The sequence below is a fragment of the Ochlerotatus camptorhynchus genome, unplaced genomic scaffold (genome assembly GCF_037179485.1).
Source record: "Ochlerotatus camptorhynchus isolate MF236.1 unplaced genomic scaffold, CSIRO-AGI_Acam_v1.1 ptg000079l, whole genome shotgun sequence".
NCBI lineage: Eukaryota > Metazoa > Arthropoda > Insecta > Diptera > Culicidae > Ochlerotatus > Ochlerotatus camptorhynchus.
In genome coordinates this window covers 88,713-160,801 of record NW_027040569.1, presented here as the reverse complement: position 1 = coordinate 160,801, position 72,089 = coordinate 88,713, and the positions used below count along the sequence as shown (strand labels likewise).

General features: G+C 40.1%; 2 protein-coding genes and 1 long non-coding RNA gene across 5 annotated transcripts in view; 1 reads left to right on the top strand and 2 right to left on the bottom strand.

Moving 5' to 3' along the window:
* The window catches only part of LOC135697888 (uncharacterized), a 13,596-nt gene extending 7,979 nt beyond the window's left edge, over positions 1 to 5,617 (top strand). Inside the window, exon 2 of the long non-coding RNA XR_010517450.1 lies at positions 5,152 to 5,617. This is a non-coding gene — a long non-coding RNA (uncharacterized LOC135697888). The remainder of the gene's footprint in view (positions 1 to 5,151) is intronic.
* Positions 5,618 to 26,789: 21,172 nt separating this feature from the next.
* On the bottom strand, positions 26,790 to 62,141 carry LOC135697900 (uncharacterized). Of its 3 annotated transcripts, none has more exons than XM_065217754.1 (6): positions 61,017 to 62,141; positions 43,912 to 45,602; positions 43,639 to 43,847; positions 31,326 to 31,675; positions 31,104 to 31,267; positions 26,790 to 31,047 (listed from the first exon to the last, which is right to left on the bottom strand). In XM_065217754.1, exons 1-6 carry the CDS (start codon positions 61,613 to 61,615, stop codon positions 28,169 to 28,171), a joined length of 5,892 nt encoding a protein of 1,963 aa, XP_065073826.1. In that variant the 5' UTR covers positions 61,616 to 62,141; the 3' UTR covers positions 26,790 to 28,168. The 3 variants fall into 3 exon arrangements, with proteins under 3 accessions (XP_065073826.1, XP_065073827.1, XP_065073828.1); XM_065217755.1 differs by having other exon boundaries at positions 26,790 to 31,035; XM_065217756.1 differs by having other exon boundaries at positions 31,125 to 31,267.
* A 780-nt stretch (positions 62,142 to 62,921) lies between these two features.
* LOC135697909 (calcium uptake protein 3, mitochondrial-like) lies at positions 62,922 to 64,136 on the bottom strand. Its single transcript, XM_065217773.1, has one exon. The coding sequence runs from the start codon at positions 64,134 to 64,136 to the stop codon at positions 62,922 to 62,924; it is 1,215 nt and encodes a 404-aa protein (XP_065073845.1).
* Between the last annotated feature and the right edge of the window lie 7,953 nt (positions 64,137 to 72,089).

Sequence of the window (72,089 nt, the reverse complement as noted above, 5' to 3'; positions counted from 1 at the left end):
CCTTGGCCTTAACCCCGGCCATAAGATTCTGCACAACCTGTGAATCAACCGTTTTTTGCATGTAAACCCATACTTTCTTCAGTTCCTCGACTGTCTTCACTACCTTAGGTCGTTTAAGAAGGTGCTGCTTCATAATCGCCCAGTACTTCTCGATGGGGTGGAGCTCCGGAGTGTTGGGAGGGTTGACCATTTTCGGCACGAAATTGACCTTATTGTCCGCATACCACTTCAGCACGTCCTTGGAGTAGTGGCATGAGGCCAAATCCGGCCAGAAGATTGTTGGGACGTTGTGGGCCTTCAGGAGAGGAAGCAGCCGCTTCTGGAGGCACGCTTCCCGCACGTGCAGATGGCTTGCCAAACCAGGAATTTCTTCGCAAATTTGGACATCTTCTGAGTGCGGACATGCTCCGGAACGCTGAACTTATCCTTGGCCGTGAAAAACAGGTTGCCGGGGATCTGTTTGAAGTCGGCCTTCACATATGTTTCGTCGTCCATGATGCAGCATTCAACTTTCGTCAGCATGTTGAGGTACAACTTCCTGGCACGGGTTTTGGCGGACTTGTTCTGCTTCTCGTCGCGATTAGGGGCCTTTTGTACCTTGAACGTTCGAAGCCCAGCCTTAGTTTTGGCCTTCTGGACAAAACTTCGGCTTAGGTGCAGCTTCTTAGCCACATCCCTAACGGAGGCGTCCGGATTTCGGTTGAAGGCCCCAACTACGCGGTTGTGATTTTTGGTGTTGTACGGAATACTTTTTCCTTCACTTCTGGGCTTCCGATCGGTGGTCAACCGTTCCTCGAACCGCTTAATCACTCGCGACACCGTGGAATTCGCGATTCCCAACGTTTTAGCGATGGAACGATGCGAGAGATCCTTGTTCTCGTGATGAATGCGCAAGATTTTATCACGCACGAGCTGTTCTTTCGACTCCATTTCCGCGAGTTTTGATCACAGGACTTTAAAACTTGCAGGATGTAAATAATGCACTATGAACTAAATCCACCCAAATTTTCATTAAATTCTACCCAACGGTTAAAAAGTTAGAGCAATTTCATAGTGTGGCAATTTCATCGTGGACACCCTTTAAAATACAAAGGAAAGACATCAAATCCCGATTATGTCACTTCAAAAGTTCCTCAAGGCTCCTATTTAGGTCCGGTTTTATTTATTCTCTTCGTCAATGACATATGGGAAATGTCTAATGTTGGCCTATGGATCTAAGATTGGGCCCATCGCTAAAAATCTGCTATTTATCAATTTTATCTAGATGAAAGCGTTATTCGGACGTTACTAATGGATATTTTTGGTTGCTATTGAAAATTTAGTCAATTGCTGAATTTATGTATGGACCCAAATTAGGGACACTTAGGCCGACATTACCTGCGTTTCTCCTATGTTGAAGACATTATCTTTTTTTGTAAATAAAAGATGCCAAAGACATCATCACATTCAAAGAGGAAATACAGATATTCCATACTTGGTGTCAAAAAAGCCTTCTACAATTAAATATAGAAAAATGTAACTCAATTACCATTTATTCAATATATAAGCTTATTTGTGACTCTGCATTGTTTGTTGGCTTGTTTCGTCTACTAACGTCTCTCTGATGACAGTGTTGGGTAAGCAACAATGCAACATCGACATGTTTCGTCTAGAAACGATTATCTGATGACTGTGTTGGGGAAGCAGCATATGCATGTACGTAATTGGTGGATTTTTTTAGTTATTTCGACGCTTCTAGACACATCGATGCGTAGAAATATTTCTGATAGGTAGGTGATAAAATTATTGAAATTGGTCCAGGGGCAGCTGAGTTATTAACGTTCAAAATCTTTCATAATTTTGTTACATGTTCCATTATCGGTTTTCACAAAGTGTACCCCCATATAGAAATCACAGACGTAGTCCTACGTCAAAAATCAAATTGATCTTTCTCCTCGCACACCATCCGTACGCGTAGCAGCTTAAATACCTACCTTCGCATCTATGTTGTATTACAATCAAGAACCTTGACTTACTAAAACTGAAAATCATCTGTATCATTCGTAGTTCCCTGTTGGTGACTGTTACTAGACATGGAAATAATAATGCGCATGATAATGACGCCGCTGTCAACGAATATATAATATGACCTGGATGAAGTAACAAGCGGCTATGAACAGTTTTGTAAAAGTCAAATAATCTAAAAACTGTTTATATAGTTCACTTAACGGAGCCGGCAACAGGCGTTTTTGATAATTCTGTCGAGCTCCGTTTGACAACTATAGGAATTGTGTCTTTCAATCCAGGAAATGGTAGACTGATGTCATCTCTAAGATAAAAATTTACTATCTTACCATGCACCTCTGCACTATATGAAGGTCGTCCTGCTTTTGAAAAACGTTGCAGTCCTATTAAATTTGTTTTTTGATTCAGTTATCATGTGACGAGTAGCTTCTTCAAAATGTAATTGTATTTTGGTAAATTACCAACTTTTTGGCAACTTTTTTGTTGCACTGTATCCGCTATTTGAAAAGCGAATTTTAAATTCAACAAACCAGATTCAAAATCTTCGGTCGCATCAGCAGCTGGTGAAAATAGTGGTGAAGCGTGTTGGACGGATCCTACCGACGAAGGAGCGTCTCTTGTTGCAGCTGACGAGAACATTGGCGAAACGTACTGAGCTGTATCTACTGTCTACGGTCACTAAATCCTTATGCTCGTTGCTGAGTGACAGCTTTAGCCGACAATATGTACACAGTTTCATTTTGTCCGTTACCCATTGCATGCCTTTCGAATGTAACTCAATATGTTTGAATAACACACTTGATTTTTTTTTTTTTTGAGTAATTAAGAGCTTATGTAAATTTGGCTTGCTGCAGAATAAACAAGATGAATACACTTGCGTTCGATTTTTAAATAACAAACTATTTGATGAATTTGATGTTGAATTCCTATAACCAACAGTTATTTTTTTATTTATTTTTTTATCTAGTTCGTTTATTTGTAAGGCTCAATCGCGTAAATCGACTGCATATAGCAGAGATCGCGGGTACCCAACACGTCTCTGATAGGTATATAGGTCCTTGGGCCTCGAGGGTATTCAAAAGTCGCTCTCTGGCGGCGTCATTATCCGTACATTGCCAAACTGCGTGATCGATGTCGTCGTAACCGTTTCCACACCGACATATGTTGCTGTCCACGAGGTTTATTCTATTGAGATGCGCATCTAGCGAGTAGTGGTTGGACATAAGTCTACTCATCACGCGAATGAAGTCACGACTTAAACCCAAGCCTTTAAACCACGCTCTCGAAGAAACATTAGGAATAATTGAATGTAACCTCCGTCCAAGATTTCCATTGTCCCAATCGGTTTGCCAACTCGAAAGGGTACTCTGACGCACTAAATGGTAAAATTCATCGTATGAAATTTGCTTGTCATAAAATTCGCCTTCCTGCGCGCCCACTTTTGCGAGAGAGTCCGCCTTCTCATTGCCTGGGATTGAGCAATGTGAGGGGACCCATACAAAGGTAATCATATATGATCTTTCGACCAGCACACTCATCTGCTCCCTTACCTTTGAAAGGAAATAAGATGAGTGCCTACTTGGTTTCATCGACCGAATAGCCTCAATAGAACTGAGGCTATCCGAGAAGATGAAGTAATGGTCTGCGGGCATGTTGGAAATCATTCCCATAGCGAAGTTGATTGCTGCCAGCTCAGCAACATTTATAACCAACAGTTACTGACTGACTTTAACGAGCTTAAGCAACTCTTTTTATTCAAATCAAATATAATATCTTCAACACATATCTATCTTTACCTAAAAAGGTTTTTATCGGCTTTATTAGGTATAGATAGTGGCGACGATCACCCGAACGATCTGTTTCATAATGTCGACCAAATCGTTTGACTTAGACATTTCAACTCGGCCGACCCCTTGATTTTAATATAATTTAATATGATTTTATTATAATACAGATGTGTAGGTAGGTATTTAACATGAAAACATTTTTTTTTATAAAAGTCAATGATACAGACGATAATTTCCACAGTTTTCTTTTGGATTTTCTTTAATAGTAAAAACTTTCATGAGAAATTTGTTTCCTACTGTATTTTTTATCAATAGTAGTTTTTGTTAATTGACTTTGTGCAGTGCTTGGTTCAAAATTTATGATTTTTTTTTAAATTGGTGGTGTCCGAGAAAATCGAAAAACTAAGGTTTTCCGGAAAAAATTGGCAACGCTGATTTTTATGAAATTTACTTTTGTTAATATATCCATGAACTCTACCTATGGGCGAAGTTTCAAAGAAATCGAAGACCCTTCGGCCCAAACCTGTTCGGTAGTTTAAAAAAATCCCCCTAACAGCAAGAACGTAGCCAGGTTTCGAGCTAGGGAGGGGCGAAAAAAATATTTACTATTTAAAATTTGGCTGAATGTCATTTACCGAACGCCATTTCACCGAAAGCCTTTGTGTTGCTGAGTTAAGAGGGGGGGGGAAGTTGCTCCCCTTCCCCCCTCTGGCTACTCCTATGCCTAACAGTCATCGTCAAAGAAAACTATGTCAATTGTCAGTGACAATGCTGTCAGCGACAAACATGTGCAGATTTTTTAATGCGTATTTATCAGCTAAATTTGAAACGAAATTAAACTACTTTAGCAAAACAATTACATGTAGCCGTTAAAGTGAACAAGCATCTACGTACTGAACTGCTTGGATAACAATAATATGACTCAGAATGCCCAAAATAACACTTTTTGTTACCCGGTAAATCTTTGTCACAGACGAAAAAAATAATGAGATTTTGACAAGGGTTTTTTTTTTTGTTTGAAGATCAAGCCTATCAGTGACTGTGTGAAAAACAATTTTGTCAATATCGCGTGCAAGTCTGTCAATGACAATGACAAATCTCAGCAATGCACAAGACAATAATTGTTCCACGTACTCCCAAGTCCCACTTCCCCCAGTGTACCTTACATCAAGTTCAATGCGGTTGTAAAATTATGATCTGTTTGTTACGGTATCGACGAACATTAACGAACACTGTAACGACTTCACATCACTTCTTAGAGCACCATATTTGCTTTTTCATATCATGTTTCGCTTTATTGTACATCCAAAGTTACCCATGTTCATGAAAACAGTGATTCATTCTTTGATCTTTCTTGCAGTAAAGTGGATCCCCGTCGTCACAGGATTCAGCGACCGCTCGCCAAACCCGTTGCAGCTAAGAACGAAAGGAAAGCAAAGCATCATAACGCGATAGAACGCCAGTCGCGAAAAGCCCTCATATAAAAGCATTGGCTCGCTCCTGTCCATTCGATAGATCATCTACCGTGGACCACCCGATCGGACGTGCGGCTCTCTCGGCAACATTCGTGCGCACTCAGCAACGTGATAGTGTATTCATTCCAATGCCCATCTAAGGATCGCCACATAGTGTGAAAATAGCTGATTGTGGATAATTGCATTGATTAGGCCTCGATCACCATTCGAACAGTGCTCAAAGTGTTAACAGCCACTGAACTTGGCCAAACCATTTAAAGGCAACCACTGAAAGACCCACGCTGCTGCAACCGTGTGATCGCCATCGAATACGCACCCCTTAATTATCCGTTGATTGAGTGCTAAAAATAACCTTTTCAAACGCTGCCGCACAGACCAAGATGAGGTCACTGTCACTAGTGTTGACGGCTCTGCTGAGTTTGCTACTGTTGACCGAAGTGGTCCTTGCATCGCCGGTTCTCTTTGACAAGCTGTTTGCCGCCTATCAGCCAGCCTATTCTGGTGGCTACGGGGGAAATCAGTATGGATACTACCCATCCGGTGGTGGAAGTCCAAGTCCGACGCATAAGAGAAAGCCCAAAGGCCGCTCGTACAAGGATATCTGCCGAGTGGTGAATCCGACACCGTATGCGCTGCCAGGTAGCGTTCCCTTTCCGGCGGCGCCATTCTGTCCGTACTGAAGGAAGCTTATCAGTTAGTTACTCATACCAGTGAATGATACTCACGTTTGTGTTCCTTCAGCAATCTATTGCGATTCATCATTTAGTGTGTAGATTGACCTTGACGTGCATTGCTAGTGATAAGATGTTAATAAAGTGCAAAGTATTGTAAGATTATCGTGAACCGCCAGTATGGTGTTGTTTTTCTGGTAATGGCTCGATGAAAGAAATATGTTGTATGTGCATTTTACATTATTTAAGAGAAGCGTGTGAACAATTCAATATGTGTGCTGAATTTTGTTCGGACAGGTGCCTTAAAGCGATGGGTATTATGTGGTAGAATTTGCTATGTTAGAATGGTTTGCGTTAGCACAGAAGGGGTGCTGTTTTCGGAGCTTGGGGACACCTGAAATAGATACACGTGACTTTCATTAGGCTTAAAATAATATACAGTGAGACTGCGAGTGTGCAAGTTTAGTGACTGTTTTTTTCTGGAAATAACACTCCAAATAATCCACTCGTTAATGCTACGTTGAGCTTTCAATGTTTTCACTTTTGTCTACTTAAAAAGGCTCTCGTAAAATCTCCACAATTCCACCTGAATGTTGAAGGAATTACACCTATTTAATTGTCAAATGAAAATTAAATGATTTTAACATACCTAGATGGGCATTTTCACATAAGACTTAAGTGAATTTCACGTATGAAAAAAATTCAGGTAGCCCCAGGTAGGTGATCAAAATAGCAGCATGAGTGTGAAGTAGCAAGATTGTTTTTGTTGTGTACAAGTTGAAAACATGAGTATAAGATCCAAATTACACACTTGGAAATTATCGCCGACTTCGGTAATTTTTACCGAAATGTTTGGTATAATTTGGGCTGATCAGTTTAATTGTTTTAAAGCTACAAATAAACTAATACTCCACTACAATGACAAGATTTGTCCATTTAAGTTAATCGAATTATGAAAAATCCAGATAAATGTGGGCGTCCATAGTGGAATACCGATATAAAGATAGAGAGAAGGATTAGTAATTTACATTTAATTCCACTACATACCTAAATTTCTTTAGTTGAAGATGCTAATTTCAAATAACAGACTGTAGTGGTAATTTTCTTGTCCTTGACAGATATTATTTCGTCTACAAAAGTAATTCGCGTATTTCGTCTACAAAAGTAACTTGAAAATCCACGTGTGTTCTTCTGCTTGATCCCTGTTGAGTAAAGTTGAAAAAGTTCGTAAAATCGTGATGCCCTCCATCGTCAGTTGATGGTCCTTGTTGAAGATGTGATCTGCACCCAACCGAAAGATTTCTGATTTGCTTATAATTATGAAGGATTCATCATCGCAGGATGTTAGTGGAGACTAGAGAGGGTCTAGTACAGTGGTTCCCAACCTTTTCAGCTCTGCGACCGCCTTTGTGCACAATTGAGTGTCCCGCAGCCCCCTGTAAAGTACATTGTATAAATTACGCTGAGACGAATAAAAACCGTTCATTTGGTCTGGTAGTTATTCGTTTTATTTAAACTATGTTAACAACGGCCAACAACACGTACGATTGTTGTAGATCTCAAATCTTGTTACGATGCTGCGTTTGTGATCATGCCAATCTCATATCTTCGTCAACGTTCAATCTGTTTCTTGTCATGGTTTTAATGTGAAGAAGAGCTGAAAATCCGCTCTCGTACGTACGTGCAAAGATGCATATGGGGCTATGATCTTCAATGTCTGCTAGGAGACTTTGGGATACGACATGGCATGCCAGAACCACTGGTTCAAATCTTTTTCACGGAACAAATCACGAGATGAGGAATCATTTCTCAGGTCCAAATATTTCCTCAAGTCTTCCACATCCATTGAGGAAGAAAACGGATTCTACATCAGCATCTTCTTGCTCAGGGAAATACAGCTCACATTGATAATCCAGTGAGTGAAAATGAGCAATAATTTCTGATTAAAGATCCGAATTTAGCTCGTTCGCTCTTTTGTCAGTCATTCAGAGTCTATGGAACATGACAGCATTTTCAATACTAACCTTTCGGAGCCAGTGTTGCTTGAATGCTTGTAGATCGTTTGGAAGTGTCACTTCAAGTGAGTAAGATGGGTTTGCTAGCCCTCTGAGATGAACTAGCCATCGGCTAAAAATCTCATCAATAAAGTATTTAAAAAAAAGTTTAGGGTAACTGATGATGGTTGGACCTATATAGGCCGGTTTCACACGACGTCAACATTCATGTAGTATTTTTTTTTTTAAGAATTCAACATATAATTATGAAAAATGCGTGATAAGGGGAAAGATCTACCTTGCTTGTCTCTAATAATAACATAAAAAGTTAAATATTATGAACAAATGATTTTATAAAACGTTTTTATTCAGCAAAAAATTATGATGTTGGTTGGACCTATACTGATCTTGGTTGGACCTAAAAAATGATGATGGTTGGAACTATTTTTGCAAATGCTAGTTTAGCCCATATTTGTTCAAAAACTTCGTTTAGAGCTTATTGGTATTATGAAAAAAACCCTTTTTATACAGTTTTTATGAAATTGCTATTTAAAAAAAATCAAGAAATTTGAGTTTGACTTCGTATTTAAAAAAGTTCACTTTCCAAGCATTAGCTATTCATCATGGCTCATTTTCTCGGAAATCATTGACCCGATTTGGAAAATTTTTAATCTCAAACTATAGGTATTGTGGTCCCATTGAAAGCTATCGATTATTTTTGGAATCGGTCAACTGGTTCCGGAGATATGGCCGGAACAAGTTCCAGGGTATATGGAACATGGACCAAAATTTGACATGGAAGGAATAAAACCTATTATGCGACACTTCACATTACTTCCAAATTCGATAACAAGATCAATAACAAAATTGAGTGCATTGGAACACATTGGCCACTTCCAGGCATGTTCTGGGTACCCCGGGGAATTTAGGGGCTTAAAATGACAGAATATCAGAACTTAATTCTGGTTTTATAGTTTTTTTTTTCGGAAATAAGTTTCAGTTAGCAATTTTTAGAGTTGGTTGGAAATGCTAACATGAAGCTTTAGTGTGATAATTTATTAGCTAGAGAATGATCTCTGAAGTCTCCGCGTACATCGTACGGGTTAGGCAAAAGATATGCGTCTGACTTTAAAAACTGTCGCATTAATGGCCCTTCGCTCATTTTCAAACTTCTATTCAATTTGCATACTGCCGTACTCTAACGGAACTATCCACCTACCCTCTTTTAAAGATCATTCTCTAGCTAATAAATTATCACACTAAAGCTTCATGATAGCATTTCCAACCAACTCTGAAAATCGCTTACTTCGCGTATGAAGTAACATAAAAACACCTTGAATGTAGCAATTTTTAGTTAGTTAACATTTTATTTCAAGTTAATTCGCACACAGAAGGTGTATGAGAAGTGCTTAATGTAAATTCATATTAACAGATTCTTTCGGCACTTTCGTGGTAGTTCGGAAATCGGTGGTTACCCTTTCAGCCAACCTGACGATGGAATTCCTCCTTTAAATTTACGCCCAACTAGTGACGCAAGGTCTTTAGCAGCTTACAAGATCTTTTTGGTCGTCTTAGGACTGCCAGAAGCAGCGCACATACAAACCCAATCCCTTAGCTGGTTCTCCAAATAAACACTCAACACTATTTCCCTTCCATATTTCTTGCCGTGGCTTCCCTTAATTTTTGTGTGAAGTGTCGTTTTCGGAATATTGTACCTTTTCTGTGCCTGATACGCGGTAAGTCATTTAGTTCTTACTAAAAGAACAGCATCTTGAAGATTTTCGACCGTATAACCGAAGAAACTGATCACTCGGCCAACGCGAAATCGAATTTCAAATCAGCTGCGCATGAACGATGTAGACAAACCGAAGTGCACCTAGCGGCCGTCTTAGGAAACACATAGGTCCAACCATCATCATGCGTAGGTCCAACCATGATCATATTTATCTATTCGAATTTCGTCAATTATTCAAATATTTTAGTGAAACCAATGGATAAATGACGTACTAACGTGTTGTTACACCTTAAAGCAGTATTTTACTGCATGAAAATAAAAATAAATGTAAAAAATATTCCTTTTTTGTATATTTGAAAGTAAGGCATGATGACGAGCTAATGCGTGGAAAGTGAACTGTTTTGAAAACACATTGAAACTCAATTGTTTTGAAGTTTTTTTAATAAAACACCCATGCAAATTGAAGAAAAAGAGTTTGTTATGATAGTAAAGTGATCGTTGAAAATAAAAAATAAGCGAAGATTGACTAAACTAGCGATTGAAAAAATAGGTCCAACCATCATCAGTTTTTGGATAGGTCCAACCAGAATCAATTACCCTACTAGCTCCGTTTTTGATGCACAAAAATTTATCAAACAAGCGAGACGCTTATGCCAACCTTCCACACTAAAATAAGCAATGAAGTCATTTTTCCCTTGAACTTCCAAGAACATTTTGATTTCGTCCTTTAATTCAAAAGTACGGTGGAGAACATTGCCTTTGGACAACCAGCGCCCAACAGTGTAGAAAAGAAGAACCACGTGATTTGAATTAATTTGCATGTAGAGTTCTTTGAATAAACGAGTGTTCCAAGCTCCAGATTCGACATAGTTAACAATTTTGACGACAGAATCAAGTACTTTTAACATTAGTTCTGGCAGAGTCTTGCACTTGCTTACAAGGACATATCGAACACCTGTGGCGTATGGAGCAAGCTCTTTAATCTCTTTCTGAAATCTTGATTTGTTACCAAGCATTACTACACTCATAAAATAAATCACATAACCAGTGGAAAATATCCATGTGAATTTCACATAACTTTCATGTGATCCCATAATTGGAAATTGCACCACTAAATCACATGAACGTTATGTGTCCAATGAAATCGATATGATTTCTCATACAGAATTTCTTAGGCTATGTGATTTTCAGGTAAAAATCATTGTTTTTGTTTTTGGAAAAAATACTTTGTGCGTTCCTAATAGGAACTAAGTGAAAACTTTTTTCAGTGTAGAGTACCATCGGTATTAACTCCACTTACTTTGTCCCATTGTATAGGGTGTCTAAGCACAATTTTAAAAAAAAAAGTAGAAGGGTCTGTGCCTAGGAGCACGAACGGAAGCTTGACGTAGGACCGCTAGTGGACGGAACAAATGTGCAGAGCATTTGGTTCTTTTAATTGATCCATCATCAATTATCTTAACTCTTTCCGTTTTTGATTTGTAAGCGTATCAAATTTGTAGTATTTTGTTCATAGAGAAAGTTTATGAAGAGAATGAATCAAAAGCACTTGCACCCCTGCTTCCAAGTTTGGTTACAAGATTACAACTCTGGAGAGGATTTTGTGTGGTCGTTGGGGCCTGAATATGGACAAACAGGCACAGATTAATTCTATTCCAACTATTTACTGCTATAAGCTTGTTGGCCCTGAAAATGGCCGTTTTATTGAAGACAACATCCATCGCCGCTTACGCTTGGCGTGTTCAGAGTAGGTGACAGCATCACGGATCACATTTTCCAGGAACACCTTCAGCACATCTTGTGTTTTCTCGTAGATCAGACCGGATATATGTTTGACACCGCCACGGCGAGCCAAACGACGGATGGTGGTTATCTCGAAGAACTTTGCGATGACGCTTGGCGCCTCTTTAACCAATACCGTTTCCTCCTTTGCCACAACCAGTCAATTGTTGCTTGTTGGATGTAGAAGAGTGGACTAACCACCACCTTCCTACTGCTGCTATTGCTTACCACCACGTCGTCCGAACCGACTTTAAATGATCTTTATTTCTTATATTTGTGTGGTTTTACATTTATGAATTATCAAGTGACACAGATACGTCTTTTCAACTTTAGTTCATTTGAAATTTTCAATTATTATTTAAAGTTCCTAGCAGGGCTGTCATCTGATCACTCAATGCGCGCAATGTACTGATTTTCTGAAATATACAAAGTAAGAATCAATCAAACACAAAGTTGGCTTGTTTTTTACCCTGTGCAAGTGTAAAGCAGCGGAGAAGAGAAGACAGACACACACCCAGAAATAACGAACGCTCAATGTGTAGCCATCGCTCCTACGGCTCTGACGCAAGGCTCGCCACTTAGTGTAGAGTTGCAAATGGGAAACACAGCAAAAGACAAAATTCTTCTTTGTTATGCCCTTCTTCATCTCCTATGCATGCAGTCGTGGTGAGTAAAGTCTGCAAAGAATTTAAAGAAGACATTAGCGCTTGTTGTATTATATTGACAAGTCCAACTTAAACTCATGCGCTCCTGGTGGTAAGAATCGGAACCGACCGACGGTGATGAGTCAGTGACAGCTCTTGGAAAATACGTTAAATGTTTCGGAAATTGTGAAGTTTTAGTGCAAAGCCGTACAAATAAGTGTCAAAAATGGATGAAACAGGTACAAAGCATAGCAATATATTTGATTTAATATTTTTCTCTATGGAAAAGCAGATGGTTTTCGAATAAAATTGAAAAAATAGGTTAACGTTATGGACACGCTTTTGTTTATCATCTTCAAATAGAATATGAACCAGATGTGGATGTAAATATAAGCTTGTCGGACATTCTGGATTACGTAGGCGATTCAGTCCGTCCTATCCGAGATGGTTTAGCCGTGATGGAAGCAAACCACATTGTTTGTATGGGATATACGAAAAAAGATGGACCTTTTACCCATGTGAAAGGATTCGTGCTGCAGAGCTCCCACCCAGCAGACCATCCTCATGAAGTGCAGCTGAAGCTTTCTGGGGATGATAAAATGTGGGATCTTACCTGCTCGTGCAAAGCAGGTACAATGAGATGCAAGCACATCATTGCTTGTTTATTGCAGATCAGCCAGTAAGTTTGTTTATAGTTTATATTGTTGTATAAACATATGAATTTTATATTATTTTAGGTTCAAAGGCTTGGAGTATATGTCGTGCACTGATTCTACTCAAGTGTGGGCACACGCAAAGGTCGAAAAAACTAGTCTTTGGGGAGCAAGACTTGAAACTAGCATGTGTTGTGTAAGACAACCAAAGAAAATCATCTGTTCGGATAGTTTCCTCAAAGAAAACCTTCTATCTGATGCTTTCGAAAAACTTCTAACAGGTAATTGAGTCCAGGATTGGAAAAACAGAGAAATTTAAAATGAATTAATGGCTATTCATAGTCTTGATTTGTAATTATCGTTTTTGTTATTTCAAATCAATGATCACATATATTGTGTTCCTTAATACATTTTCAGCTTCACCCGGGTCCGCAATCAGCAAGCACATTGATGGGCACCACTCAAATCCTGTTGAATTTCGATCGGGCATTAGTTCATGGACATGTGGTGCCAGCTCAGGTGTTCTGGACCAACGATGAGTCGCCACAAAACCGAAAAATTTTATGCAGAGATTGTCCAAGTCTCTCAGGAATCTATACTGAAAATTGCTCAGGAGACTTGTGCCCAGGACAATAAAGAATGGAAATTCCAGCGCTCCATCCGGATTACGGCAAGCTCATGTTATCACTCAGTTTTTGAATACCAAATATTTCGAAACCAAAAGTATGCGTTATGGGAAGGTAACAGAAGAAAAAGCTTTTTCGTGTTATACAAGATACAGGAACCCGAACGTAAAAAGAACTGGCTTGCTGGTCAGTCACTGTGAACCATGGATTGGTGGAAGTCCCGATGGAGTGGATCCACTGTCTCACATTTTACTAGAAATAAAATGCCCTACTTCCGGAGAGGAACACCCCGTTCCAGAAATCTTCACAACTTTTCGCCATCTGTTGAAAAACCTGCTCCCGGTTTTTGGTAATCGAAATAAATCCCTTCCAGAAGGATTGCAGCCGGTTACGAGGCATCTTATCTTTGAATCCTGCAAAAAAATATCATAAAAATGTTTGTTTACGTACTGAGAGGAGCATCCTTTTTCTATTTTAATGATATTTCGAAATGTTTGAGCTAAAATATTAATCCTTACTTACCATTCTGTTCAGCGCAACTTGTTTGTTCCTAATTGATGAGGAACTACTTTTTTTGTATCACAAAATGAAAAACGTACTCAGACGTTTGACAGATGATTTGATGACGATCACCGCAGCGCCACGGTGGCCGGTTTAAACTTTTTTTTTTATTAATTACTTTATTTGTACAGGCTTAATCGAATAAACTTTACAGAGCCGAGTTATCATTTTTGTTATACATTATTGATGTCTTATATTTAAAGTTAAAGGAGCTGGACCGGATACTCGCGGTTGTCTCGAGGTTAGTTATTGGAGATTTACATTTTTTTGTTGGATGGGAAAAGGAAGAGGGAGGTTTGAAATGTGGTTTACGATACAAATATTTAATTAATCCTAAAACATGAACTAATTTCTATTCATCTTGAAAACAAACATAAAAAAAACCCACACGTACAAAATACAAACTAAACACAAGGTTAATAAAACTTACAATCTAATGTTAATATTCTTAAAGTAAACATATATGAGTTTCATAAACTCCAGATCGCGTCTAGCCAAAATATCCCGCACTGGAACATTAGGTTGTCTACCTCGAGCCCGAAGGGAATCGTACAGTTCAGATCTGACTCCGCGATGCTCAGCACAAGACCAAATAATGTGATCTGCGTCCTGGTAACCTTGTCCACATTCACAGAGATTGCTGTCCTCCAGCCCAACACGGAACAAGTGAGCGTTTAACGAATAGTGATTGGACATGAGGCGAGACATCATACGAATGAAGTCTCGACCCACATCCAACCCCTTGAACCAAGGACTCTTCGACACCTTAGGGAATGATCGAATATAGCCATCGTCCCAAACTCCATTCACTCCACTTATTCTGCCAGCCGACGAGTGACTGTTGACGATAAATGAAGAAAAATTCATCGTAGGCGATTTGTCGATCGTAAATATCGCCTTCCATAGCGCCCACCTTAGCAAGTGAGTCAGCCATCTCATTGCCCGGAATCGAGCAATGAGATGGGACCCATGCAAAGGTGATGACAAAAGATCTTAAAGATAAAGCACTTAAAAGCTCTCGTATTTTCATGAGAAAATACGAGGAGTGGTTTACCGGCCTCATAGAGCGAAAAGCCTCGACAGAACTGAGACTATCCGTGAAAATAAAATAATGATCTGGTACAAGTGAGGCGATCGTTTCTAGCGTATAATGTATTGCCGCCAGCTCAGCAACATATACGGAACAAGGAGCTTGAAGCATTCGAGAGGCGCTATGAAATTCGTTAAAAATACCAAACCAGCGGACGACTCTATTAATGATCCATCTGTGAAGAACGATCTTGCCGAATCAACTTGGCCAAACTTTGTAGCATAAATTGACGGAACAATCATGGAACGATGATGTTCTGGGATCCCACTAATCTCCCGCGTCATAGATAAATCAAAACTAACTGAATTGCCGAAGTCGGAGAAGCATACACGATGAGGATTATGCTGTGAAGGGCTGACATCCAGTGTTATGTACACGTAGTACAATGACATAAAACAAGTTTGAGGGTTCAGCTCAAGAAGCTTTTCAAAATTTTCGTTTACCAGTGGGTTCATAACTTCGCAACGGGTGAGGAGTCTGAGGGACAATTCCGAAAACCGATCCGATAGTGGCAACATGCCCGCCAACACTTCTAGACTCATAGTATGAGTCGAGTGCATGCATCCTAACGCGATACGAAGACAACGATACTGGATACGTTCCAGTTTGATGATGTGAGTTTTAGCCGCCGACTGGAAACAAAAACTACCGTATTCTAAAACCGATAGAATCGTTGTCCGGTACAACGTTAGAAGATCTTGCGGATGAGCTCCCCACCACGTTCCGGTAATTGTTCGGAGAAAATTGATCCTTTGTTGGCATTTTCGTCTCAGATACTCAATGTGGGATCTCCAGGTGCATTTTGAATCGAACCAGACCCCAAGATATTTGAAGGACATAGAATGAGTGATCGGTTTACCCAAAAGTTGAAGCTTAGGTTGTGCTGGGCTATGCTTCCTAGAAAAAAACGACCAACTCAGTTTTCTCCGTGGAGAATTCGATACCTAGCTGGATAGCCCAAGTAGACAAATTGTCTAAGGTATCCTGTAAGGGTCCTTGCAGGTCGACCCCTTTGGGCCCTGTCATAGACACTACGCCGTCATCTGCAAGTTGTCTCAACGTGCAGTTGTCACTTAGACAATTGTCAATTTCTCTGACGTAGAAATTATACAAAAGGGGGCTTAAACATGAGCCCTGGGGGAGACCCATGTAACTAAATCGAGAAGCTGTAGAGTTTCCATGAGAAAAGCTCATATGTTTCTCTGACAGCAAATTGTACAAAAAGTTATTTATTAATGGAGAAAGGCCACAAGCGTGGAGTTTGTCTGAAAGGACTTCAACCGATACTGAATCAAAAGCCCCCTTGATATCCATGAATACAGAAGCTATTTGCTCTTTTTTAGCAAAAGCCAACTGAATTTCTGTGGAAAGCAACGCGAGACAGTCATTCGTTCCCTTGCCCCTACGGAATCCAAATTGAGTATCTGAGAGTAGGTGGTTCGTCTCAACCCATTTGTCCAAGCGAAAAAGGATCATTTTCTCCAACAATTTTCGAATGCACGATAACATCGCGATGGGACGATACGAGTTATGATCTGAAGCGGGTTTTCCAGGCTTTTTAATGGCTATAACTTTCACTTGCCTCCAATCATCCGGAACAATATTGAGCTCCAGGAACTGACAAAACAAGTTCAACATGCGCCTCTTAGCGACGTCTGGGAGGTTCTTCAACAAGTTGAACTTGATTCTATCAGCCCCCGGAGCCGAATTGCCACACGAAAGGAGCGCGAGTGAGAGTTCCAGCATTGAAAAAGGCTGGCTGATCTCGTCTACAGAATTCGTCGTTTCCACCGGTTGGTAATATCAACAATTAATACGAAACTAACGATTTTAAATTAGCTCACTACTTGACTAGCCTATTGGTCCCAAGCAAACGATTAACGTACCCCATTCTAATCGAAATTCTAGTACTACACGATGTTTGTTTTGATTCGCTATGAAAGTTTGACAAATAAAATGAGGGGTTAGTGGATTTTCCTATGTTTCGAGGGGTGAATCGATTAGCTTGGGACTGAAGAGAGTACCAGAGCTGAGCCAAAAAGTTGAGCTCGTTTCTTCGGTACCTTAGAGTTACTTCTATAGTAATATGATTGCCAATCGCATTCGCTTTCTCTTGTGGGGTAATGAGCCGATCGTCATCATTTCCGACTCTGAGAGGTGGAACGGTTTTGCGATGAGTTTTCAGCACCTTGGCTACCTTCCAGAATGGACGGAAGCGGTCATCCAGATTCTGAACAACACGCCCGAAACTTTCATTTCGGAGTGCGTCCATTCTGGAAGCAATCTGCCTGTTCAGATCGACCATTTCACGTTTTTTAACCAGATCACCAGTACTCTGAAACTGGCGTCTACGCACATTTCTCAAGTGAATCAGTAATCAGTTGATGCCGACTTCAGCCACCACCGGTTGGTGGTCGGAGCTATGATCCTTGATCGCCATCGGTTTGGATAGTCCAAAGTTTTCCCACCGGCAGGGATCGACTAAAAACTCAGAGTGATGCAAAAAACACTGGTGCTACTCTAAAATAAGGGAGTGTGTCCCTTATACTTGCAAGGAGAAAGAGACAAAGGAGAGAGATACATATTTCAAATTTAGGAGAGAGTAGTTAGACAGCTCAGGTGTTACTTGCGTATAGCACAATCGAGTAGTGCACGGTGTTATGACGGGAGTAGCACTTTACAATCGGGAGAGACGTGGCTTAGAGATTTACAAGAATGACTGCATATTTTAGGCTGGGTGCATAATATTTTGACACTCATATAATATATGCTGCAGTGACTGTATGGTATTCAAAAGCGTAGGAAAATGCAAATTTTGATGCTTTTCCTAAAGATATTTTCTTAAGATCGATGTGTACTTTTCTTCACAAGGGGGGTTAGCTCTGGTCGACATTCCGGTGAAAAATCTAAGCCAGCCCGACACCAACCTAACTTCTATCAAACTCCAACCCGATGTTAACTCGACATTTACCCTACATATACCCAAAACTGACCCGACATCAACCCGAAATTTGGTCGACATCTAGCTTAAATTTGTCTTACATTGATCCGACATCGAGTCGTCAAGTCTGTTAGGGACCATTTTGCTGGGTTTCTTCCATACTTCACTGTCGAATATCAAATGAAAGTGAGTGACTCAATTGACAGTGACGAATGAGAAAGGGGCTCTAAAAATGATGGGCGCGAGAGAATTCTTTTTCACAGAATCGATTGAATAGTTGTATTTTTTTTTTTGTTTTTCCTTTGGTTTGTTTTCCGTCGATCTTGTTTTCCGTGCTGAGCACCAATGCTACCGACGTGCCAGGAAGGCAGCTCCCACACCTGGACCCTACCCTATCGACCCATCAACTCATGAATCGGGGACCAACGGCTTTACTTCCCATCCGAAGGAAGCCGTGATCAGAGATGTTATGCCTCAGAACATCCCGGCGGCGCCGACTGGTATTGAACCCAGGCCTGCTGGGGTGAGAGGTAATCACGCTTACCACTACACCACCGGCACCGTTAAATAGTAGTTGTATTGGTTCATCTTCAATCGAATGATATGAAAATTAACAGCACTGATGCTAGCTATCGTACAACGCTACAGTTATAGAGAAACAAAGAGAGAGAAAGAGAGAACTTAACACCGTTGGAGCGGCAGCTCTCCAACACAATAAGAATGAAATGTGCTGCACAATTTAAAATGCTCTTTCACGTCTCTTTGTGTGTGTTTAACTCGCAAAAAATTGAGGAACACCGGATCCCTGCCCACCGGAGAATTTCACTGTGTACAGCCCATGCTGCGAGTGGTCGAAGAGCAGACGTCCGTTCTGATTCCACTGATAATTCCGCCATGCTTCGTGGTGGGCATTTAAATCGCCCCCAAACGAATCGTGAGCTCGTAAGGGCTATTGGTCAGAGGTTTTCATCAGAATTGAAAGGCCGAGTTTAGTTCACGAACAATAAAAAGAAACTTTATTTAAGAAACGATGTTAACACTTCGAATGTTCGACCACGAATGAAAAAAGCACCTACAGTACCTTTTTGTTTTCTCTTCTCACAGTGTTGCCACCAACCAAGATGAATGAGTAAGGTGGCACGGCAGTTGTACTCATAACACTCCTCCTCAACGTATAGTGCCACCATTCGATGACAGTCCCAGCATTCCTGAGAACTTCCGTTGTTTCGTAGTTCCCAGGGGCTTAGTAAGCACGTCAGCCACCATGTGCTCAGTTGGACAGTACTCTAACTTCAAGAGACCCTGCTCACACAGCTGCTTCACAAAATGCTCTCTTGTCTCAATGTGTTTTGACCGACGAGTGGTCCTTTCGGAATTCACGAAACTTATACAGCTCTGATTGTCTTCCATCATCGTCACCGGACCATCATCTGGCTCGCCCATCTCTTTCACCAATCCACGAAGCCAAACAAGTTCTTGCGTAGCTTCGCTCAGAGCCACATACTCTGACTCCATAGACGACAAGGTAACACAGGCCTGTTTACGACTGGTCCATGAAACAGCCCCGTTAGCATAGCAGAAAGCGTATCCGGTTGTTGACTTCCTCGTACTAGCGTCGCCAGCCCAATCAGCGTCAGTATAGCCGATCAAACCACCACCAGATCCGTTATACACCAATCTCCAATGTTTAGTCGCTTTCAAATAGCGAACCACTCGCTTCGCTGCTACCCAGCATGCCTCCGTAGGAGCACTCACTTTACGGCCAAGTATCGCCGTACTAACAGCAATATCCGGCCTAGCACACACAGCAATATACAGAAGGCCGCCAACCAAACTTCTGAACTTCGTTTCGTCAGCGAAAGAGGCACTCGTATCTTCCACTTTAAAAAACCCTTCGTCCATTGGCGTCTTAGCAACCTTTGCATCACTCAATCCAAACTTGTCAATAAGTTTATCGATGTAGCCTTCGAGGCTCACACTATAGTCACCCTTCTCTCGCTTAACCTCCAGTCCCAGGAAGTAGCTCAAGTCTCCGAGATCGGTGATCTCAAAATGTCTCTTCAACGATTGGTACACTGAGTCAATCTTCTTTTCATCTTCACATCCAACCATTATATCGTCAACATACACTAACAGGAATACCCTCTTCCCATCTTCGATCTTCATGTATAAGCACTGATCAGAACGACTTTGCTGAAAACCCATGTCCACAAGAACACCGTGTAATTTTTGGTTCCAGCAACGTGCGGACTGTTTGAGTCCGTATATGCTTCTTTTCAAACGGCAAACCAAGTGCTCCTTGCCTTTCTCCTCGTATCCAGGCGGTTGCCGCATAAACAAGTCCTGTTCAAGCTCTCCATATAAGTAGGCCGTTCTGATGTCGAAATGCTTAAGTGTCATTTTCTTCTTTGAAGCTAGAGCAAGCATCATGCGAAGAGTCGTATGGCTCGTGACGGGAGCGAAAACTTCATCGTAATCCTCGCCGAACCGCTGCGAATAGCCTTGAGCCACCAGACGCGCCTTGTGTTTGGTCACCTCCCCAGCTGCGTTCCGCTTCAATTTGAAGACCCAGCGGCAACCTACCACCTTCCGTCCTACAGGTAACTCCATCAGCTCCCAAGTGCCATTCTCCGCATGTGATTTCAACTCGTTCACCATTGCTGCTCTCCATTCTGCGTTTTCCTTACAGGTTAATGCTTCCTTCAGATTCCTGGGTTCAACTGCAGTATGTACAGTACCCGTTGCATAGGCCTCTTCAATCAACCGTACTGCCGCGATTCCTTTGTTCGGACGAGCGGATCTGCGTGTGATTTCATCCATAGGAAAACCTCGGAACGATGGTTCCTCATCGGTCGCGCTGTCGTACTGCGTTGCATCAAGATCGGTATCATTTATTTCGCCAACACTTTCCTCGGCATTATTTGTACCGGCCGCCGGATTCTCGAGCGGTGAAGTAGGTCCGAGTGACACTACCACTACTCCTCCTGACGTCGAAGGCTCCTGTTTGGCAACCTCAACATCGCACTGTTCCAAAAACTTCGCATCCCTGCTAATGGTGATTCCTTTCGTTTCCAGATTCACGAACCGATAGGCCTTCTGCCCCTCCGCGTAACCAACGAACACCAATTTCTCCGCCTTTTTATCTAGCTTCCGGCGCTTCTCCTTCGGAACATGTACGAAGGCTTCCGATCCGAATACTCGAAAATATCCGTACGCAGGCTTCCTCCCGTACCACAGCTCGTAAGGCGTAGACTCTACCGAAGACGAAGGCAAGCGATTCTGCAGGTAGTTGGCAGTCGAAATCGCCTCGCCCCAAAACAGCTTCTCCATCTTCGAATCCGCCAACATGCACCGCATCATCTCAACGAGGTACCGGTTTTTGCGTTCGGCCACCCCATTCTGTTGAGGCGAATACGGAGCCGTCCGTTGATGCACTATTCCATGATCAGCAAAATACTTCTGCAGAGACTTACTGCCATACTCTCCGCCACCATCCGATCTGATGACTTTCGGATAGTGCCCAAACTGGTTGCGTACCAAAGCACAATACTCGCGAATTTTCTCCTCGGCCTCCGACTTCTTATGCAACAGGTAGATAACCGTATAACGACTATAGTCATCCACCATTGTCATGAAGAATCGACTACCGCGCGCTGTTGGCACCTCCATGGGTCCTCCCAAGTCCGTGTGCACCAAATCACCAACAACTGAAGCTCTCGAAGATGAAACTTTCGGAAATGATTCACGGCTCAACTTGCCCTTACAGCAGGATTCGCAAACAGACTTTACGTCACAACGATCCACTTTTAAACCGTGTCCCAAATCATTCCGCAGAATCTTCATTACCGCCTCCATGTCACGGTGCCCAAGCCGACGATGCCACAGGTGTAAACAGGAAACTCCATGATTCGAATACGCTAACTTGGCTTGCTCCGGAAACCGCTGCAGGTGATATAGGCCACCCTTACGTTGACCCACTAACAGCACATTTTCGCCTTTCAGGACTCTGCACCCAGTCTTATCGAACGAAACTTGAAACCCCAAATCAGTAATTTTACTCACCGAAAGTAGGTTTGTTGCGAGCGACGGCACATGGTACACGTTGTCCAGCGAAACGTTCATCCGAGCACCATTTCCGTTCACGGACACAAGCTTGCTACTTCCTGCACCAGTCGATTTGATGCATTGGCCGTCAGCCAACGAGATTGCTGATTGCTTCGATTTGTCCAGCTTCACCAGGATAGATGCGTCGTTTGTCATATGAGAAGTGGCACCAGAGTCTAAGTACCACAACCCGGCTTCTTCAGCTCTCCCAACGAACAAACACAGATCCACACTATCTTCTGCTTCAACGGCAAAGTTTGCCTTTTCACAAGCTGCTTTTTCCTTCCTGTCAGCCACCAACTTCCGGCAGTCTCGCCGAAAATGGCCCTCCTTACCACAATAATGGCACAGTTTTTCTTTCTTCTTGTCATTTTTCTTTTCACTTTTAAATCTACTCTTCTCACTACCTCCACTCGACACCAGTGCTTTTTCTTCTTCTAGACCTTCCTGCGCTCGACGTCGGCCTTCATCCAACAGCTTCCCTTTGACGAAGTCGACCGTGAGGTCTGCATCTGGTCGACTCTCCAACGCCACGATCAAGCCATCGTATGATTTCGGCAGGCTCGACAGCATCAAGGCTACGAACGACGGATCCTTCATTTCTTCACCAAGTGCGATCAGTCGAAGCCGCAACGACGTGAGCTCCTTCAGGTGCTCTCCCATGTTGCCACCCTCCGACATCCGGGTAGCAAACATCTGGTGCATGACGTGGATTTTACTCGAAAGAGATGACCGCTCGTGGTATCCCTTAAGAGCGTCCCACATTTCCTTCGATGTAGTGGTCTGCATCACGTGAATTAGCTGGCTGTCTTCCAGTGCCAGACCGATCAGCGCCCTCGCCTTCTCGTCGTTTGCGAGCCACACAGCATCAGGTTCCGCAGGTTTCGGCTCCGACACAACTTTCAGCACTTTTTCACGGGACATTAGAAGCTGCATTTTGAACTTCCAGATTGTGTAGTTCTGGTCGCTCAGCTTCTCAATCGAGATGTGTGATTCCGCCATCTTGTTTAGTGCAGGCACGAACACGTTCACTCCCGACTTGTTTACTTCGCAAAATCCACTTTTTCCGCGACGATGAACCGCAAAACTCGATACTTTCCACGATTACCTGGGCCCATAACCTATTGGTCAGAGGTTTTCATCAGAATTGAAAGGCCGAGTTTAGTTCACGAACAATAAAAAGAAACTTTATTTAAGAAACGATGTTAACACTTCGAATGTTCGACCACGAATGAAAAAAGCACCTACAGTACCTTTTTGTTTTCTCTTCTCACAGTGTTGCCACCAACCAAGATGAATGAGTAAGGTGGCACGGCAGTTGTACTCATAACAAGGGCCTCGGTGATAGAAGTGCGAATATTCGGCAGCGTGCAGAACTTGATTCCTTTCTTGATAATGATCCAACCCTTTGAACCAGGGTTTGATTGAAACCTGTGGGACAATAGAATGTAGCCATCTTCCCAGATCACCATCATTCCACTTTTGTTGCCAGTTGGCGAGGACTTGCTGACGAGAAATCGTGAAAAATTCGTGGTAGGCGATTTGTCGCTCGTAAATATCGCCTTCCATAGCGCCCACCTTGGCCAGCGAGTCCGCTTTCTCATTGCCCGGAATAGAGCAATGAGAAGGGACCCATACCAAGGTGATGATATGCGAGCTGTTTGATAAAGCACTCATTGACGATCGTATTTCCTGGAGGAATAGCCTCCAGGAAGCTTAGGCTATCCGTAAAAATTAAATAATGATCAGGTGGAAGTGAGGCAATACGCTCTAACGTGTACGATATAGCTGCTAGTTCAGCAACGTATACCGAACACGACTTTTGAAGCTTGTATGAGGCGCTCTGAAGATCGTGAAATATTCCAAAACGCGTGGACGCATTTATCACCGACCCATCTGTGAAAAATCTCTTCTCGGTGGGGACGTGGCGGTATTTGTTCGCAAAAATATTTGGGACAATCAGGGAACGGTGAGGCTCTGGAATTCCTTGAATATCCTGCCTCATTGTGAGATCGAATCTCACGGAAGAACAATTGAAATGATGGGAGACAGCGCGATTGGGGTTGAACGAGGAGGGGCCGATGTCCAGAGTCATGTACTCGTAGTACAAGCTCATGAATCGTGTTTGAGGATTCCGCTCTAGCAGCTTCTCAAAGTTTTCGATCACCAGCGGGTTCATGACTTCACAGCGGATGAGGAACCGGAACGATAAATCCGCAAAACCATTTCTTAAGGGGAGGACGCCCGCAAGAACTTCAAGACTGCGTATGCGTCGATTACATACAACCTAGCGCGATTCGTTTGTAACGATATTGAATCCTTTGGAGCTGCAATATGTGCGTCCCCGTCGCCGATTGAAAGCAAAAGCTACCGTACTCCAAAATCGAGAGAATGGTGGTCTTGTAGAGTCTTATCAGATCTTCCGGATGGGCTCCCCATGAAGTGCCAGTAATGGAACGAAGGAAATTGATTCGCTGTTGGCATCTCTGCCTCAGATACGCTATGTGTTTTCCCCAAGTGCACTTGGAATCGATCCAGACACCTAAATACTTAAACGACATGCTGTGAGTTATTGTTCTACGCATAAGTTGAAGCTGAAACTCTGCTGGATAAAGCTTCCTAGAAAAAAACAACCATCTCTGTTTTCTCCGGAAAGAATTCGATACCCAGATTCATTGCCCAAGTACACAAATTATCCAAGGTGTCTTGCAATGGTCCTTGTAGGTCCGGTGCTATAGGTCCAACCACGGAAACCACGCCGTCATCTACAAGCGGGTTGATTTCTTGTGGGTGAACGCCTGCTTTCGGATCCACTTGAAATCTTCGCGTATGGAGCACTGTTTGACGGACGACCCTTAATGAGCGCCACCACAGTTGGTCGACATCACAGTCGGAGTAGAAGTGGTTTTGGGCGCATTTGCCACAGCGCGGCTTGACGAAGCAGTTTCGGGTGCCGTGCCCAAAATTCAGGCAACGTTGACACTGGGTGACGTCGTGACAGCGGACAATGATGGAATTGATGGAGCGGATGGCCTTCAATGCATTGAGCGTCACCGTTCCCTTCTGGAAATGCACCAGGAAAAGGCAATCCGGATACTTCCTGACGTTCCGTCCCTCCTTGTCATCTGATAGACGGGAGTTGGGGCCAGCTTGTAGTAGTCCTTGATTTCCGCTTCGACTAACTTCAGGTCAAAGCTCGGTAAACCTCGGATGACCATTTTGAAGGGCTTCTCGCCTGGGATATCGTGAGTGAAGAATTCCGCCTTAGACTTCTTCAGGTAAGATGTGGCCAGCTCGTATTCCGCTTTCGTGCGGAGCATCACCTTTGTTCCGATTCTACTGAGTTCGAACTCAGCTTTAATGCCCATGGACGCGAAGCTAGCGATGAGCGTGTTTAGATGTGCACTTTTCACTACCAGCGGTGGTAGTTTGACGTTTGCCGCATTTGGGCTGGCATTTTCGGTTTCCTCAGCGATACCGAAATCGCCGATATCGCTGACGTTTGTCGCGGTAATATCGTCGCGCCCAATCGTGCCATCGGACTGGCCTCGATTCTTCTTTCTCTTTTTACTGCGCTTTTCCGTCACAGCTGGTTGGGTATTAGGGCACATCGATGGGAAGAACAGCAAACCTGTTCGCTGTAGGTACACCCGAGCTTCCTGTTCCTTTACCGGGTTGAGTTGATGGGTCGATAGGTAGGGTCCAGGTGTGGGAGCTGCCTCCCTGGCGTCAGTAGCATTGGTGCTCAGCACGGAAAACAAATCTCGCGTCACTTTTCAATAGGTTCTATCTACATTGATCGATTCTCTTCATCGACTCTCTCTTTCGTTAATAACTCGGCTTCAAAAATGTGTCCTGCCGTCTTCGTCGAATTAGATGCCAGATTGTTGCTTCTTCCACCGAAATTATCCAGCCGTGGCGATTCAAAGAGAAAGATGATGAAGAGAATCGATCAAAATCATTTGTACCCATGCTTCCAAGTTTGGTTACATGAGCATTTTGTGTGGTCGTTCGATTCTATTCCTACTCTTTACTGTAATGAACTTGGTGGCCCTGAAAAGGGCCGTTTTGTTGCCAAAGTTGGTGATGATTTAACCTCCGAGAAACCGTACAGAGTGCGTCTCTGCCGCTTCAAAGCGTAGATGGCATCCATGGCCGCTTACGCTTGGCGTGATTAGTGTAGGTGACAGCTCGTTAAAAATCATCAGCCGGAAGCATTGCTTTAGATGCGTAGAAATATTTCTGATCGATTGGTGATAAAATTATTGAAATTGGTCCAGGAGCAGCTGAGTTATTAATGTTCAAAATCTTTCATAATTTTGTTTCATGTTCCATTTTCGGTTTTCACAAAGTGTACCCCGAGTATAAAAAGAAATGAAAGACAGTCCTACGTCAGTTGCGACAAAAAAAGTGGATTTTGGTCATTGTGGCTCTTGCGTCAACTATGCAATCATGGACAGGGTAGTGATATGCGGTTTTAAAGTAGCTAGAGACCATGATAGTTATTTCCATTTTCTTTATTAATTTTTCGTATCATACACATGCCTGATTTGGGTTTTCATACTATGCTTCTTGATTCCAATTATTCTCCAGTGATTACTGGAGTCTCTAGTTGTAGTTGTTGTGTCTGTCGTATTTATACTTTGTTATATAATTTTTCTTCACTTGAATCATTTGTCATCATTTTGTTATTGATTTGCCCCGTCTCTATTGGTCAAAATCTGAGCTGGCAAATGCTTGTTGAAACAGTTTTTTTTTTTAATTTCAGTATGCTGTTTGTGAGTGGGTTTGGATTTTCTTCTCCTGTTCTTTTGCGTTCAAATTGTTTTGCCTTTGTAATTTGTGCCACTGTTACATAGAACACTATTCATTGTATTTTAAGGTTTTCCAATGTTTTACACAGATACAGACTATGGATTCTTTTTTATAATCTATTTTTATAAATATCGATTATACAACTACTAATAAAACGGCTGACTGACAAGACTGATGATTCCGGTTGACAAGAGCGTAAACAAACAGAAGAACATTCGTTTCGTACTTTTTGCTGGGTTTCCCCTATTTTCTTTTGGCACAATACTCTCGATTCATTTGTGTGTTTGTTTTTTGTTTGTTTTGGTATATCTTGGTATGTATTTGTTTTATCTTTTCTCTTTCCTACTTTACTTGGAATAATAGTTACAAACTACGATAAGATTTTTTCTGTCACTGTAAAGCATCCTGCTGCTCAATTTGTGCTAAGTGTTTAGATTGAACAAAAATGAGGTGTAAAACATTTATAATGTTTCATTATGCGTACTTTCTGGTAAAACATTTTTGCGCGATATCGTCGTTTTTGATTGTTTTTTTTTATACGTGATAAAGATGAGTACTATAACGGACAAAAGTAGAGATCAAATTGATTGTTACATTCACAAAAATACAATTGATTGCACATTAAAAACAATAAAAATATAGATCTTGCAGTTGGTTCACCAAAATGAGCCGATCTCTTAGCTTATTCGCTGCAGAAGTTTGCATAATATTTATACATATTCATAATCAATACCGACATTCAACAATTTTTCCGTCTTTTCGTATACCGAAGCTCGTTCTCGGCTGCAGTGTTTTTTTTTTGCTTTCTTTTTTTACAATCCTTTCGGGTTTTGGTGGGTACATTTTTCAGATAATACTCTTTGAGCTCGATCAGTATGTTCAAGCGTCCTGAATTTCAGAGTTGTTGATTTGCAGCAGCTGTCGCTAACTTATGCCACTCTCATATTTGTACTGGCATCGAATCCTAAGGAGAAATTCTCGCAGAAATTGTGTCACTAGCTGCATTTGATTACCCTCTGTCAGGTAGTCCAAAATCAAGTTTTGGTGTCGATAGATCAAATTTTTCAATCAACGTCAACGAGGGGTCGAACAATTTGAAAAATCAACCAGCTTTACACTAACAAACAAAGGCCAGCCAAACGACAATTTAAGGCATCCCTTTGCCACCAGTGATCTGCATTCTGCGAAAATTACCCTAACATACTAACGAATGTCAGTAGAGGACATTCAGCTATTGCAACCGAACAATTTGAATACGATAGTGTGTTAATGTCAGATCAAGCTACCTAGTAGTAAGTCGGGAAGGGATGATAGTTTGCAGCAGCCGAAGCATGCTGATTCAACGGTGGAGAGGTAAGGTTCTGTTTGACCGAATGATGATGGTAGTTGGACGATCCGACTTGATGGTGATGATGGTGGTGGTAGGCTCCGAAACCTCGCTGTGGAGAGACTACATGCCTCGGGGGAGGTGGTGCCGGTCCAGGAGTTTCCGCAAGAAGGCGATTATTCTGCTCAAAGATCAGATGCGCAGCGGGATCGACCAGTAGTCGATGATTCGAAGCAGCTAGCTGTTCACTTGCCAACAGTCTATGGTGGTCGGGAAGTGAATCTCGATTGGAATGTTGAATCTGAGAGGATAGGAACGAGGGGTGGCGGACATGATGAGGGGTATTACCGACGATCATGTTCCCACCGCTGTTTGCACTCAGATCCAGTGAAACCATACGGATCATGTCCGGATGGGGATGGGAATAAGGAAGGGCCGGAGAAGGAGGAGATGGAACCAGGTAGTTCGAGGTACGACTAAGATCTACCGAAGCCGGTTGTTCCGGTTCTGTGTCTTGACCAATGTGGTCTTGAATCATGTGCTGCATTTGTTGCTGTTGTTGCTGCTGCTGTTGCAACTGGAATTCTTGTTGCTGCTGCTGATGCTGCTGCTGTTGTTGCTGCTGTTGGTGTTGCTCCCGTTCGTTAAGTATATCGTAGATATGGTGATGATACCGGTTAAAGTTCAGATTCGCACCACTCGAGGGAACCTGAAAGTTGCTATGCGAGTAACTCGATGGAAGACCGGCTCGAGAAGTCATATCCAAGCCCTGGAAGTCCGAGGTTTCATTCATTGCGTTACCGGAACGAAAATCTGGAAGATCTACATTTGCTTCAGAGTTGTACTTTAGTCTTAGATCCGTAGACAAATCCGACCCCAAACTATTACGTCCAGTGTCGTATTTACTGCTACCGCTGCCAGCATTTGGCGTTATGAAGTCTCCACCAGATGTTGGATTTGTGATCTTCAGCTTTCCCTCGCTATTGCCTGCGTTAACCGAGAGATTCTCCGCAATCACAATACTACTGTCCTCATCGCTAGACAAATGCTGCATATGATGATTGCTCTTCAAATTGGCCTCAAAGTTCTCCAATGCCAACGAACTGATGGTCTTCTCCTGCCGCCGAGCGTAGCTGTTGTTATCTGCTCCGAAATCGTATCTCGGCAGCGAAGGGGTAGATGCCGGTGATATCAAGTCATGCTCTCCGTAAATTTGCCGAGAATTCGATCGAGCTGGTGAGTTGGTAACACCTTGTTGCTGCTGCCTTTGAGCACTATTCGAATTTGAATAATTGAAATCGTTCTGCTCAGGTGATAGTGCACTGCGCACAGAATCAACGCTTGGAGTATGCTTATGAAGAGCAGATTGCGATTGCTGCTGCTGCTGCTGTTGCTGATGCGATTGACTATCGTAACTTAGCATTTCCCCATCGCCATAGTTCGGGAGCTTATCACGTGACTTTGGCCGAACCTCCATTTCATTGCGTTCCTGTATGATACTTGCATCATCCGGGGACTGCGTCGAGAACTGCGACATAGAGTTCATCGGAAGTGGGAAGTTGTGCGGTTTCAACATCTTCATTTCGTCTACCGAAGAATTGATCCCATCCGGATTGAACGTATCCGTTTGAAGATTATTTTCAGCCGTTGTTGCGTTACCCCCGTCGATGTCACCCATGTGCAGGTTCTGATTTTCGTTGCTACTGTTATTCATCTCCGCTTCATTGATTATGTTGCTCACGGAATTCAACGCAGCTTCCACCAGCATGCTAGCCGACGTTGGTATAGTGTTGATAGCGTTACGACCCGTTACTCCGCTGTTGTTATTGTAGAAACTTCCCAACAGTGACTGATGGTTGAAATGCGAAGGGAATGTATGACTTTGGAACGCTGGCAAATCCGGTAAGGAGCTGTTCAATCCAGCGAAACTTGACGTATACTGATGCTGTTGTTGCTGTTGTTGTTGCTGCTGCTGTTGCTGCTGCTGCTGCTGCTGTTGTTGAGACTGCTGCTGATTTTGTACATTAGAGTTATGTTGATTTTGGTTATTTGAATCAACCACATCCAAAATTGTCGAGTTATCATCATCATCCTCATCGTCATCTGCCACGTGTGACTGCGAAGCATTATGACCCACATTGCCATTCATGATCAGCTTCGTCAGGAAATCTCGATTGGCTGCAGCCGCAAGCATGCTTTCCGAATTGTTATCATCCTGCATGTGATCATTGTCGCTAATCCATTTCTTGCTTCCCTTGCTTATCACCAATCCAGGGTTTCCCCCGTTCATAAATTCTTTATACTTATGATTACTCGCTAGCGAGTTCAAGTCGCCAAAGCCATCTCCATCCGCCAGCGGCTTCTCGTCCTCGCTGCTGGGCAGCTTATAGTGCATTGCATTATGTTCGCTCTGAGCTGATATGTTCGATAGACGAGAGTGCAACTGACTGAACTCTTCGTGCTTCTCATCTGACAACGGTTGATTCAGATGTCTTTGAATCGCCTCCAACCGTTCATCCCGTTCTGCACATTCGTTTGAATCTAGATCATCGTCCAGTTCTTCCTTCCGAACGCCGTCACCATCCAACCCTGGTAGTCCACCGGGAACCTTGCCAAAGTCCTTCAAATTTCCATTCAGTATCGATGAAATTTTAGTCGACAACAGCGACAGGTTGCTGTCGTTCTTGCAAATCTCGCTGAACGACTCCAAAATGTTCTTGGTCTTGAGTATATTCCCGGGAAGATTCTTCGGTGCACGTTTCCGTTTCTCACTGCATCCTTCTTCACCTGGCTCCGGCTTCCTTCGCTGCCGACGCTGGATGCCATCTGTAAGAAGATCTATATCAACAGATTTCAACGAATTCTTCAAAGTCGACGGAGGAGAGGCTACTTACCAACCAATCCATCATTCATACCACCAGAATAAGCATCAAAGGTGTACGCAACACTGCGCTCAATCTTCGGCATCTGCTCCTGCGTATATCCGTGAACCTTCTTGTAGTGAAACTGCAGACACTGCTTCGTCGTGAAAGCTGCCGCGCACTCACCCTCCGCACATCTGGAAACCATTCATCGTTAAATCATCTCAACCAAAATTAAAACCGAGAAACACTCACTTGAACGGCCTTACTCCCGAGTGAGTCAACATGTGAATCTTCAGGTTGCTCCTATTCTGGAACAGCTTCTGACAACGGGGACAGCTAACCACAGCCGAATTTCGGCTGTGAACTTCCTTGGAGTGACGCTGCAAAGCTGCTCGGGACCCCAAGAGCTTCGAGCATAGCTTGCACTGGAAGTCCCGCAGCACTTCGGCCATATCGCTGTGCATTCGTTTGATGTGAACCTTCAGCTTCTGCGGTTGGCAGAACTTACGGCCGCAAAAATCACACAGCGGACGAGCTCGCTGGGGATTCATGCTGCAGCCGTACGTTCGATGCATTTCCAGGTAGTTGAGACGCAGGAAGAACTGTAAAGGATGGGTAAAAAGGTGAATTTTGAATATTTTTTGACGGTTACTGTGTTCATTGATTGATTCTATACATGGAGCTTCTCATCGGATCGTTTACAGAAATTTGCCGCACACCGTTCGATAAAAAATAGTTATCATTCAGTATTTAGCTGCATCGTTCAGCTTTAATTATCCACACAATTCTGAAATTTCATGGGACAAAGTATATGCACACTTTCAACTCGACGCCATTTTTTCACCGATGAAGTTTATCAGCTGTTCATCGATGTTGTTGTTTACTAATTGCTCAAAAAGTTTGTGTGCGAAAATTGATTTTTCTTTAAATAAAATCATCAAAATGCCAACAAATGCAAAAGGCGCAAGCAGATTGTGCATAGATGGTGGAGTATCAGTAAGGAAGTTGGGGAAAATGGAGAAAATAAGTATCGGAGCAGTCCGAACAGCCATCCGAAAGTTCCGCGAAAAAGTTACCATCGAAGACACACCGAAATCTGGCCGTAAATCTGGACCGATAACTGAACCGGAAGATCACCCAAGCTCTCTGCAATAAGAAAAGTGCCTCTGTTCGAGATTTGGCCAAAAAACATCGAAGAGTAACGTCCAACGTATCACGGTCTAGAGCAACTTTTTAAAGTTTTTTAGCATTTAAACTATGTTTTACAGTGGTAGCTTTTGAATATCAAAGACATTGGTAGTAAGAGCCCTCTTCCCCCGCCCCTTTTGATTAAAAAAGGGCAGCAGAGCAGTGGAAAACATGTAAAACAGAAGATTAGAGAAACCGAGGTAAGTAGGGAAGTCGGAGTATAAGTAGGCTTTTCTATTTAACATGATTAAAAGATTGTATTAAAGTAATAATTAAGCGCTAATGTTTATTTACGTTTAAAGGTGTATTTAAATAACAAATATAGATGAATGATCTGTTGTTCGGATATGCTATAGTTTTTACAAATCACGGAACGGAGCAAAGGATCGTCGTAAGGTTCGGACGTCTCTGGAACTTTCATCTTCTGCCATGCTAGTCCAAAATCAAAATGGACAGTTGCGCACGCCTATTCGCCATACAGCCCCAACCCTGATCCTACGAAGTTGCAGAACTCTGGAAAATGTAAGCCTGTAAGTCTTGCCTGAATCCAGCTCTCTGCAAATTCTTCAATTCTCTGAAGATATCCAGAATTTAACTTTTCTTGAAGACAAGTATCTACAAATAGTCGCTTAATTAAGTTAATGATAATAAGAGAAGAGTTAAATTGAATTCTTACATCCATCAGATTTCAACAAAGTCCTCTTCTCCAGTAATTTGTGGCAGTTTCTAGCTGTAAAGCCATACTTGCGTTGACATGAACTTAGCTTCACCCACTGTTCAGCAGTTGATGGATCAGCTTCAACAGCTTTGTAAAAAGGAATTCGAATGGCATCTGAGTTTGAAATTGATTCAATTGCAAAGGAATTCTAAGAATTTAATATTTTCGATTAGCTGTAGCTTTGAGAAGAAATTCATATAAGATCAAACTAACAACATCTGAGAACGGTGTCATTGGAGTATTGACTAAAATTTGAACGGAATTTGAAACAAATTATAACGAATTTTTCCGACAATTCGTCAACTCATGGTGTCAACAAATAAATAAATGTTATGTAAAATTCCGAGAAGAATTTTGAAAAATTAAGAAGGAACTCTGAAAAAAATCAGAGAATGGAAAAAAAAAAGTCCGGAAGAGAATTCCAAGGAAATCCTGACAAAACATCCAAGGGCATGATTGTACTTGCCACGCAATTATACTAATGTAAACGTTGTAAGGCATCGAAAGCTCTCAATTAATTACTGTGGAAGTGCATCCAGAACACTGAGTTGATAGCATGCAATAAGTAAATATGCGATAAGTAGAAAAAGAAGAAGGAGGACGGTACCACTGCATAACTGGAGGGATTACTGTAGTTTCAAAGGAATTCTAAGGTGAATTTGTGTTCAGAGGATAGTTTCTTGCGAATCACGATCAAGATTCCAAGAGCCTTCTTAAGAGAATATCAAAGAACTTCTGGAAACATTGGAAATATACTTTTGAGGCTCAATAGAATTAACTTTACAGAGTCGATGATTCTTGTTCACTATACAAAACATCGTCAAACTAAAACCACTAGGTACAGCACAATAAGCACTTTATCTTCCGCTATACAATAAACCTCCTGCATCAAAATTGGATTAGCTTCCAGTGGTTTCATTGAATGTCAGTATCGCCAACAGGGGGCAGAGCGCTTCCATTGCAGCAATGGACGCAAAACGTGGTCATCACTTACACACTCATCACGAAATGGTTGCTTCCAAAGTCGACGACGCATCTACCGAAAGAACTGCTGATGAAGAACAATGAAGAGGACGATACAATGGTTGCTGCCGAGTGAACAGACGTTCGCATGATACACACAATGAAACCACTGCTATGCAGCAAATAAAGTGATGCAGATTTAATGCCTGAAATCACAGTGATGCTCGGATTAACCCCTAGTAATCTTGTGGCAGTGCAAATTCCTAGGATTTGTGGACACTGGATCGTACCACTTTAAATCATGCTCATACTCAACTAATTCTATGATTGTTCAAACTACAGATTTGCTACTTATTTTCAACATAACTGGAACATGAATACTATCAATATTACGTAACGATGAAAATATGTTGACAAATCGTTACGGTGTTGTTGCGATGTGTTGAAAAATAGCAACATTCTTTTAACGTACTATTTTACATTTTTGCAACACTTCAGTGAGTTCTAACAAAAAACTTTTCTTTATAGCTGATATTCGAAAAATGTAAGACTAACTCAACATGTCAAAACTGTTATAAGATTTCTGAATCAGAAAGTAAGGTCTATCTGTAGTTTCTTATAACTTATCGTTGATATTCCTTCAGCAGTTTGGTAAAAGAGATGATCACCCGATTCGTGCCTTCCTCAAAATTAACCTTTGCTCGCTTTCTACTTTCTATATAAAATTTTCACACTTCCATACTCTAACGGAACTATCAACTCTATACTTTCATCTCCTCATCTATCGTGTAAAACTACCACCACATAACAGATAGGTAACATGGGAATCAGAAACGGTGGCATTTAAATTTCAATTGGTAGCGGTGGAGAGAACCACCTTTTACCATTTATACCAGCTTTACTGGTATATACAATTCAAACACACCCAAGATTCATATATTGAAAGGTGTGTATACTTCTGTTGGTGCTTATGTATAGAGTGTCTGTAGGAAAGATGAGAACATCTTATTTATTTTTTAGATTATATGCTTGTTTTGAATTCTTCTTCTTCTTCTTCTTTTTTCTTCTTCTTCTTCTTCTTTTACTTCGCATTTAAACTTATTGCTTATCGCATATAAGCTTATTGCGTGCTCTAAGCTTAGTGTTCTAGATGCACTTCCACAGTTATTTATTGAGAGATTTCAATGCCGGTATCATTTTACATTAGCATAATTGTGTGGCAAGTACAATTATACCGAAGACAATCATATCAAGAAGACTGGCAACTTTGCCAAGCAAAGGGTAAGTAAAATGCTTATTGTGGAGTGAGACGATCACATCAAAGAAAAACTGTATTTATGATTTTCTGCTAATTCTAGTACGATTATCATAATTCTGTACACTTTGATATTCGAAAACACATTTGGAATAAAACATATACAAAGTTTAACGATAGAAAATAGGGGAAATGTCGGATTCAGCACTTCATTACCTATTATCATGTTCTGCAAAAAATTAACACTCTAAGACTTCATTTACTCCCTTTGCGATAAAAGGGAAAGAAGTGCCGAAGCCGACATTCTCCCTAATTAAAAAATATCCAATGTTTCATTCATCCTGAATTCTCAAAACAGCTCAAAACTATATTCAACACATGCAGATCACTCTACCTGTACGATTTGAAAATATCTTGGGTTGTCAGAGGATATGTCGAAGGAATGGCAAGAAAACTCTCTTTACTCCAAAAGCATTTCTCATAGCCGTGTGCGTTTGTGTTAAAAAGCAAGCGGAGGTACAAAAAGTTGTTTTGGTAACAATGAGCTTACTGGCATGCGTGAAAAAAGTTCATGCCATCATAGAGCTCTTCGTTGTGCAGTTTTGTTTTGTTTTGTGCGTAAAAGTTCAAAATGAAGCGCAAAGCAAATCTTTGCAACAATGTATTGAGGAATGGTTTGCTTTATCTTTCCTTCTTCCGTTGTCCGCGAAATAAATCAGAATGTGGAGTGTGGAAAGCGTTTTGCGTCATGCTCGTTTGGCTTCACTAACTGACAGTTCGTTTGGCTACATCCTCGGCTACATCAAGACCAACAATTGAAATGGCCTTAACTCCATTTTGTAAACAAACCTTGCAAGGCCCTTTTCTCGCGAACCGAAACCTTCATTCGCAAACCTAAAACACAATCGGGTAGAGGAGAATTTCCCCTACCTGTTCATTATGTTGGTTTGCCTTTGCGGACTTCGGTTCGCGAGAAAATAGCCTTACAAAGTTTGTTTACAAAATGCAGTTAAGGCCATTTCAATTATTGGTCTTGTCATTATAGCTCCGCTTATCTATGGAATCTATAGTATCTATATTTTTATGCGTAAAAACCGTCGTCCAGAAAAAGCGAAATGATAATGCATTTCGTCGTAGAAAAAAATCGTTCCATTCACGACGGATGACACTATTGTTTAAGATTTATGAGAGGGAAAGCGAATACGAGCTTATCTGTCATATAGCATATAGTAACTTGCCGTCTCTTTTGTTCTTTCGGTCCTTCTGGTAGTAGTTAGTGGGACACCACTGGTCAGTTGCCAATTTTCCCAGACTTTTCGATTCGTTGCGGGTGTGATAATATTTTTTGCATTCCTTTGCTTAATGCTTTTGATTGTGTTGATCGAATAATTCAATGAAACAATTAAATAAATGTTGCCATGTTACTTTTACATCAAACATTTGTATGCTCATCAGTACATAGTGGCTTTAGCAGTTTTTAATCCAAGGTTAGTTGTGTACTAGGATTTAATATTTTTCTTTCAATCTGGCATGGCTGGTACTGGTATAATTGACATCAAAAATCGTACAGTACTATCCTAATATTTTGATCATCTGAATCAAATGAAAACTTTATCGTTTTATTAAAGTACGTTAAATTAATGTTTTACTAAAGATTGCTAGTATTGAAAAGCCAAACGCAACGGATTATAATTATGTTATGCATGCACAGCTTATTTGGCACATGATCTTTATAAGCATATTTGTATAGCTTTAGCACAGACAAACAGACGTATCTCTTCATTGTGTATCTTCGTTCATGCATTTAACGGTTGATTTGAATATTATCAGTTCCGCGAACTACTCGCCGCAGCGCTGGCATCGGATCACTTTGACGTTTCTATACATTCTATAGAACTTTTATGCAATATTGTTTACGAGTTAGCGAGCAAGCTTGTTTTCCGCGAGAAGCCAGAGAGATGTCGTTACTGAGGTTATATGTTTTGAGATACTATGTTTTCAAGAACAAGTTTTTCAAAGAGTTACGTCTGATTGTCTGTGGCTTGACCCGCTAATTCACTAGTTTACAGCATTTTTGAACTCGGTAAGGTGATGATCATTTCCAATGCAAAATCCTACGCTGAATTCAATGCCGTGGTCAGAAAAAATTAAAGTAGAGCCATTTTTGAGATACACAAAAAAATTTTGAATTTTGGACAAAAGTACGATTACTAAAATGTCAATATCTTTGGAACTAGTGCACCAATTTTAAATCTTTTTTATGAAAATGAAGCTAAATAAATTTGCTATCGTTCACTAGAATATTATGTCTTAATTAAAAATTTGATTTTGAGGTCATTTAAAAATTTACAGCATTTTTTTTTTTATTTTTCCTGTGAATTTTCCATAAAAATCTTGTTTTAATCAACATTTTTAATGGGATAAAAAGATTCAAAAAATCATTCCATAATTTATTCTTAAAGTCCATTCCGGAGAAAATGAGCCTTTAATGGATGAAATCGGTTGGAAATTGTCGAAGTTATGAGCATTTTTGTAAAACACTTAAAAATGTTGCTTAAATACAACAGCTTTAGAGTTCCTTTTCTAGGTGTCGTTGTAAGCATCCAAATCGCATGTAAAGTTTTCTTTTCTCTACATATCAATTTGATTAAGGCATTTCAGGATTTGAAACCGAGTTGATACAAAAGAAATTTATTTAGGTTTTATTAAAAATGATTGAGAATCGAATGACTTTGTCTTCGATGTTTTGAACTTGTTTCTCGAATCAGAAACCAACAATAGTCACCCATCATTGCTTCATCCAAAACCCTTGGTAACGACGTTCCATCATCTTCATTTGTTGGTGAAAACGTTCGCCGTGCTCATCACTCTCGTCACCAAGATTTTCCGGGAAAAAATCCATGTGAGAATGTAGGAAATGTATCTTCAAAGACATATTCACACCTGTGTTCAGTGAAATAAAAGGATTTGAAATTAATTATATGTTACAAACACAATATTTTTGATTTATACCTATTTTCTCATAATTTTTGAGCAATTCATCGACGGCTTCCTCATAATCTGGGCTTCTGAAATTTCCTAAAAAGGTTTCCACGCTTCTTCCTCATCTGGTGTCAAAACTGTATTGAATGCGGAATAATTGAGCAGTTTTTTGATCTGTGGGCCAACAAATACACCTTCCTTTATCTTTGCGTCAGATAAATTTGGAAATACTGATTTCAAGTACTGGAATGCCGGCCCTTCTTTTTGCAACGCTTTGACGAAATTTTTGAATAGCCCAAGTTTTATATGTAGTGGTGGAAGTATTATGCGTTCTTTTACCACAAGAGGATCATTTTTAACGTTGTCTTTACCAATTGTGAAATTATCCCGTTTTTGCCAATCTTTTCGGACGTAGTGTTCCTTACGAGCTCGACTGTCCCATTTACACAAAAAACACATATATTTTGTGTATCCCTGTTGCAATCCAGTCAACATGGCAACCACTTTAAGATCGGAACAAATTTTCCAATTGTGTTCATTGTAATTTATCAAATTGAGCAATAGAGCCATTGATTCATACGTTTCCTTCATATTAACGGCATGAGCTAATGGAATAGAAGGTTTCTCATTCCCTTGATGCAGTAAAACGGCATTCAAGCTCAACTTGCTGCTATCGATGAATAAACGCCATTCAGCTGGATCATATGGCTCACAAAACTCTTCAAACAAGCCGTTTACGTCATGGCAAAAACATGCCTTGTCCTTTGTAGAATAATATTTGTCAAATTTCTTGTGATGATTCCTGTGACAAGGAATTTTGACCTCCTTGCTCAGCATGTTGTGTTCTTTCAAGCGTGATGCCAGCAATTTGGATTTCTCCTTCGATAAGTCGAGATCTCGCACCAAATCATTAAATTCGGATTGTGTAAACAGTATTGGGTTTCTTTCCAATTCCACCTCGAAGTCTTCCTCGCATTCCTCCTTGAATTCCTCCTCACTTTTTGTAACGGTCGATTCAACAGAGGGCGTTCGTTTCCGCTTTGGATAAACAGGATACGGGACCGAACTTGAATGTGGAACAGGTTTTGTCATAGAAGCCACTTGTGGATACTCAACTGTTTTGTGACGTCCTTGTTGCTTAACTTTTGTCAAGCAGAAATAACAATCCGTTGCATGACAAAACGGTCGACGCCATATGGTGGGCATGTCAAAGGACAAATAGCGACTGACAGATAACAAATAAGTGAGTTAGTAAGTAAGACATTAACACTTATCAAAAATAGATGAAGTAAGATAATGTCGATCAGGAAAGAACAAAGCACTACCATGCTGTACATAAATTGTTTATATGAAAGTTATTCAAAATATCAATTTACCTTGCGCCTGACATCTACCTAGCCAAGCACGTTTTGTACGAACTACATAATACTTTTGGAATCCACGGTTCGTCAAAGTCTCCAGGATTAATTTTAAAATAAAGCCTGTATGCAGTTTGCAACGAAGCAGTGAAATTGACCGATTTTGTAAATATATAGTTGCCACACGCGTAACAAAACTTTTGAGGATCATTTTTACACTTGAATTCACGTTTTGTCGTATACATCGTTAAGCAATGTTAAAGAAAGAAAGCTGTCAAATTGAGTTGGTTGCGTTAGGTTCTCGCCGAGCGGTCTCACAAACACTAGCGTAAATTATATTGTTGAAAATATCCCATTTAATTTTGCGTGACAGCTGGTAGCGTTAGTGAAATGCACCGTATGCGTACACGTCCGCAGAAAGGCTTACTGGAAGTGGTGCATGAACCTAGGAGCGGGACAACGGCCAATTTTGGAACATTCAATTTCCATGATTTTACAAAAAATTTCATAACTTCAACAATTTCCAACCGATTTCTTCCATTAAAGGCTCATTTTCTCCAGTTTTTAATGGACTTTAAGAATAAATTATGGAATGATTTTTTGAATCTTTTTATCCCATTAAAAATGTTGATTAAAACAAGATTTTTATGGAAAATTCGCAGGAAAAATAAAAAAAAAATGCTGTAAATTTTTAAATGACTTCAAAATTAAATTTTTAATTAAGACATAATATTCTAGTGAACGATAGCAAATTTATTTAGCTTCACTTTCATAAAAAAGATTTAAAATTGGTGCACTAGTTCCAAAGATGTTGACATTTTAGTAATCGTACTTTTGTCCAAAATTCAAAAAATCAAATTTTTTGTATATCTCAAAAATGGCTCTACTTTACTTTTTCCTGACCACGGCATTGAATTCAGCGTAGGATTTTGCATTAGAAACGTTGGTCAACCACTAAAGTTCACACACGAAAAAGAAGATAGTACCGTAAGTTTGGGGGTAAATTGGGCCAAAAACACACAATTTAAGTTCCGTTCCTTATCAAATTCACATTTAGCGAGGAAATTAGTTTTAAGCATGCGAGTATATTCATCAATAATATATTTACGACTGTTGAAGAGATGGTTGATTTAAATCAAAAAACCCTTTTTTTTAATCTTTAAAAACTGGACCATTGAAATTCCTTATGAGGGGTGACTTAGGGCCAAAAAAATACATTTGACCATAAATCTCAATATAAGTAAATGCAATGTAACTATTAGGAGTACATTTGGAAATGATCATGATCAATCGTATACATGAATAAGGATCACGTTTAATCCATGTCTATCCACATAAAATTACACATGTGATTACCAATGGGCAAGTTTAAACAACGCTTTTTTAAGGTATTTATGGCACTTAACTTTTGAACACTATTTATGTAAAAAAAAACAACATGATAATGTTATAAACACTTTACCCCAGGATTGCAAGCAACATGATTTAGACATCATTTTCTATATATTCTAGATATTTTCAAAACTAAACATGTTTAATTTTTGGCCCAATGTCACCCCCACTAACGGTATATGATAAAATCACGTATTACGGCAGGTTTTATGTGTCAAATACAAACTGAAGAACTCTTCTTGTCACTTACAAATACAAAAAAAAAAGAATCATCATAAGTTGATACTCTAAGGAAGCCTTAGCGTGAAATTTTAAAAGCACAAATGTCAGTTTTCACAAAACATACAAAAATGAAATTGCTACTCCCTGTTTGTTGTACCGCAGCAATCAAGGAGTAGCAATTTCATTATTGTGTGATTTGTGGAAGCTGATTTCATAATCCCATAAAACATTTGGTTCATGCGAAATTAATGGAACGCACCTTAATTACACGCAACAGAACAACGGCTCTCTAAACAAATCTTTACTCTTTTAATATTGAAATCAGTAGTTATGTAAGGAAATTGGTTTAGTTTTGTTGCTATTGATTCGTAGAGCTTTGCTTATTTCTTGGACAAACATTGCATTTTTTTTTTAATGTGCTGTGAAACTTTCAGAAATTTTGGTTGCGAAATGAGAAAGTTCAATAATCGTTTTCAGAGAAGATTATTTTGTACATATTGCAATTTTTTGACGATCTAGAAGGTTTTATACCAAACTACAATGGACTGAACACACTTCTCTCAGAAAAAAATGTGCACACTATTCCATTAAATGGCGGAGGCATCGAATCTTATTATTATCATACAGAGTCAGACCAGCAAGTAGCATAGTTGTACATACATACATAGTTGTAACGTAAACACATTTGCAATCACCATATTAAAAAACGAGACATTTCACCAACATCCTATCAAATATGTTTATAATTGGTTCAAACAAATTGTGATACTAATAGTGATTTTATGCAAAGCAATGCAATACCCTATTCACGTATTCAAACAAAACCGCTAGAATTACCACCGACAAACTGACCTGAAACTTAAACTTTACTCTTGATCGAGAATCCATAACGGCGGATTCAAATGTGCAGCGATCCCACCTGTCGAAACCATAGAAATTTATTATCTAGATAAAAATAATTTGCCCTGAATAGATTAGACACGAACCATCTCATACATTCTGTATGTGTGTTTGTGGCTAGGATACACATTTTTCACGAACACGGCGGCAGATATCAGTTTTGTGTTTTGATCAGAAATTTGATGATACTTTGTATGGTCATTCATGTCGGTTTGTCGGTGAAATTACGTCAATAATGATTGTTTTGGCCAACCATTGAAAAAAAAGAAAATTTAATTTTTGCATGTTCAAACAATTAGGAGCGTACTGTAAGCAAAATTTTTTAACGGTAATAATACCAATTTATACAAGATTTAAAATCATCATGTGTACTGCGAAATAAAAATAGAAAGAAATAGCAAAAATTACATGAAAAGCATGAACTCAGTTTCAAATGAAACCGTTTGCTCTGAGTTACCTATCTGTTCTGTGCTACCACTTTAAGTCTTATGTTTGACGTTGAGCATCTCCACCTATGTTAATCGTTAACGCATGAAGGAATACGAACATGATTAGTTTAAGTAAGAATATTTGTCCAAGTCCATGAGCTACGAGAATTTCAACCATAATTTAATTTTTACAAATCTAGTATGTTGATTTTTTTTAAAGTCTGGTATCTTATACATTCCTCTCAGTTGCAGAATAAATTAATACAAATACTGATAATTTTGTAATTTGCTTCTATTTTCATATATTGGGAGGTTTTCTAAGACTTCAAATTTGTTGAAAAAAGTCGAACAAATTGTACGCTTAGTCTCAGAATTTTTTTTTTTTTTTTTTTTTTTATTATAGTCACTTTAACACTCTTGGGTCATTTGTGACTTGTCCGGGGGTGAGATTTGAACTCGTGACTTTGGCGTGAGAGGTATGGATGTTAACCACTACGCCGGGGTCGCCCCCGCTCAGAATTTTAAAAATTACCAGAAGTCTCTAGATCTTATAGATGTAATCAGTTATTATTTCAAGATCTAGATTTCTGACACAATTAGATCAATCTTTTACATTTCGGAATTCAGCCCAATAGTCTTCGACATTAATATATTGGATAATTTGTATGATTGATACTTAAAATTAATTTAAGAAATCTGAGGCTTTCAAAACTTCCAATTCTTGAACTGTGAAAAATACCGTAAATCTTGGATCAGGAAAACTGTATTTTGTTAATTAATTAAGAGGAAGGGACTTTCACCCCTGCGTCATAATTTACCCGTAAAATAATGAATCAATTGCACAATTTATCAAACAAAATAAATACAAAAAATGATATGAATAATTTGATTACATGGATATCAAAAGTTGTATTTGAATCGTTGCTACAGGATTTGAAACAATCGTTTAAAAGTTTGATAAAATGCAAACTTTCTTTAAAAATATCGATCAATGTATAAGAGTGTTAAAATACCATCGTTTAAATGCTAAGTAGCATTTATGCACTAAACAAAAACGATTGACACCCAAACCATACACCCCGGGTGTCACCAAAACACGCTACGCCCCTGCTTTTTGGAAATTTGGCATGGTTACATAATGCCTAAGCACGATCCTTACCTTCTGACAAAACTGACACTGGTAGGCACCTTTGCCGTCGTGCATCTTCTCGGCATGCTTCATTATGTTCTCCTTTCCCAAAACAGCAATTCCGCACACCTTGCAGTGATATTTCCGAATCGTCAAGCTAAACGCCGGATCATGAAACACCGAGCAATGTGTGCGATAGTACAAGGGATGATCGAACTTCAAGTTGCACCCACCACAATCTGGAAAATACAATTCCTTTCATTAATGTCTTCGTCAATTATCAACCTAAGCCAGTTATCCTACTTGTTTTCTCCATCTTCTTCTTGCCCCACGCTGAATTGCTTTCTTCGCTCCAATAAAGCAGCTCACTGCCCACTTCCAGATCCGCACAGGTCACGAAAACTATCTCTTCGTCGCGAACTTTGAGCACGCAATTCTTCTGATCACGATGCCGAGCCGGTCTCAGGTATCGCAACCAATTGGCCTGATTCTTGTTCTCCATGTTTAGGTAGGTAGACTTCGTTCCATCGAACGTCTCAAAGATGTATCGCATGTTGCAATCATCCTGTATTTCCGTTTCTTTGGCTACTAGGCCTATGACGGGTCCAAGTTGAGTATATTTCGGAATGAAGATCTTCGTGTAGACACTCAGTCCGTGGTTGATCGTATTGGTAACCGTTGCCGTTGGAGGGGGAAGTGGTGGTTGTTGTTGTTGTTGTTCACTACCTGGTGGCGCTGCTAACGAGCACGATGACTCACTGGCATCGATCTGCATTTGTTGACTAATGCTGGTACTACTGCTGCCTGCAGTTGCAACTGTACTAATAGTCGTTGCCAACGGGGCCAAACGCAATTCAAACTCCGGTGGCAATGAAGTCTCCGAGAATGAAGGTATGATATCGAGTTTTTCATCGTATTGATTTTCCTCGTTTTCATCGCCTTCGTCGTCGTCCTCATCGTCATCGTAGTTATCTTCGTTTTCATCATCCATTTCTTCTGGATTCTCTGGCTTAAGCACAATTTTGTGTTTTTTAATCAGATCCTCATTCTGCTCTATCCATTCTTTAAGCTCGATTTTGTTATTGATCACTGCCAATGGAGTGCTCAACGGACACGGATCAGTTCCGTGCTTCAAACCGCAACCCGTACAGGCTTTGTTTTTCGTTGTAGGTGCTTTTCTAGGCTTCTTCGGTGGTGGTAACAGTGGCTTGCGTTCATCCGTAGCCAACGGACTATATTCCTGTTCTTCGTATTCTATGCGAAGATCAACTGATCCAGTTTCTCTTTTCAATTTTCTACTCGTACCTAGCTTCGGATCGAAGGGTACCTTCCGGATGTCTACCTTCTTAATGTCAAGCTTATTATCATATGCTTCATCGTCCGACGGCCGATCGGAGTGTTCAGAGAAGTTCGAAGTCGTTGGCATGTCTTCTCCAAACGATTTCCTCTCAAGTTTCTGCTTCTCCTCCAGTTCCGTCTTAATTTTCTCAGCAATACGATAATCCAACACTTCCGCTTCAGTATGTAACGAATCCTCAGACACCGATCCCATGGTACTACTGATGGAATCCTGCTGCACTTCATTTCCTTGTCCAACCCTGCCCGGAATCTTTTTGATAATATTTTGAACGATAAACTGTTCCTCGTCTTCGTCGCCACCATCGGCAGCATCATCTTCATCCCTATGGCCGTCCTCACCGGGAGGCAAGGGAGATCTCAGCGGCTGCTGAGTCCGCGGACGTCGCCGTCGAAACTCAAACCCAGGCCCATTTTCGTTATCGTCCTCATCTTCGTGGAAGTCGAATATACCACCTCCGCCGCCGGAAGTGCGCAAGCTGCAACTGCTATTGTTGTCGTTGATTATATTTACATTTTCCTGGAATTGTACTCTTTTGGTTTTCTTAGTGCTAGGTTTTCCGTTCGGTTGGTCGTTCTTAGAGCTGGCCAATACACCCGGCAGAACATCCTGCAGCGAATCCGAATCACCGTTTAAGCTGAAATGGTACAGTTAGAACATGGTTAGTTGGCGTTATGATCATGCTTTGGACATATTCAATTTATGTTTATCGATAAAATGCATTCAAATATGTATTCACTTATACGTTGAATAAATTTACGAAAATTTACTACATTGCTATTATGCTGAATGCACAATTTCCTTTCTCCTGAACTACAGAAAATTTTCTTGAATTCCTTGACCTGATGAAAGGTTCAACCAACAGGGTATTATAGACTATATGAATTACAATTTATATCACAAGAAAGAATTACGAAATCCTAAAATACTACAGATTTAATCTAAATCGCATATAAGAATGAATTTAATCGTATGATGTTTAAATTTCATACAATATACAATGCGATCTTTTCACCTTTATACATACGATCTATCATTTTTGCAAATTACAGAGTACAAATTATATCGAACAATCTCAAAAGACTTGTCAAATTGAATTTGTCATTACAGATTACGTCGTATATGAGCATAACCATAATGACCGTACAATTCACAGCTACTACTCCGTGATTGACCACACCCAGCGATATTCGCACAATGAATCAAATTAATGAGGTTAATGTTCGCTAACCTAAATAATATAAATTTCCAGTCCGGCTAACATTTGATAACGGCACAAAAGCTTTTGTAAACAAACTTGTTAAGGTCATTTGCACGTGAACCAAAGTGCTAGCACCGTAAGATAAGAAGAAAATGGAAAATGTTGAGACAACACTGTATTTTTTTTTTTTTGCGTTTTGGGTTGGAACTGCTCAATGATTTCTCAAGAGACCTAGTGTTTTTCAGAATATTTCATAGGGAAGCTACATAATAATTTACGAGATGAACTAGCCAATGAGCTAAAAATCACGCTAATAAAGTTTAACAAAATCTGATATAATTCTGAGCAGAATTTCAATACATTTCTGTGGTGAATTGCATAGGAATTCTAAGGAAGCTTCATTTATTCAATAAGAAGCCGAAAGGAGTGCATTAAGGATCCGACGGTCACAGCACTTCCTTGAAGGTGATCTGTGAGGACATATGAGCATCCTAAAAATGTTCAATATTGATTCTATTGTTTCACAACATGAGGATTGGATGAAGGAAAAATATCACTTCGATCGTCTTTACAATGTAGCAGATACGGATCGCGATTTGTGGGACAATGGGGGACCAAACATTCGTCCAGGATCAATTGTCTTTTATACAGACTGCTCTAAATTGGATAATCGTGTAGGAGCAGGGGTAACAGGTCCAGGTATAAATATCTCAATATCTATGGGCTACTGGCCTACCGTGTTCCAAGCAGAAGTCCAAGCAATTCTTGAATGTTCTCAAATTTGCTTGCGTAGAAATTATAGACATTCGAATATCTGCATTATGTCTGATATTTAGCCAAGCAGCACTAAATGCTTTGAAATCAGCAACATGTAATTCTAAACTTGTATGGGAATGTGCAATGTCACTCCAAAAATTGGCCTACCAAAACCAAGTGAACCTATTTTGGGTTCTTGGTCACTGTGGAATTCTAGGGAACGAGAAAGCCGACACACTACCTAGGCTTGAATCATCTCAACAATTTAAAGGACCAGACCCATTCTGTGGAGTTTCTACTTGCTCTCTTAGAATGGAGTTCAAGAAATGGGAAAAAAATGAAAGTGGAGACCAATTGGAACAACACTCTCATTGCTAGGCAGTCGAAACGGTTTATTAATCCGAGCATTTCAATGACTAGCAAAATTCTTTTAAGATCTCAGTATGTACACTGGTTCAATAACAGGACACTGTCCATGTAAATATCACTTGAAGCTAATAGGAAAACTTCAAGATGACATGTGAAGATTATGTGGCATAGAAAAAGATGACTCTGAACACCTGCTATGCTCTTGTACAGCAATCTTCAATAAGAGGCGTATTTTTCTGGATAAGGAGCTGACAGAACCCTTTGATATTTGGAATTCAGTTCCCAGCCAAGTAGTGCAATTCATTCGAAATGTAATACCTGACTCGGAAAAAGCTTTCGGTCAGTCTATGTCGGTCGCTTCATAAAAATGGTGTTACGACATGCTAATTTACATTATTAAAACGGGGAATATATCACAATAGATCTAAGTACTGGTTGCAGTGATCAAAATACCCAACACTGAAAAAAAAGGAAGCTTAATGTGAATTTCAAATCTAATTTGAAAGGAAAATTTCAGAGAATTTTGAGAGCATGCTTAAAAATTCGAAATGGGTCATCATGTTTATTCTAAGAATTCATAAATGCTGCGTGATCTTTGGATTTTCTAGACTGATTATTCATTGATTAGATTATGTCAAGTGATTCCAGTAAAAAAATTTGAGGAATTTTTTCTTGATTTGTTTTCCGTCGATCTTGTTTTCCGCGCTGAGCACCAATGCTACCGACACCAGCAGCTCCAACACCTGGACTCTACCTTTTGACCCATCAACCCATGAACCGGGTATTAACAGCTTTATTTCCCTCCCGGAGGAAGGCGTGATCAGAGATGTTATGCCTCAACTGTTCAAAATTTGAGGACGATTGGTTATAACCCGGCTTTCCGCATTGCGTTAGAAGTTTGTATGGAAATTAGTATGGGAAAACATACTTTTTAGCCAAGGACCACAATTCTGCTTGAAACATGTTACAAGTCATGTAAAAAAAATAGTGACCAACAACTTTACCGAAGGATGTATGGTGCTAGAATGTCTCTAAAAGAAGTTTTTTTTATCCTTTGGTTTGTTTTTTTCCGTCGATCTTGTTTTCCGTGCTGAGCACCAATGCTACCGACGTGCCAGGAAGACAGCTCCCACACCTGGACCCTACCTATCGACCCATCAACTCATGAACCGGGGACCAACGGCTTTACTTCCCATCCGAAGGAAGGCGTGATCAGAGATGTTATGCCTCAGAACATCCCGGCGATGTACCAATGAAAGTAAGATTGCATGCTGAAATAATTTCGAAGCTTCTTATCATATATATATATATATATATAATAAATGTTAATTGTTAACTGCAGCAGGAGCTTGTGTTTTGTGTAGGAATATAAATTTGAGCGGGGTTCTCCTTGTTAATACTCTTAAGTATGACTGCAAGAACCTTTTGATAAAGCTTGGAAAAACCTTCCAATAGAAGTAGTAAAAAACCTCCGGAAGAAGCTTATGTGGAGAAACGGAAGATGAAATAATCTTCTGGGAAAAGTTTGAAGGAATTTGGGACGCACGCAGACGCAGGAAAAAACTCCTTGAGGTAGTTTTAAATAAGCTTCTTCCGGTGAAAGCTAGAAGGTTTTCGGAGTAGTCTAAAGAAACTTCTAAGAGAAGTTGGGATAAAAATTCAGGAAGAAAGAGATTTTTGGGAGACGTCGAAAAAAAAATTCCGGTGAAAACCGGTAGAATCTTCAAGGGAAAGTAAGCGCAATATTCTGGCGGAAGTTTACAAAAAAAACTAGCGGAGGAAGACAGAAGAACCTTTCCAGCGAAGCCAGATGAAGCTCCCGTGGAAAATCGAAATAACTTACCGGGTGGAATTGGAAAACAACTTACATTCTGGTTAACTTTTTTGGTGACAAAAAAGACAAAAATATTTCCCGATTCCCAGGAACTACCGTGATTAGTTATTCTCGATTTTTTGGTATCCAAACACAGCGAGGAAATGGAAACACTAGTCGAAAGAGTACCAAGCATAATTAAGCATGCATTTAGTACGTCACGTCATTTTAGGGAAACTCAACCCCTCCCCTTCCAACTTTTGTAACGATTTTCCTATACCTAGTACATTGCTCGTCACACATTTGTAAACCCCCTCCCCGCTTAAAGCGTGACGGACTTAATGGATGCTCTCTAAGATATTTTTAGATGAATTATTTTTTGAGCATATTAGAAATTAGAAATTAGAAATTTTAAATTTGAACTAATTCTGGACTTAACAGATATAATACTTCAAGAAATTTTTAAGAATCTGAAGTCAAAATCCATGTACAGTTTTAAAAGCTCGTGAAATTTTATTATAATTTCTAAGGATCTCATTTCAAGGAAGTTCTGGGAAAAAAAATCTTTCAGAAAAACATCAGATGCAATCTGCTTTTAAGAGAAAGTTCATCGCTCCGAAAAAAATAATTACGTTTTGATTTTTCAAAAAATATTGAAAAAATATATCAAAAATCTAAAAGAATCACATTTTTTCTAATTTTTCAAAAAAAAATCGCGTGCAAAAACATTGTTTATAAGTCATTATGACGTAAAGTTGGACTCGAAAAACCACAAAACATCGACTTTTCGGTTTTTCTGAGAGTCAATTTTTTCATTATGAGATAGAAAAATTATTTTTACATGTAATTTTCGACAAAAATCTGAGAATGAAACTGATTTTCTTGGATTTTTGATAATTTTTCCCAATATTTTTAGAAAAATAAAAACGAACAGAAAATATTTTTTTTATTTTCTTTTTTTTTCCTTTGGTTTGTTTTTTCCGTCGATCTTGTTTTCCGTGCTGAGCACCAATGCTACCGACGTGCCAGGAAGGCAGCTCCCACACCTGGACCCTACCTATCGACCCATCAATTCATGAACCGGGGACCAACGGCTTTACTTCCCATCCGAAGGAAGGCGTGATCAGAGATGTTATGCCTCAGAACATCCCGGCGGCGCCGACTGGTATTGAACCCAGGCCTGCTGGGGTGAGAGGTAATCACGCTTACCACTACACCACCGGCGCCGTTACTTTTTTTTTTTTTTCTTTTTTTTTTTTTGGGCCGGTAAACTTCCCCTTAAGGTAGTTCTGAGGAATTTTAGATTTCTTGTGAAGCCTGATAGTCTTGAGTAGAATTTCAAGAAACCCTGAGTTGAATTAAGCAGCAAATTTTAATGAAAACTCGAGGAGCACAACTCTTTTAGAGCAAAATTCCAAGGGCCTTCTGAGGATCATTTTGTGGTTGTAGGTGAAAACGAATCTCCTTGGAATCTTGTTGAAAATACTACAAGGAGGATTACAAATAAATCTGAGGATAACTCCAGAACATCTTCAAAAGACTTCGGAAAATAAATTCAGGAGGGTTCGCCAAACAAATTATGAGAAGAAATCTAAGGAATTTGTGAGAAAAAATGCCAATGAATTCTTAGGAGACTTTCAGTGTGAGTAGAATTCCAAGACAATGAGTGAGACTCAAAAGGAAATCTGAAATAAATTCAATGAATATTGGGAAATATTTTCCAAAGGATTTCTTATTGTGGAGAATTTCAAGGTAATTCCTAGGAAAAATGTTGGGGAATATTTCAATGATAATTAGAATTGACTATTCTGAGGTCTTCAGAACTATTTGAAAGTTCCCAAATTTTTCCTGAAGTTAATGAAACTGCCTTGAAGCTCTTGATGAATACTTTTCATCAAATTCTTAAACTTCCCTAAACTTTATAGGACTTCTTAAAGTTTGCTCAATATTTCTATCGATCATGGATCTCCTTTAAAGGTTCAACAATTCGCTGAAGTTCTTTAAACTTCTTTAAAATGTATGTGACTTCTCTAAAGGTTAACGGAACTGATCTGAGGTTCTTTGTTCTTTTCTTAAATTCTCTAAACTTCTCTAAAGTTTTAGCAGTTCTCATGAATCTTGTTGTATTGCGCTGAACTTAATTGAACCGAATGTTTAAGCTTCAGTGAGCTTCTGAACGTATGCAAAGACCTCAATTAACTTTTTAACGTCTCTGAAGTTATCTGAAAATCTGGGAACTGCTTTAAACTGCCCACTAATTTTCTGAAACTAAAGGGAGGGGAGGCCCAATGTTCATAAAAATTCTGAAGTTCGTGGATCTCTACTTAAGCTCCATAGATTTCTATGAAGTTCTCGAAATGTTTGTGAAGATAACTGTCCTTCTGTGAAGTTTTCGAAGTTTTTTCCAAATTTCTAGAACTTTTGTTCTACCGCAATTTTTATGGAATTAGAACGAAATAATTATTGTAGTTCTATGATTTTCATTGAATTTCTCAAGATTTAAATTTAAAACTTCTTCACTTCGACACTTATTTAAAACTTCTTCAGTAGTCTAGACTTTCCTGGGGGTATTTAAACTGCCTAAACGATTATCGAATTTCCTTAAAGTTCTCTAGAATGCCCTGAATTTTCAGTATTTATTAAAGAACCCGCAACTTTACTGAAATAAAATGATTTGCCTTGAAGTTTCGACAAGGTCCCTAATTTTCCCTGAACTTATCAGTGGTTACCTGAAATTCTCTTAATTTTTGACGTAGGACTACGTCTGTGATTTCTATATGGGGGTACACTTTGTGAAAACCGAAAATGGAACATGTAACAAAATTATGAAAGATTTTGAACACTAATAACTCAACTGCCCCTGGACCAATTTCAATAATTTAATCACCAATCGATCAGATATATTTCTACGCATCTGTCAAATTTAAGACGTTATCATTTTTCAAAATGTCACTTTTGAAAATTTCACGAATGTGCAACTGTTGCTTTGAGCACCGATTGCCTGTGAAAAGCGATTTCCCTAGCACAGATTTCAAAATTTAATTCCATTCGGTCTCACCAAACGGTGTTTATTCAGTCACAGCGTGGTGAGTGGTGGTGTTCTCCAGTATACAACGAAGGGCTATTTGAAAGCAACGAACTGGAGCCCACATGAGCATCCAAAGAAAAAAGAAGAAGCCGCACCGCTATTGATCGGAATCAGTAGCTCTTCGTGAGTTGCTGTGGGCCAACTATGCCAAGCGCGTACTAAAGAGTATAAACAGAGAGAACCCCGCTCAAATGCCTATTCCTACACAAAACACAAGCTCCTGCTGCAGTTAACAAATAAGATTTATTATATAAGACCACGTAGTTCTACGTCACCATTGCGTACAACCAACAATCAATACGAAACTAACGATTTTAAATTGGCTCACCACTTTAGTAGCCTATTGGTCCCAAGCAAACGATTAACGTACCTATTCTAGTTGAAATTCTATTACTACACTATGTTTGTTTTGATTCGCTATGAAAGTTTGACAGATAACATCAGGGGTGTGTGGATTCATGCAGAACATGCAGGGGTGAGTGAAATAGCTTGGGACTGCTTGGGACCGTTGTTCTGGTACTGAGTGAGCCAAAAATAATAATGATTTTCTTCGGGACCCAGTGGTCTTAGAGTTACCTCTATGGTACAACCCCATAAGGCTGTTCCTTGTAGTTTTTTAATAATCCGGCAATTTTTTGATATATCTATTCATAATTCTCTAACGCTTCTGAATTCCCTGAGTTTCTCGCAACTTCTTTAATATTTCTATGGTAGGCTGTGCGTGTCATCGAACCTAACGTTTGTTTTTTCCGTGGATTTCTTTTATCTTTAATCGGTTGCTGATCTGGCCAAAACCAGGCCCAGGAGACAATTTCTAGTTCCTCAGCCCCTATTATTTGCCGCTGAGAAGTTGTTCCAAAGAACCTCCACGAGGCGTCCCATCATTCGTCCTATGATTAATTCCATCAATCGTTGAGTCGCAGTGTTGAACCTGACTATTGGCCACGAAAAGGCTTGCCAAAAATCGACTACATACATCCGAACATTTGGTTATCTCAAATCGACGGAAGACATTCCGCGCAACTACCATAAACCGGACTAGTTCGTGTTGATCTTCGTCAAGCTTCGTCTACAGAACTTTACAACCAGTGAAGTATCTGCAGTCATAGGTAATCCTTGTACTGATGGTGGGTTCTCCTCACATCATATCACATCACATCTTCGTTAAGCTTCGTCTACAATTGGATTCTTTAATTTTGAAAAATGTATCGGTTTTTATACATCATCGAAAAGAGCTTCGTTTTCTGAGCACAGCGATATTTTTTTTCGAACCCACACACTTTCATCTTGATTTTCAAATAAAGATTTAAAGCAAAATAATCGCTTCACTGTTTGACACTAAACTAACAAACTGACAGCTCGCTCCCATGCAAAGTGACACCGAGGGGCGCTAATAAGATGATTTTTGCAAATGTAATCGTACTTAAAAAAATAGTTCCAGTAACGTTGGGTGATCACCTTTTTGTGGTGCGTTACTGGTATAAGATCTACCACCGAACCCTAGTCGTGACAACTTCATAACTAGGGAATCAGAATTTTCCAGTTATCAAAGGATTACATTTTAGTGGTTGTTACTTTTTATGACTTGATAATAGTGACAAGACTCGGGTAGTGACCACTGCCGTTATGCATTTCTATATTGTATATTTCAAATCAAAATATTGTTTATGTTCATAGAGTTTACATAATCCTTTTCCCTTTGTCCTTCTCCTTTTCCTTTCCGTCTTCTCTTTTCAGAAAGCGAGTAATGGCGCAATAGCCATAAAAGGCTAGGACCAAGCATGGAAAATCATTTACATTCATTTACATTCATTTACCTCTAACTTTTTTCTTCAACAGCATTCCGCAAAATGGTGTAAAGAGCTTTTGTAGGTTTTCTTATTGGTAACAATTTTTGTTAACAAGTCAAATCCGTATCTCTTATGCATGACGAAGCAGAGCAAACAGAAGCCACTACTGTTTTTCAGTGAATGTATTTTACATTCACTGAAAAACAGTAACAAGTTCTGCCCGCTCCAGTTCGTGATGCATAAGAGATACAGATTTGAGTTATGAGCAAAACTTGTAACAAACCTACAAAAGCTCTATACATCATTATGCGGAATGCTGTTGATGAAAAAAGTTAGAGGCAAATAAATATAAATTAATGTAAGAAATGAATGCAAATGATTTTCCATGCCTGGCTAGGACAAGAGTTAGTGCTCATGCCCCAACCGTCAGAAGAAAATGGAGCATCACTTAACCTTTCTAGCTTTGATGCTTCCAACAACCAACCAATTATATAATTACTAAAATCGGAACGTACGGTACGAGATGTCCACGTTTCATCCATTTATTGGATTCTAAAGCATCGTGTTTAAATCTTCGATTTAAACAGGTCCGATGTTTTCTGAATCATTCTTCTTCTTCTTCTTCGCATTTCAAGCTTATTGCATATCGCATATTAGCTTATTGCGTGCTCTCAACTTAGTGTTCTAGATGCACTTCCACAGTTATTAATTGAGAGCTTTCGATGCCTGTACCATTTTTGCATTCTAGAGATGAACTAGCCTAAGACTAAAAATCTCTTTAATAAAGAATTAAAAAAAAAAAAAACATTTTTGCATTGATATAATTGTGTGGCAAGTCCAATCATACTTCTATGCCCAGGGAAGTCGAGAAATTTTCCAACCCGAAAAATTCCTAGACCAGACCGGGAATCGAACCCAGCCGCCTCCAGCATGGTCTTGCTTTGTAGCTGCGCCTTTACCGACTGAGCTAAGGGAATCATCTTGCCCCTTAAATGCTGCACAGTAGGCCTGGCCGTTTTGATATGTGTGGCGCATCTTCGATGTGAAACATATATCAAATAGGTCAGGTTAAGTTGGGAACTACGCCGCTAGAGGCGCTTCACTTTTATGTTACTTATGACGGGCGCTATAATATATGGATCATATTTCCAACATAGAATATTTCGTGATCCTGACCATATAGAAAGTAACTGTCTTCAGCAAAGTTGTTCAGGTGACCAAGTCCTTTCGGATGGTGGGCATATTAGTTCAGAACTCTCTCACTACGCAGCGCTAGTGTGCATGTGAAATTCCTATATTAACTGTATCTCGAGAGCCTGGCCATATAGAAAGTTGCTGTTTTCAGCAAAGTTGTGCAGGTGATCAAGTCCTTTTGGATGGTCATATTAGTTCAGAACACGCTCACTACGCGGCGCTAGTGTGCAAGTAAATTTCCTGTATAGGTTGTATCTCGAGAACCTGGCCATATAGAAGGTTACTGTCTTCAGCAAAGTTGTTCAGGTCACTAAGTCCTTTCGGATGATGGTCATATTATTTCAGAACCCTCACACTACGCGGTGCTAGTGTGCACATGAACTTCCTTAATATGTTATGACTCCAAAGCTTGTCCATATAAGATGTTGCTGTGCAATGTAAGAACAGGAACCGGAAAAAGGATGACGTGTAGAGGCCGGAAATCGATGTCAGATGCCATTTTGGAATCCAAGATGGTGGCCATCGGTTCAATAAAAACTGTCAAATACCCTACAATATGGGTATTTCCGGATAGGGGATGACGTGTAGAGGCCGGAAACCGATGCCAGACGCCATTTTAAAAACCAAGATAGCGGTTTTAAGAAAAACTGTCAAATATCCTACAATGTGGGAATTTCCGAAAAGGGACGACGTGTAAAGGCCAGATATACATTCCAGACGCTAGACGCTTGGAATCCAATATGGCGGCAACATGTTTTCCATAAATAAGACTTACTAAGCATATTACGTATAATTTATTGTGTATAGCGTATCATTGAGCAAGATCGCAACGTAACATGGAAAATTCCTCAAAACAATAAAATGCTTTGATTTGTTTTGTTTTTTCTATCGTAAGCTACAGATTTATTGCATATTTTATTTTCTCTTTCGATAACAAAGAACCAACCAGCGCTGTCATGTTTTATGCATTCTAGTCACTCTCGTTCTTCCACACCGTGAGAACGGTTTCGACTTCCCTTAGCAAATCTTGCATTTTTGCACTCCGTTCAACATTGCTGTCCAATGTGCAGAAACTTTCGACCTCGGAGAGTTGATTTAGTTTTAACTCGATTTCTGCCGCACCAGGTGGTGGATGAAAATATCAACCATATTCACTGTAGAGGGGTCCAGGAATAAATCTGTAGTTGACGATAGAAAAAAACAAAACAATTAAAAGCGTTTTATTGTTTTGAGGAATTTTCCACGTTACGTTGCGATCTTGCTCAGTGATACGTTATACACAATAAAATATACGCAATATTCTTGGTAAGCCTTATATATGAAAAAACATGTTTTTTAACTAGTTCATTTATTTGGAAGGCTCAATCATGTTAGCTTTACGGAGCCGATAGTTCATTGTTCTTTGTTTGTAACAACATTCACTTAATTCTATGTCTAGTAGGAGTTGGGCCGAATACTCGCGGCTTACTCGAGGTAAGAGAGGTACATTGTCGAAGGATAGGATCAGGGGAGGAGCTTGGGGGTAAGGTTTCGTTGTCTCATGAGAGCGTTGTCACCAGTATGAACGGTAGTGCGGTTCTAGTTTCGTCTGGAGTTCGACTGGCTATGGTGACCATGGAAAACATGTTGCCGCCATATTGGATTCCAAAATAGCGTCTGGAATCTATATCTGGCCTCTACACGTCGTCCATTTTCGGAAATTCCCACATTGTAGGGTATTTGACAGTTTTTCTTAAACTGATAGCCGCCATATTGGATTTAAAAATGGCATCTGGCATCGATTTCCGGCCTCTACACGTCGTTTCCTTTCCGGAAATACTAATATTGTAGAGTATTTGACAGTTTTTCTTGACCCGATGGCCACCATCTTGGATCCCAAAATGTCGTCTGGCATCGATTTTCGGCCTCTACACGTCGTTCCCTATCCGAAAATACCCATATAGTAGGGTATTTGACAGTTTTTCTTGACACGATGGTCGCCATCTTGGATTCCAAAATGGCGTCTGGCATTGATTTCTGGCCTCTACAAGTCGTTCCCTCTATGGAAGTAGCCGTATTATAGGGTATTTGACAGTTTTTCTTGACCCGATGGCCGCCATCTTGGATGCCAAAATGACGCCTGGCATCGGTTTCCGGCCTCTACACGTCGTCCCCTTCCAAAAATATCCATATTGTAGGGTATTTGACAGTTTTTCTTAAACTGATAGCCGCCATATTGGATTTAAAAATGGCATCTGACATCGATTTCCGGCCTCTACACGTCATCCCTTTTCCGGTTGCTGTTCTCACATTGCACAGCAACATCTTATATGGACAATAGAGTGATGCAAAATTTGAAATTTTCGTTCCACAATACTTAAACGATTCCAAATCGGATCCTGACTAACCTCTCAAAATTTGATTCCATTTGGTGAGAAACTGAGATGGCACAAACCATTTGAAGTTTGTATGGGAATTACTATGGTAAAATCAAGATTTTTGTCCATGTCTATCTAATAATTCACCATATCGGTTTGCTTCAAAAACTTTCAACTATACTTGTAGGAAATTTTTCCAGCTACAACTTTGATGAGGACCACTTTTTGATTAAATGCAAGGATCGAAAGTTATCAATGGTTCAATGCGCTGATGTCTTATGATCATGCTCAATCAACTGCTCGGCAGGCAACATTGGTGTTTCTGGGGCGTTGAATAGGACACAAAAATCATGGCTACTATGTCACACTGCAAAATACAGTGTTGCCTACAGAGCAGCTGCTTGATCATGTCATAAGTTTACCAATCTCTTCAATAATTAATAACTTTTTCCTGTCTCGTTTTACATAGAAACGATCTTCAGCAAAGTTGTAGCTGAGAAAATTTTCTTTAATAATGGTTATCGAACTGTTTCGCAGCTCAATATGGAAGAAGACTAGAAGGCAATGAACAAAAAGGTTGAGATATCCCATAGTAATTTACATGTAAACTTCAAATGGCTTGTGCGAAGTCTGTTTCTAACCAAATAAGTTGTAACTTTGGGAGGCTAATCAGGACCCGATTTGAAACCATTTAAGCACTGTGGAGCGAAAAAGTCAAATTTTGCATCAGTCTAATGGACAAGCTTTGGAGACATAACATATTAAGGAAGTTCATGTGTACACTAGCGCCGCGTAGTGTGAGAGTTCTGAAATAATATCCGATCATCCGAAAGAACTTGGTAACCTTAAGAACTTTGCTGAAAACAGTAACTTTCTATATGGTCAGGATCACGAAATATTCTATGTTGGAAATATGATCCATATATTATAGCGCCCGTCATAAGTAACATAAAAATGAAGCGCCTCTAGCGGCGTAGTTCCCAATTTAACCTAAATCCAATAGCACAGGCTTGCTGGTCTAACCCAGTACAGCAACTTTGTCGAAGACAGTATAGCTTTATGTATTGAAACAAATGAGATAATCCACTACAGCCACCATTAGAGAAAATCCCATAAGCTGTGGGTATCCTTATTCGCGGATAGCCCGGCAATAAGGATCCGGCAATAAGGGATACCGGCAATAAGGAATCCGGCAATAAGGATACCTGACTGTACATCCATTATTTTCCAGGATGCCTTCAAGAACTGGCTGTGTTGGTGTTAGATTAGATTAGATTAGATAGGCTTCTTTAAGCTTTCTACAATTTCCTTGAAATTGCTTGAACTGCCCTTTGATTCTATAATCTGTCTTGATGTTCTCGAAGCTTCCCTATAGCTTTCAATTCGTTTGAAGATCTCGGTTCTGCTGCTCGGAAATAAATGGAATTCCCGTAAAAACCTTAAAATTTCTCTGTAATTCTCTGGACTTCTGTGAAGTTTCTGAAATATATCTGAAGTTTTCATTAATTCTCTGAAGGACTATGTACTTCCCTGAAATTCTCGGAACATCTTAAGGGTTCTCGATTTTTTTTTCAGCACATCATGGAACTATCCTGAAATTTTCTAAATTTACTATTATAGATATTTAAACTGCTCCAAAAGTCTGGACTAAAGCTACGGAAACTGCTCTTAAGGGCTGAAATTCCCCAAAAATCTCTAGATCTAGCTTTTCTAAGGTACATAGAATTTCTTAAAAATTTGCACAACGCCCCTCATGTTTTCTATATTTCTCAAGTTCGCTTGACACCTGTGAAGTTTTCTGAAATTCTAGGAACTTCACAAAAGTTCCCAAAATTTTTCGGATGCTTAAAGAACCGCTTTTAGCATTCTTAATGCTTCCAGTAAGTTCCCCATATTTACTTCCCTTATGTTCCCGCAGTTTGTTTATGGAGCTTCACTGAAATTCTCAGCATTTCTTTTCATTACTCAGAACTTCGCCAAAGTTCATACGAACTTGAAATAAATCATTTATCTAGTTTTTTTTTAACTTTATTTAGTGAGAAATTCAGTAAGTGATAAACTTCAACATTCAATGGATTTGATTGTAATGCTGTTTCTTTAAAACTGATTGACATGTCTTAAAAACGTTTGGGTAAATTTTTGTTGTTTTTGAACCACCAAAAAAATAATAATTTTTAACGCATTTAAAATTTTAGTTTTTTTTTTATTATAAACCTGGATTTTATCCGTTAAAATACTGGAAAAACCTGGAAATGCCAGATAATTTAATTTAGAAAAATTAATAGACACCCTGAAGATAAAGAAAGACGATTAAACGTCCAAAGCAAAGAATGATCAATCTTGAAATAAATTCACGCTAAAAAAGTTGAAAATAGTGGACTGATTAGAAGGAAAAGTGACTTTAGTGACTTGGCCTTAAAAAAAAGAGACTTTTTAGTGACTGGCTTGAAAAAAGTGACCAAGTCACTAAAAAGTGACTCGCTACCAGCCCTGCGATATTAAAAATCATTACATATAGTAGATATGACGTTCTTTTAGACCATAAGGACCACATTTGCCACACACGGAAATTTTTGGGCCCTCAGGCAGCCATGGGCTATTTTTTTGAATAGAAGGCAAAATATGACAAGAAGCAAATAATAATGTTGCATAATTTCATTCGAGAAGGCACTGGTCGGAGGATTTATCCCAGTTTTTTTGAACAGTAGGCTGATACTAAGAAGCTATTACTTCATGCTATTGTCTGCGCAGTACCACCATCATTGTTTACTTTGATAAACCGCTATTTTCTCAACTCAAATTTATCCACCTTGCTTGTAAATTTTTCGATTGAAAAGGAGGATCGTCAATCAAATATATGCCATTTAATAATTTGTTAACGCGAATAAATCTTCCGAGAATTGCAATTCACTATACATGTTTGAAAGCAAATTTCATTACAAATCCGATTCAAGGAAAAAATCTTAGTATTACAGAATAACAAGACGTGAAGCAAAACCGGGAACGCCAGTCAGCTCTACTCGGAAAGAATATGCGTATCCAGTAGAAGATAAAAATGAAATTATCATCCCTACTTCACATCCATACATTTCGAGGCGTTTTTTTTTTTGTTGATTTCCGCTTTCCCAAATCGACCGTGCTGCTCTCTGACTCGTACACACATACACACTCACACACTTTTCCGTTTTGCTAGTCCTTTCCGAATTGTGTCCGTTTGCTCTATTCTGGGACGTCGTACATCACAATTCATCTTTCGGCCCCAAACCTCCGACCACCCACCACCAAAAATATATATTCACACGTCCAACCCAGCGAGTCAGACGACGAAACGGAATACGACGTCTAAGTATACAAATGCGTATTGTTAATATCTCCGTCTTCTCGTCTTAAGGAAGAGCATGCCTTCGCTCGAATATTTTCATTGCCTCAAGTGGGCAAAACACACCCACCAAAACGAAAAATAGGAAAGACTGGATCACTCACCCGTTCGCAATTCGATTTTTCCTCTTCCGATCGTCCACCTCTGCCAGCCGAAGCAGAAATGATACAAATTCCACATCATTTTTGAACAGCAACAGATTCCGCAAGGTGTCCCACTTTTCCGCATTCTTCGTGCCGATGTAGATATTCTTGCTGAAGTTTTGATGGCGATACTTCCTTATCCGATCACCTGCGGCCACAGGCGTCGCCGTCGATGCTCGAGTGGGATTGGAGGTGCTACCGTTGCTGGAGCTGCTATTGCCGTTGTTGTTCGGATTTGATGCACAGCTGGAAGAGCTATTACCATTGGCAGTAGCTGCTGGTGGGGTTGGTGCTCTGACTGATGGAAGACTCGGTCCGGGGGTTTGGTCAGTCCCGTTGGATAGCATTCGCCCATTACTTCGGTTACTGCAAATGCTATCCGTATCGCTGACGTTTCCATTTTCAACGGCTGGGAGTGACGTCCCCGCAACAGGAAGGGCGTCCGTTTCCGGTTTCTCCTCATTATCCGTATTCGGCTCGCTATTGTTGTTACTATGAATACTGGCTGGTATCTCCGATTCCGTATCACTGTCCAACACTTTTGGCATCGTATCACGCATCCCTTCCTAATTTTGTTCGATATATTCGCACACCATTTTTTCCACGCTGGGATCGAAAAATTTTCACTTTCCAACGCCTATGAAGGCGCCCGGTTTGCCATTCTGCCAGACTGCAAGTTATCCTTTTTTCGGAGTTCCATTATTTCACTCTCACATTCACTTTCACATTGCAATCAAATAAAATGTCTAACTTTTATCACCACTGCGAGCGAGGGCCCGAGCTACAAAAAAATCCTGGAGGCTGAATGCCAGCCCCGCGATGTCGACGGCTGCCCGATGATGATGACGATGGAGCCCACTCTTGCAATTTTTGGGAGGAAAAATCCTAACCCATGCACAGAAATCACTGTCCGCCTTAGCCTTTTTTCACTGCTGCAAACGCTCGACCACGCTCGAATTCACCTAATGCCGATCCGGGCCCGGGTGCATTCTGTTTTGGAAAACTTTTCAACCATTAAAGTCAAACTTTTCCCAGTAAAAATTGCAACTTTAAAACGGCGAAAAACTCGTCAAGATGAAACTTTTCATCTTTAATTCTATTTTTTCACTTTTCCCACCTCGAACTCTCGCTCTCAATTCCAGGAGACGAACTTCTGGACACAGGCGGGAGCCCACCACAAGCAAGATAGAGAGAGGGAGAGCAACATTTTCCTCTCTCGCAGGGTGTATGTGTGCAGTCAAAACTCCCTACTGTTTGTATAGCATTCGTCCTTTCGGTTCGGGTCGAACACATCCTTGATCTCTCGCGCCGTGTATTTTCATCATAAATATTCTCCGGAAAGTCGTCAACCATTTTCACGCATGCATTCGGTTGGCCAGCCAGCCAGCCAGAAGGGCTGACTCGATACGGCAACCTTTACCCACCCCCTTGCTTTGCCTGTCGTGCGCGGTTCGTCCTTTTCACGAACTGCTGCGTGCGGGTGTTGTAGTGAGCGTTCGATTGTCAAACATAACTTCACACTGTCTGCGAGTGAGACCACGTTCGGTGGGCGAGTGGGTGGAGGACGATGTGCGGGCATATATCAATAGAGGGTTTGTGAATCTTCAAGCGAGGGAATAGACACACTCGATTCGATTGGACATGTATATTAGGGTGGTTCAAAATATAGATTTCGTTCCACCCTACTCAATCAATTACAAACCAAAATATAACTTTTTCATAGTCATGCCAGGGGTACACAGAACAACATAACAGGCCAGCCCTTTGATCTCGATTTCCAAATTTGTGAAAAATACTGATAGTTTTTAGCATTTATTTAAAATATCTTTATCCACATCTACAACATACGGCAAAAAACAAATCATGTCAACGTGTGTGACGCTTCATCTCCCGCCGCAAACATCTTTTGAATGCTCCCGCTCCCAGTGGATGGTAACCACATCGGAATCTTGACTTATTTTTCATCATGACAAAAAACTCACTGTACGAAACCAATCCATCGCAGTCTTCGTCGAACAACGCAAATACCACATCGATAATGTGACCACCAAGCTTCGAGCCGGAACAGATCCTTACGGCATGTGCAAATTCATCCTTCGAGATTGTCTTTTTAACCGAATAGAAAAATCGCATGGCCACAGAGAAATCGTCCAGGTTGTGAAGCACCTGACAAAAGCCCTCAAATTGCTCGTACGTTACAGGATGCCGTTCTTCCAGATTTTCGATGCGCTTCAGATATTCGCCGTACTGATGTGGTTTCAAGTGCGTGTAGTTTAAAAGGATGAAGGCAAACTCTTCATCGGAAATATAGTCTCTACCCTTTGCATACCGCTCAAACTCAATTTGCAATACTTCTTGCTGCAAATGTTTCATAAATTGATAAAAATGTGCATAACTCAAAGCATCCGTCCCCTTTTCGCCGAAAAAATGAATCTGCAGTGTGGTCATGGCATCAACTTGGTTCTTGTTAACATCATTGTAGTCCTTCAGTTTTGACTGATCATTTTTAGGCATCAATCGAATCAGCGTTTTCCTCGTATCGTCATCCGTCTTCCTTTCTTTCAATGAGCGACCCAGGATTTGACGAATTACGATAAATTCGTCGTGCTCAATTTGCTGATTGCCATCAGTGTCGAACATTTCGAAAGCGATGCGAAAACCTCCTTCCGGTCTGGTCAGCACCGACAGTAGAAACAAATAGTCGGCGAAGGAAATAATTCCCGAATTTGACAGCTTTCGAAACATCATGCATGTGTTGTACTGCACAGAAGGAACCCCGGCATGAAAGTGGGAAATTTCGTCGTTGGTTAGAATCTTCCTTCTAAGACAAGGTTTGGGTTCGCGCTCCAGAACGGATTCCAGAAAATCTCTCGGTGTCATGTAGATCTGTCCAGCGTACTCCGCGGAAGCAAATTCGACAAACCGCCGCTCCCGTTTCGTCAGTTTGGCAAGTTTCTCTTCCGCAGAGTTGAGCACAGTCGCTCGATACGCATCGTATGGATTTCGTGCTTTCAGGTAACTGATGCACACAAGAAAGCCTCCACTTAGGGCACAAAGAAGTTTGAAGGATGGTGTGGTCATCGCGAAATGTCTGACAACTGACTGAGAGAGATAAAAGAACCAGTAGGCTTATCTTCCAATTCACGCAGAAACCGGCCACTTTTTTCCGAGGTTTTTAAAATCCTTTATTATCCGTACTTATTCGATAGCTATAGTTATGCACACTGAAAAATCATTCTACGGAATTTTGAATCGATGAACCCCTCGTTAACGAACGTTTAAATAAAAATATCACTTTTTTGCTAATTTTTGGATGATTTCAATCTTGGTTCTCATCAAGCAGATGGTTCACATTTCAAATGAGTATTTCAAGCATAAATTTTCAAAAAAAACGTATCCAAGATGTGATAGGAATTTAGAAACATTGGATAGCAATCTCCATATGAGATTATTAAATCCTATTAAATCTGCTAATAGTTGGATAAAGGGATGACGTTTAAGAGAATTATGAAAAATGTTGCGTTTTCGCAAACACGGACAAGACTTTTGATAAAACAATATGGTACACCATTTCCTTGTTTGCTACTTACATACACTTTGACTGATTCATCGGTATCACAACTTGATTTTTACATACACCTTGCATGATTCGTTGATTTGACAGATCGGTTTTCACATGCGTCAGATCAGATACACCGGTTTTTGTTTAGCAGTGAAGATACGTCGGTGACTCTGAAAGAATTGAGAATACCAACCGGTGGAAACTAACGATTTGAAATTGGCCTACTACTTGACTAGCCTATTGATCTCAAGCAAATCGATTAACGTACCCCATTCTAGACGAAATTCTAGTACTACACTATGTTTGTTTTGATTCGATATGAAAGTTTGACAGATAAAATGAGGGGTTAGTGGATTTACCTATGTTTCTGCAGTTTTTGTGTTATCATCAAATTTGGACAGTTAAGTCATGTTGACAATAAAAGGATGTGTGTGTATTCCCTCTAGTCCCCACTGGCCGGTAGTGTTATTATGGAAGATCTATCTCTACAATGTCGCATTTATGGTCATTGTAGACAGCTTTGGTCCGGGAGTTAGAAAGTGACAGCTCTATTGCAGATCCATCAACCCATTTCAGAATGTCTGGATTGTCACACCCATTCCGAGGTTACTTTCACTTAAAATAAGCCCCGCATGTATGCATACCGTTATCAAATGGATATTGGTATTACATACACGCTTCCAGGTTCGAAAATATTCTTTGCAAACCTGGAACGTATTTAGTTTGATTTTTTTTTTCTAATTGTAAAATGTATTTGGACTGGTCTCACCATGTTAATTTGATCCTCCAATTTATGGGTTCCGTAACTTTGATTTTCTCTAAGCTTTGCATCTCATTTCGTGTGACACACCTTTGTCGTAATACCAACAATCAATAGAGTAATTCGGGGCAAAAGTACGCATAGGCCTTTTTGAAATGTTCGAACATGAAAACCTGGCCACACTGTATGGGTTCGACACATCATTCGACCAGCTGATCACATGTGTAAACATAAGTGATTTGAACGTAGTGGCGTGAAGTTATGAGGTAATATGTGTTTTGTGCAGTTTTGATCTAAATTTCAACATTTTGGGGATTATGTTTTGACCATTTAAAGTTAAGAAAAAAATGGGTATAAAAATGCTAAAAATATATTTACTCTATGATTGTTTGAGAGGTGCAGTCATTCCGTTCAAACAGTTTCAAAAGTTTTGTAATAAATCGAATCATTGATAAAACTGCATGTGGGGCAAAAGTACGCTCAGGATGTCGCATTGAAATGGTTATGTTTTCGTACAGGAACTACAAGCGCAAAACCAGTCGGCAGAAATGCACTTCCCAGATGCTTGAAACAGCTCAGCAAAGAGTCCGGGATGGCATTACCCGCTTTGCATGGAACCTTAATATGTTTTATATGAACTTTTATGGAAACCAACAAACTACAACTCTCATCACCCTCCCTCCCTCACGCTTCTGCCCCTAAAAAGAAAACGTAGTTTTTGAATGCTCCCTAATCCTGGTTGACCAGAGGGGAGGTACAGTACTCAAGAAACTATTTGTTACAACCATTATTTGCGACAAATACATTATTTGTTCAGTGCGTACTTTTGCCCCGCATTTGACTATTTTTAAAAACTGTTTCAGTTCTCATATTACACAAATATTTTGGTAATTTCCAGTACTACGTTTGAAAGGTAAGACATTAAGGCAATACGTGGTAACTTGGTCGCATGGTATTTGCCTTTCGTAACTTACTAAAAAAGTTAAGTGCGTACTTTTGCCCCGCATTACTCTACGATACTAACGATTTTAAATTAGCTCACTACTTGACACGTCCCAAACAAATCGACTAACGTACCCCATTCTAGTATAAATTCCAGTACTGCACTATGTTTGTTATGATTCGCTATGAAAGTTTGACTGATAAAATGAGGGGTTAGTGGATTTACCTATTTTTCGAGGGGTGAATCGATTAGCTTGGGACCGAATAAAGTACCAGAGCTGACCCAAAATGTTGCGCTCGTTTCTTCGGGACCTTTTGGTCTTAGAGTTACCTCTATGGTAAACTTCCTTTAACGAACACAAATTTTCTTGCATTACCATGGTCATCTGGGAGGAGGTTCGTGTTTAGTGCTTTCCCCAAGAACAGTTCGCGGCCACCAACTGCCACCCGTCCAGTCTTGGGCGTATCCAGCAAGGTATTTTTGATATTGCTCGCAATCTCCGACACCGGTGAGAGACCAGCAGCCGAGCACTTTTGCAAGGGAAAAACTTGCTGATTCACGGCAACGTTGGCCACCGAATCATCATTATCAATACGTTCCCGGGCTAATTCACCAACCGGACCGATCTCTCAATAGAACGCCGAAAGTGTAGCATCCTAACTCGGAGAACCGGGCCCCCGAGAGGCAATGAAAATCGACACCGAACAATGGAATCAGTTCCATCCAGCTGCGTCTTATATTTTGAGGTTACATTCAAGGTCAACCGAGTCACTCAAGGCAAACTCAGGCAAAACACGATATATCACTAAATGATAACTTTATGAAAACTTGAAACTAAATTTCAGCACACAAATTAACAAATTTAAAGCAAAAAAGTATTAAATTCGTTTACGAAACATACGCAGCAAAAGAAAAACACGTCAGCTTTCAAGCGCGGCCTACTGCGATCTCCAACATCATGTTGACAATAAAAGGGTGTATCAAAACCATTTTAAAAACAATCAAAGAAGGGTGTTCATAATTGATTTATGTTTCAAACTTTGTTTTTCATTAGCTCGTAGGAAAAGCATGTATTTTATAATCGGTTAGAAGCAAAACATCGATTTGTTTATTTTTGCGACAGACGTCCTTTTGACAAGTTATGCTTGATTTGTTGAATTGAAGTTGAAAAGTGTTGCATAAGCAACATAATATTTTAGATACACTCAAAAAACTCCACACGTCATCATCATGTGTCTCACACTAAATTTTGCACTTATTGCGAAACACGTCCATTTCATGTGTGAATCTAATGCTTTTCATCATGCCTATACACTATTGGTTCGAATTGTGACACACTCGGAGTCTATGTGCCTCACATGGTGATATCAATAGCTTTGCAAATCATAGTTCAATATTCTACTTTATCGACTTCTACTTTGCCGACTCCAAAATTGAATCGACGAATATATAAACAAAGCTGCCAGAAGGCAGAGCATACACTCGAAAAATATTGAACTCTAAATAGATTAAAAGTTACGCCAAAGCTCAACTCTCCCACCCGACGCATAGCATGGTATAAAGAGAGATAATACGACTTACCTTACCAATCAGGCTGCGGCCTTGTTGTCCTCTGCTATCCGAAGAAGTCGTCTCCACTCTACTCGATCCATGGCCACACTTCACCAGCCTCGTAGTCTGCGAAGGGTCCGCAGGTCGCCTTCTACTTGGTCGATCCACCTTGCCCGCACCGCGCCTCTTCTTCTTGTTCCTGTTGGGTCACTTTCTAGAACCATTTTTACTGGGTCGGCATTCTTACGACGTGCCCAGCCCACCGTAGTCGCCCAAGAGAGAATACGAACTTAGTATATTAATGCTTTATGCATGATAATGCATAATGCGCAGTGGTTCCCAACATTTTTGCTACCGCGGCGCATTTTGAAATTTTCTGAAAAAGCCGCCGCGCACCTATATTAAATAGAAAAGAAGGGCGAATTTATTTATAGAGAATGAAGTTTTTTTCTTCTTTGTTTTAATATACTATTCCTACAATTTTACAAGCTTTTTGATCGCCAAAAACGTACAAAATAAGACAAATTTCCAATTTAAAAAGTGGAAATTCTGATGTGAGTCACGTTTGACAGATGTTTTACATTTTTATCACCGATACTGCAGGGGGAGAGATTTGAGACCACTTCTCAACCACAGAAGTGAACAGAGAATACATTGAATTTTTACTACATGTTTGAATATTAGGCACTGGTCATGAATGGAAAAAAGTTACGCTCCCTAGCTAGATTTGAATATACATATTTTTAATGAGCCCGCGGCGCACCTGGGAAACCTTTGCGGCGCACCAGGGCGCCGCGGCGCCCAGGTTGGGAAGTACTGCTTTAGCGTATTAGATTCATATTGATTCAAATTTTAAAATTAATGTTCGTGTTAAAGAAATTCAAGGAATGGTTTATTTATTCAACATTATTACATCTAAATTAAACATTGTATAGTATACTATCTGGAGCCATACAAACCATTGATTTGTATAAAGGATGAGGATTTTCCATGTTGTCCATGTACGGAGGTAATATCGGCCAACTTAGCACTTCAACTAGAACATACACTACCGATCATAAGTTTAAGGACACCCCCAAAAAACCATGCAAATATGTTTTGTTCAATGATCTCTCATTTTACGTTCAATTTTCGATCTCCAAAGGTTATTTGAATGTTTTAAATGGAATAGCATAAGTGTTCTACTACTTCTTTTATTTCCATATTTGGCCAACCCAATTCTGAGAAAATCAGTCACGATTCTCAGAATAAATTTTGAAAAATATTGTCACTTTGGGTAAAGTTTTAGCACACAAAATTTGAAAATTATATTGAACAATTTGGCTACGAGGAAAGTTCCCTTCTATACCTTTCAAATGATCTAAAGAGAACGAAAATTGGATGTAACATGACAGAGATGTGAACATAACAAATTTGTCATGTTTTTTTGGGGGTGTCCTTCAGCTTATGATCGGGAGTGTAGCTGTAGTCCTTCACTGATGGGTCTGTCAGTTCATCGACGAGTATACTTTATGCCAGGGTGAGGAAATATGGTTAGCTTACTTTTCCGGTTCTCCCGTACCGAAATTAGGCATCGATGGCATGCAATGGTGAAAAATTCGTGGTAATTTATACAATCTTTGAAACCTATTTAAAGCCTACGAGTACCTGGGGAAAGCCTTAACTAACGCCTCCCAAGACAAAAACACGATGCGATCGTACTGAAGATGCAAAACAAATACCACGTTCCTGCGGTGTTAAGAATTTATACAGCATGAACAATTTATGTTGCTATCTACAAACAATTAGCCGGCGCCGGTGGTGTAGTGGTAAGCGTGACTGCTTTCTAACACCCCGATGGGTCTGGGTTCAATCCCAGCCGAGGTCGGTGGGATTTTTCTGAGGCATAAAAATCTCTGGTCACGTCTTCCTTCGGAAGGGAAGTAAAGCCGTTGGTCCCGGCCCATGTGTATTGAATGGGTGCGATATCCTACGCAGGTGTGGAAGCTGCCTTCCTTGCACATTCGATTACCGTCATTGGATGGCAATCGATGTCCGTCGGTGATTGGCACTAGATTGCGGAACAGAGACCGACGTTAAAAAAAAAAAAAAAAAAAAAAAAATCTACAAACAATTGAAACTTCGCTTAGTAATAGGTCACACTTGTTATGAAGCTACTACATACTTTCAGCACCGGCTCGCTCAAAAGCACTCCAACAATACAAAATACAATAAAGAAATCCCGTAGATAGAATGATGTGGATCCGTCAAGTTAAGTAGATTGAGCAAACAAAGCTGCATTCCGGAAGAAATATAAACTGCAGCTGCCTAGGAGGATTCTGATTTCGGAGAGTGTTCTCGGATGAAAAATGCCCTGCAAGCAAGGTCTGGAGAAACACGATTGATGGCTTTGTGAAACTGTAAAATAATGAAAATTTCCTTTTTTACCCTTCTTACAAAGAAGGGTATAGATATCACTTGAAAAACCGACTATCGATCCGAGGCCCGGAGGGCCGAGTGTCATATACCATTCGACTCAGCTCGACGAGATCGGAACATGTCTGTGTGTGTGTGTGTACGTGTGTATGTGTGTATGTGTGTATGTGTGTATGTGTGTGTGTATGTAACGAAATGAATGCGCTCACGTTTCTCAGCAACCGCTCAACCGATTTGGACAAACTCGGCGCCAAATGATAGGTCTTGGGTCCAATTAAACGTTATTGAACGGTTTTGGAATCGGTGAACCGGTTCCGGAGATATAGCCGGAATAAGATCCGGTGAATATGGGCCTTCACGCTGGATTTAACGGAAAACGTATTAAAACCATCATGCGACGCATCAAATTACTACAGAATTCAAAAATAAGATCAATGCAAGTCGTGTTAAGTGTTCCAGACCACATTGGACACACTTGGACATGTTCTGGGTACCCCGGGGAAGTTGCTTGAATATGAATTGAATTAAAACCCATTAAATCACATTAAAATACGATGATAAGGTGATTGGTAGCCTCACCAAATAGACTACACCCGGATATATTCCGGGTACCCCCAGGCAGTGGCGTAGCGTCACTGGATGACACGGGGGTGGGGGGCTTGGTCACTGATAATGACAATAAAATATATAAACTTGAATAAGTAAGAAGGGTCTGATCACACCATAGGTGGATAAATTCGGGTTTTTGATTTCTATCAAGCTTAAACCTTACTATTCCATTATGTAAAATTGTTTTTCTTTAGCAATATTTCTTAATAACATCTTCAAAACTTTTCCGGATCCAGTAATTAATCTACGAAGTTTTTATCGTTTATGATCAAAACAGTTAGTCGTTGAATTATTATGCATAGCGATGAATACTGACATTTTATTCAAAGTCACGTATAAATAAGATTCTAAAATAGATTACTTTGTAAACATTGTAATGTATAAACGCAGGTTTATTGAATAAGGGTTAAATTTTAATGAATTTTATATTAGTAATTTTTTGAGTATACATATGCCTTTTTTAATCCGGGGGGAGGTGGCTGTCAAATACGAATAATCATCACCTACCTTGCATAACTGGTTCCAAACGTAAAAAAGCCATAAGAAACCTGGGCTGATGCGGTGTGCTGCTTCAGTTGTCTTCGTTCGATCTCACTGGGCCACAATTGTTCTCATATATGATGCTGGTTGATAAGTATGAAGTCACAACTCATGTTTTCAATGTTTACCTTGCAGCACAAGCAATTCACATAGCATTGAAATGCAAAACACTTCAAATCCATCTGTTTTTAACAGTAGTGTGATTCACTGTGCAATACACTTGAATTGAAAGAGAAACATTTCAAAGTTTGAAACACAAGAAATCAACGTGTAGAACACATCAAACCATGGTGAAAAACAATTATAATAAATGAGATTGTGCGTATGAAAAATCAAGTTTTTAAATACTTTAATCAGACGTGTGGACTTTTTTGAGTGTAATTTCAAACATAACAATTTGTTAGTGATTGTAAGACAAAAGACAACAGGTCTAATGACAAACGACGAATGACAAAAGGTCGAAGGTATAAAATATCGAATGGACAAAAGGTCGAATGATGAGAAGGGGAACAATAGATCGAATGATTCAAAGAGAGACAAAAGGTCGAACGATTCAAAGAAGGACGAAATAAAATGATCGAATGAATAAAACGTTGAATGACAAAAAGTCTAAAATACAAAATGTCGAATGGACAAAAGTTAGAATGATTAAAA

Excerpts from the sequence above, each read along its gene's own strand:
- LOC135697900 (XM_065217754.1), bottom strand. The coding sequence starts at position 61,615 with ATGCGTGATACGATGCCAAAAGTGTTGGACAGTGATACGGAATCGGAG. Across the intron at positions 43,848-43,911 it reads GAAGAAGATGGAGAAAACAA|ATTGTGGTGGGTGCAACTTG; the intron begins GTAGGATAACTG and ends TGTATTTTCCAG. Across the intron at positions 31,676-43,638 it reads AGTGTCAGTTTTGTCAGAAG|TTCTTCCTGCGTCTCAACTA; the intron begins GTAAGGATCGTG and ends CATCCTTTACAG.
- LOC135697909 (XM_065217773.1), bottom strand. The coding sequence starts at position 64,136 with ATGACCACACCATCCTTCAAACTTCTTTGTGCCCTAAGTGGAGGCTTT.